Genomic DNA, 72,089 nt, shown 5'->3' on the forward strand with positions numbered 1-72,089 from the left:
TGAAGATGCATGTTTTCCTTTGGAAAGCAAAAACCAACATGCCATTTCCAATAGTATAAAACTAATATACAAAAAATGAAAATAAAATAATTCCTGTAACCTCCCATCCCTGGGGCAAGCCTCTTAGAGCCACTAGAGGTGTCCTTGGCCTTTCTTAGCAAATCAGGTTACCTTATGAGACTGAACACATATATTTGATATAAACCGATATTTGACATTTTCCAAAGCTTTGTTTATAGCATGCAGTCTGGAAAGTAGCTTTGTAGAGTTTTCTTGGAACCTGCAGGTCCATCTTCAGGGGACACTGTGTGACTGGACAGCCCTCAAAGTTCACCTTTCCTAAAGAGGAATCGGGGACAGATCAGTGCAGCTGGAACACGTAAGCACAAGGGTATAGGTGCACCAGTGAAAGGGAGAGCCCAGAGTCCACACTACAGATCAGAAAAAGAGGACTGTTCAAAGCACATGAGGAAATCTGGAGGATTACACATGAAAATGGGGAGCATAAAAAGGAAGGACATGGTAAGATGGAGGATGGATCATATAAGGTACAAGTTTCTTTGTGGTACAGGTGCTAGCCAAGCAAAGAGAATTAAGATTCATGTTTACTAGCTTGAAGTTAGTTTAATTTTAGCTAAACCTCAGCTACAGCAGAAAGGCAATGCCACATATTCAAGTATGTGGTTACATAAAGTACCACAGATGCTGAGTAAGCTGTGAGGCAACAGGCTGAAAGCCAAATGCCTTTTCACCACCTGAGTGGCCAGCATGGCCTACATGTACATTAGAATCATAGTAACTTTAAAATATTTTTTTAACATGAGCTAGACATAAATTCACCTCCTGGGGATGTTCCATCTACCTCTTTTTGAGCTTTTCTCAAAATTGCTTGTGAATCCATTATATATTAGTTCATTGACAACTATTTTTTTCACCTTCATTCCTTGCTGGTTCATTACACCCAGCTAAAATCAGAACTTTGTGTTCGTAATTATAATGTCAGCTGTGGCCAGAACATTCTACTGCCAAAGATACAGCAACCTACAACACTCTCTGCTTAATGATGAATGTCATTTAAGAGCCTGCACCTGCAGACTGAGAAACTGAACTCTTTGCTTGATGCGTCCTGTGAGTTACAAACTTTTACTATTGCAAAATAACTGCAACTGCTGTCAGAGTCATAAAGAAGGGAAGGAAAACTGGGTGAATAGAAAACAGAAAGACAGAATTGCTTTGTATTAGCCTCTGGTTAGATGACAAGATAGTGGGATCAATCAATACTCAAGCAAAACTGCTATTAACTTCCACATGTAACCCTCTTAAGAAAAAGAAAATTGATGACTCTCGTGCTAGAAAGATGACAATATACAGGGATCATTGTGAGTGTTCAAGCAAGAGATTTTGGCTGAAAGTCTCTGACAACTTCATCCAAACACCATTACTGCCAAAAAATTTTAGACATGAGTCTAGAAAATTTTAAAAAGAGTGAATGAAACAAATTATTTGAAGAAAGACAATCACGAAAATACATTCAGGTGTGTAGTAATGGGGAGGATATATGAGTGTTTCAAAACAATCTCAGTATAGAACTCTTCTACTTGACAGAAATAGTGTTATAAAAATACTCTGTTCTGCCTTTCTTGCCATTGTTTTCTATTAGAACAGCAAATCACCTTATACAATAGTGATTCTATTTGCCCAAATCTCCTTTTCCAGAGATACCATTACTGTTTATTTTCTTCAGACTAAATATGCCCTCTTTCTTGCCTACTAATCTTGCTTAAAATATGCTGTTTTCCACATAGCTACTCTTTACCCTATATACCAATGAACATGAAATTTTTCCTTACTCCTGCTCTCATGACACAGACTCTCACTGCTAGTAGGCTGTTCCCATCTCCTACTTCTTCTGCAGCAGATAATATCAAAACCCTCCTCTCTCATTCCTATCCTTCCTCTCCTCTACAAAAGTAAAAATCTCAGTAATTTTATGCACTAATAACTACTGGATTGAGCTTCAAATATTGTCCCTCAGGGCAAAACCAAAGCAGAAGAATTCTGCAAGGGAAGCTCTCACAACCCTCCTTACACAGTAGAATTCATTTTGCCCCAGAATGAACATGGGCTGCTTGGCTAAGCAGTGGGAATCCCCTAAGAAGGAGGGAATGGAGTATGTAGGCACATGATCTGAGCCTCACAGAGTAAAAGCAGCACATGGTAAGAATTAACTAACTGCTGAATCTCAGAAAGTTATTGTGCATTCAGAATTATCATCCTTTGGGGATACTTCTAATCTCCCATAGGCCTCTTTTCTTGGGTAATTGAACACTAAGATATCTTCAAGCCTGAAGTTTTTTAATCTAGCTCTCTAGAAAACATGCTTCATTTCAAGCAACGTAAGAGCTGGTGCAGAAGTTTTCTGCCCTGTGCTATTGTGATCATAAGTGTTTGAACAGAAATCTCAAAGACTTTATTCTCTTTGCTTAACTCCTACACCCTTTCTTTGGAGCACAGGGGGAACCTGTGCTTCACGCCGAAGGATGAAACAGGATTTCTGCCTTGCTTACTGAGAGTCAAAATATCTTACAGACTACCTGTATAAAACAAATTATTTCACAGTGACATAGGAGCCCCACAAAACTCCTTTGGAAGACATAAATCCATGTGACAAAGAAGACAGAATGTGTGTGCTAATGGCAGCAGGGACTGTAACAGCAACAGCTCAGCCTAGCCAAACATATGCACAAATAGAGTAGAGGGCAGCTTTTCAGGTGAAGTGCAGAAAAAGAATCAGAGGAAGCCAGAAGGACTCTCAAAGCCTGCTCCATACCCATGCAGTCCAACCAGAAGGCCCATGTGCTCTGACTGACCTCTCCTTTTTCCTTGCCTAACAGCTAAAGGAGGACAAGTTGCTTTTTAAACACTGTAGAGCTGAAGCAAGGACTGGTGGACTCTGACCTCCTTGGCCTCATATTAGACACAAGAGTGTTGATTGAACAAAGCAGAGATCTAAGTGTTGATGATAAACTATGTGTTAATATATCAGGTTTATTGTGGCTCAGTGCTGAACGTTGATCCTGTGAACTGCAGGCAACTCCAGCAGGCAGGCAGTCTTGCAGAGCAAACCTTTGCCCACAGAATACAATCTACCACAACCTCCCAGCAGAACATACCTGTGACTCACTTCACTCTGGCCCTTGTGGGGCAGGAGAACCTGGCTCCAGTGTGAACATCTCCCTCCATATCATGGGCGCATTGTACACAGCTGACAAGCTGCTGGATTTGCTCACTGTCTGCTTCCAGAGAAGTGTTGCTCATTGCTCATGAGGAAACAAATGGAGGCTGTTATCAAAAGCAATTACCACAACCATTTTGCACCATCACTTCCTGTACTAAGTGACCCTGTCTTCAAATAAAACTTTCTGTAAGAATTTTGTGTCCATGCCTAACATTTCCTTCATCCTTTTACTCTGGGAGGCAGAGCCCTGTGATGACCAGCTGCTAGTGAGGTCTCGGTGCTCACTGTCCCCCTTGGCAACTGCACAGCTGATGTGGGAATAAAACAGTGGCTGCAGCTGCTGCTGCTCTGATCCAAGGTCAGGCCAGGAAAACCGGGTGCTCCTGCAGCCAGTACAGCCCAGGTGGCTGCAGCCTGGTGTGGTCCCAGGAGATGTGCTTTCTTTTCCTGGCTCCATTGCTATCCTTGGGAAAATGACTTTGACTTTCTGTTTTCTCTCCCACCTTTACCATTTTTTGTGTTTAGACCATGATTTTTCACTTCATGTTTATAATTTGGTTTCCTTCAGATTGAAAAGAAAAAGTATCTTTAGTAGGGTAGGAGAGTTTTGAAGAGGCAGGTGAGGAAAAGAAGAAGGGTTGAAAGAGAAAGTACTCTGCTCTAAGTAACAAAGTTTGTTGGGAAAGTGAAGCAGGGCAAATAAATTATCACTCCCCAGGACAGAGGTGGGCAAGATATCTAGTATAGTATGAAGAAGTAAAGGTGGAAAAAACTTGTGTTAGAGGCTGGTGAGATTATGAAGTTGTCTAGGGGTGCCCTGATGTGAGGCATTTGCATTTGGGGGCTAATGTGCAAACCATGGCACTCTCCCTTGTTTGATATCACTGTGGGTCCAGTTGCAAAGTATCTCCCTTTAAAATTTATAATAACATCTGCATCTGCAAAGAAGTCTGACAGTGACCCAAAAGCTTCCTAGCTGCCACTCAGTCCATGAAAACCTGTCTTTTCTTGAGCCCTTCCACGTGAAACTCTTCACTCACTCTCCCAGTGTCATGTACACTGCAGTATGGAGATGCTGCATTAAACATTTTTACATCATCTGCAATTGTGTCTGCTGGCTCAGACACCTCCAGCACTTTTTTTTCTGACATCTTTAGTACTTCAGAAGTGTTGGAAAATAACAAATGGTTTTCATAGCCATCTGTGCTCTCCAAAGGAGTCCAGAAAGCAGCAAAACAATTCAGTGATTTTTTTCAGCCATGTGGGAGATTTTTTCCCCTGCCAGTTTCCTATTGCACAGCACAGCCAGCTGCTGGTGACATGACACACTAATGTCTAAGCAGACCATTGGGTAGTACTTGAAGCACCAGGCTTTGAGCAGTTTTATTCATTCCTCATAGCCCCAGCAACCTCAGGCACATTTTTGCCACCAATCCTTTGCACTATACGCTATAGTGGCCTACTGCAGCTTACCATTTGCATATTCTGGCAAAATCACAGAATATTCTGAGTTGGAAGGCACCCACGAGAATCAAGTCTAATTCTTAATTGAATGGCCCGTACAGTGATCGAACCCAAGACCTTGGTGTCATTAGCACCGACTGTGCTTTTTTCCCCCTGCAATAAAGAAGCAGATAAGAATACCTTGGCTAAAAGCAATATTTCTCTCCCAATACTTACATTTCTTACATTTTTGGCAGATCACTCTCCCTCTGGTATTTGCTTTTATTTTGCATGGCATTAATTTCTATCATTTTTAAAATGTTGTCTTTATGGCAGCTTTCTTTCTTCCTGGCAGTATTAATATTAGATACTGATTAACCTGTTGAAACATATGGTCTCTGGCTTCCTTATCTCTGATGGTTAAAGTTAGTTCTCTACCATTTCATATGTCCAGAACTTGTCTTTGATGAAGTTGCTTGGAGCAACAGCCTATAACTTCAATCTCATTTTTCTAAACACTAAAACTGTTTTACAATTATAGCTGCACCAGCATCAAAGGCTTCTGCTATCACAGCTATGTTACTACTGTTCTTAAAACAGCTGCACTGCCCATATGGAACATGGAGTTGAATCACAGGCCATTGTGTAAGGCAGAAACATCATTCATTTTTTATTTCAAAATGTAGCTAGAATGTAAGTAGGGGAAATGTGATTAAAATTATTAACTAGTTGCAGCTCTGCTTGCTTAGGTAACTATAGCAAAACAAGAACTGACACCAGCTCCAGTGGCCACACGTAATAGCACGGTCCTGTGAGTTCATAGCTTGTGTTTCCCAACACCTTACCTCCAAAAAGGTATATTTTTAATCAGTATATTCCCCAAGAACCTACTTTAAGGCGCATTTTAAAATGTCCTTGGCATGCTCCGAACAGCAGCAGGTTCTGGCTGAGGGACTTTGGGAGAGCCACTTTTTAGGTTGGACCGTGTGTGTTTAGCATCACTAGCTCATCCATCGCCTATTGGGTTCCACATCCCCAGACTTCAAAACAGCTGGAAACAGCCGCCAGCAAGAGGGACGGGTGATGCCCCCTCCCTCAGCCCCGCCACTGTCTCCACGCGTGTCCCAGGCAGGGACAGGAGAGGGAGAAGGCGCAGCCCTGAGAAAGGGTTGGGGTCGAGCCTTCTTTCCGACACCGGGAGGGAGCCGGGCGGAGGAAGCAAACGCCGCGGGGAGCCCCGTCCGGGGCTGCGGGACCCGAGTAAGCCCCGCCAGGGAGGCGCTGGCGGGCGGCACCGGGGGAAGCGGGGACGAAGTGGGGAGCAGTGGGAACGCCGTGTCGGATACGAGCAAACGGGGAGCAGCGGGAACTCCGCCTCGGGTCGCTCTGCCTTCCCTGCCCGCGCGGAGACACCGCCCCGGCCCGGCCTGACGGCAGCGGGCAGGAATGCGTTTCCGGGGCGGGCGGAGCGCGGCCCTCCCTTCCCCCGCGGGCAGGGCTCCCGCACAGCTCGCAGCGAGGCGGCGGAGCTGGGCAGGCAGCGAGTTCGGGCGTCCCGCCGCGCCCAGCCCAGCCCAGCCCAGCCCAGCCCAGCCCGCCGAGGCAGAGGGAGCCGCAGCAGCCAGGGAGCGCGCTCGCTGCCAGGAGCCATGGCCGAGGTAGCGGGAGGACGGGCGGGGGTCGGAGCCGGCCGGGAGCGCGGTCAGAGGTGTCCGTGTCCGCCTCGAGCGGGCTCCGGCGGGGCTGCGGCGCCGCTGCCCAGCGCCCGCCCCGGGAGCCGGCCATGCCCGTGCCCGACGGAGCAGGGGGCTCCGCGCCGCCCGCCGTGCCCGCCCGGCGCTGTGGGCGGGAAGGGGTCGGGCCCGGCCCGCGGCTTCCTGCGGCGGCGGGACGGTGGCTTCGGGCCTCCTGTGCCGGGCGGGCCTTTGTCCGCTCGGGGCCGGCCCTGCCTGGGCAGCGCCGCGACCTCTCCTCTCTGGGAGGGACGGAGCTAGTGCCCGAGCCCTCCCTGACCGGGGAACGGGCGGCGCTCGGCTGGGAAAGTTTGGAGCGGCTTCCCCGGCTGTGCGGGCGAGGGCGGGCGCCCGTCCCTCCCTCCGCGGCCGGCCCGGCGGCGGCGCAGCCCAGCGGGGAAAGTGCCGTCCGTGGGGAGCAGACGCTGGAGTGGGAACGTACGGAGTGAGGCAGTGCAGGAACTTCAATACCCAGGGGTTTGACTTGCACATGTGTGCAGAAAGTGACCACCGAGAGCGGGCTATGTGCAGTTTGAATGGCCGATGATCGCAGTGCAGCGTTTTGACCGCTCGGTGCGGTCAAGTTTGTGTGTTTTCTGCTCGGAAGATGGCTCTGAGCCTCTGTAGCTTGGTATAAGTTTGTGTCGGGATGAAAGTGAGGCCTCTGTATGCCATGTTTCACATGGAGATTTCTGAAATAACTTACAGCATTAGGAGCGCAGTGTTTCGTCTCCTGATACCGCCCTGATATACTGGTGGTTCAAAGGAAACATGAAGTGATGGGAAATTCTTTCTGACTCACTGGTTAGCCCATGTCAGATGTCTTTGTCTTATGGAATAAGTGTCTGCTGCCTGTTAGACTCATCAGGTGGTCTTTGTGACTGTTTATGAAAAAAAGTTGAACGGTTCTTGGTTCCTTCTGCATTTGTCCTTGATATAATACAACAGTCCATTCATGCCAACACATGTGCACATACCTATTGGGTGAAAATGTTGATTTTTATGATGGATTTGCCGTTGGTGCTACAGTCCTGTTCATGCCAAGATACACGAACCTTCAGGAGTAAGGATTGTCTCCCTTCAAGTTAGTAGAACCACTCATGGCTAATGCTGCTTGTGTGCTGAAGTGTTGAAATGGAGCAGGACTTTACATATGGGAAAACAGATTTAGATAATGTGTTTTCCTGGCACATTAGTCATTCCATAGGTGATGGTGGCAGCATGAGGAAAAATGAAGAAGTATTGTGCCACTAGAAAGATGTAAATTAGACTAAATTAAACAAGACTTAAAAGTAATGAAGACATTCATGGTCCACATCCATCCCAGTGATGAAACTGATGATTCATTCTCCTGTCACAAAAAGTATTACTTGCCTCTGGCAAATGATTAAGTAGCATTTTGCAAGCCTGCCTAAGGCTATATTTATAAGGGTTGCAAAAACAGTGAGCCATTGGCAACAGGTTGGCAAGACGAGGCAAGTTTAGGATGTGAACACAACCTTCAACTTTTGTCCCTTTCGAAGATGTTTCAGCTGAAAGGTGCAAAGCTGACGGGCATGCAGAATTAAATCTTACCTTAATCAGAGTTGGAGCTGGTGAGTGCTGTAGTTATTTGCCATCCAGATGATAAATGAAACAGATTTATTTCAAAATGAAATGTCAGCAGCTAAACTCTACTGTTCTTTGTGTGCAGCCAGGGAGCTTATTCTGCTCTGTTCATTTGGTCATCTGATCTGTGCCATGCCATGTTCCCAGTATTGCTCACCCTTGTTAAGAACTGAATTGGAAAGGTGCTCATTTCTCTAGAATACACATGAATTTTTGGTGTAAGTGCAGAATTCTAATGGTTTGTCTTAACTGACTTGAGTGGTTAGTCTTCTACCACTTCCTTTGGGAAGTGATTCCCAAAGCTGAAAACAAACTGTCCGGAAACTTTTCCTGCTGTTCTTTCTTCCTGAGTAATTTCATTCCACTGCTCTTAACCATCCTCTCTATACCTCTCTTAGGGCAGCCTTGCCATATTATGGATTTGAAAAACGCTTGTTTGCAGTAGCAGCAGCTCAGGAAGTAGATAACTTGGGTAGCAGAAAGGCAAACTTGGGGAGAGCTGTGCCCATGGGTGAACACGTGTTATGGTCTCCTTTGCCCTGAATATAACTCCCTCGCTGCTGCTGGTATGAGTGCTCTTTAGCTGTTTGTAAATAGTAGTCATGCCTACCTTTCCACCCAGTCTTGATTTAGTTGAGTGATGTGATGTACACTTAGATTGTGGTTCTCCCAGCCTCTCATCAGCGTGTACAGGCTTCCTGGCTGGCTGTGGCTCTTGGGGACTTGGCCTTCAGAAAGCAGCTACTGCAATTGCGGCAGGATTGCAGCTAAACAGACTGTTAAGTACCTCCTCTTGTTGGGACCCTTTTTGTAAGCCATCACCAAAGGCTGTAGTTCTGGAACAGATTCCATCCCCTCTTTCTTTCCTTCTAGTGGACACACATGGTGAGTTCCTGCTGTTCCTTTCCTGCTCGCATTCCGGGGGCCTGGGATTTCTTGGGGTGGACCTGCCCGTGATCCTGGTGCAGCCTTTGCTCATGCAGGGAGTAGATGCTGAGCTGTGGTACCTTCTGGTCTCTGGTAGTTGCACCCATCGCACAGTGCAGGGCAGTGGGTTTTGAGTGGGGGGAGGCCGGATGGACCTTTGCCAGCCATTGGTATACCTGACCCTCCTCTTCCTCCTCACTCCTTTCCAAATTAATTTTGTACCCCTTTCTTTTAAGAGAGACCATTATAATCAGTGACACATTGGAAAAATGAAGTTAAAGCAGACAGGGATTTTCCTAGTCAGTATTAATAACTAGCTTTAAGATTGCTCATGCCACCTTACGTGGCACTTTTGAAGAGATACTGACTAAACAGATCCAAAAAACCATAATCCACTGCATAGTAGTGGAGCCTATTCTGCATCACTTGCTCTTCTAGAACTTCAAGTGATTTATTTTTTCCAACTTTTTTTTTAGAATGGCCAATCCCCTTGGCATCTTTTTAATTCTTAGGAGTTGCAGTCAGCCCTCTGAGAAGGAATCCTTGTTGGGAGTGCCTTTTTTTCTTTTTTTCCCTTTTCCTTTTAAGCTTCTTGGTATCTATTGGTAGAGCTCATAAAGCAATTACATAAATTAAATAAATTTTTTAAATGTAATTAAGGAATTATGTACTTAAATTTATTTTGGAAGTGTCATTAAAAAGTACTTGCCAATATGTGCACTATTCCCCTATGACTAGATTTTTAAGTCATCTGCTATATTCTGTACACTGTAGAAAATTTCCTGTTTCCCACCAGCAGAAAACTCAGAGTTAAGTCTGTTTTCCTACCTCTCATCGGCCGTCTGTTTTTATATTGCTGATTCTACAAATTGTTGCCACTCACTCTGCTTGCCTTGCTTTGAGGCCATGTACTAGTACCAGCATTCTCACTGGCAGTTCTAACATTGCTGCTTAGGGGACTCAGGCTTTTTCAGGCTGCTCTTCTGCTGTGTGTGTGCGTGAATGTTTTTTAGACAAACATGTGCATCTCAAAGCTTTACACAAAAACTGAGTTTTTGATGTCAGGGAGGGGATGTTTGTTTGCTTTTCAAGAGGGAGTGTCACCGATTCATGAACAAATTAATAGATGAACACGTTCTTCAGCTCTCTCTCTCCTGGACAGATATTGGCAATATCTCAGTCTGATTTAATGCTTTTGTGTCAAAAAGTTGAAATTTGTTGATTAGTTCTCATGCTGAAGAATATTGTCATTTATGGTGGCCAATACCATCTCCTTTTTTCTGTATAGTTCCTCCTTGCTCCGTGTTGCTGTGCTCTGTGGTGTATTCTCTTGGCAGCTTTCTGAGAGTGATGATGTTACTTGTCATGGGGTAACCACAGTTAGACCACAATATTGACCAGTATCTGTCGGTTGTTGTGGTTATGGAGTTTCTGGGGTAGCCTACAAAGCTATTTTTGTATTTACCCACAAATGGGAAGAAAAATTCTATTTCTTTTTTTTTCTTTTCTAATTTGTTCTGCCTATGTGTGGTCCAGTAACCTGAACTTCTACTACTGTAAGTCAGAATAGATTTATGACTGTTCTCTAAACCGTTGGTCTTTCCCACCATTTGGATTATTAGTGTAAGTACCAGTGAAAAGTATATTCGTTTCATTGTAAGAAATTGTTATATGCTTTAGCTGTGTAAGTTTCTGGCCCAATTTGAGATATATGCAGACTTGCTGAATAGCTTCTGTTGGGAGTGCCACACAGAAAATGAAAGTTCTGACTTCTGTGAATGGCACTGGGCACCTCATACATCTCTAAATAGTATGGTTGTCTTTTTCAGTACTAGGGGTGCTCTCTTTAGCAGAATGTTGTTATTAAAGATCCTGAATTTTTGTAATAACCATAATCTCTTACTTTTCTATTCTTAGACAAATCAGAGTGGTCAGTGTGCTTCCTAGGCTATCATATTGTCCCATTAACAGATTGAAGATGTTCAGAGAGATGGTAAAGTCACTAATGTAGTACAAAATTTGCACGTAACCAAGCACATGGTAGAGGCATTAGCCTGAGAGACTATAATACTAATGTTTTCTTTTGGAAAAGATAATAGAGTTCTTACCTGACCTGTAATCCTCTTTGGGATGTCACTGGAGCAGTCTCTTAACAGTATTAGTAATTTTTTTTTTGGCTATATCTTTGTCATTTCTCTGTACAGTCAGATGCAAAATGGGTTATGAAACATGCTTTCTGTCTTAAAAGCAGTTTCATGTGCTTTTTTCTTTTCCAACAGCAGCAGCAAAATACCATTAGTATTCTTGTGGTTTTTATTGGACGGGGATGTTTTGAGTAACAAAGCTGAGGCTGGAATCTTAAGTTTGCTATTGCTAGTAAGAGCTAAGAAGATACTGGTGTTTCCTCACCATCCTTTTCATTCCTTTATTTCTACCACAGAAAAAGACTTTGGGTATCTGATAAATTAATGCAGTTCTCATGTTCTGCCAATAGATCATTTGTTCTCTGTTTATAGTTACCTTCTCTAAAATTCTAATCTGCAAGGCCATGTTTAGGTGCAGATTCATCTTAAAATGCTCATAAACTGTAACATATACAATATCTAATGCCAGTATTTTCTCCTTAAATTATTGGCATAATATTTGTAGTTCGCTTAGACTGATTGTTGTTTTGTACAGGATCACTTACTTAAGCTTAGCTTAGTCCTCATTCTGACTCAGCTTAGTTTTAAGTTCTGTTCTTGGTACATTCTAGTGCATAAACAGGAAGGAGGGCTGTTGTTTATATAAATTCTTGTTGGTTTAAACATAAATTTCTGTGTAGTATTTGCACTACATAGAAGTACTTACATGTAGTTTATTTTCGGGTGTAGCTTTTAACAAATAATTTTTTTACCTTTATAGATGTGCAAGTAAAAGCACTTTTGATGTGGAAGCTGAACGGAAAAAGAGAAAGCTTTCTTCTTTTCTCATCCTTTGCGGTAGAATGAAAAACAGTAATTTTATATTGGGCTGAACTGAAACACTGAACTTAACCCTCATTCAAAGATGACTGATTTGTGGTTATTTACAAGAGAAGAAAAATAATTGTATTAGATTAATTTAGAAGGAGTCAGTATTTCACTTAGGAAATGGTGATAATGTCCATCAAAGGTCGTATCTGGATATTAATGTGTACTTCGTCCCTGTTTGAAAAACAAACCTAAGACTGGGACGTTTAGTTTGGCATAATCTCGACACTGAAGTAATCCTTGAAATAAGGATGAGGAGGCCATTCTGCAAAGGAAAAAGGAGCATAAGCTGTCATTCTAGGGCTTCTTAATTTCTTTGGTGGAATTGGAGTTTAATGTGTCTTAACATGATGCTACCCTTGGGCACTGGCACCAAGAGTTGCGAGTCATGTCTGTCTCTTGTGCAGCCGCTACAAAACCATGTGGCCGGTCCTCACCTGCTCTGAGTCTTTGCAGGCTGGTAGGACCTGATGGGAGGGATCTGCCATAGAGCAGAAGATCACAGGGTGCTCTCCCAACGAGTGGTGGGATAACCAGTGTCAGGAGCATATTGGGGACCATAGGAGGTCGTTTGAAGGACCTGGTATTCCAGTATCTTGGCCAGCATCCTCTGCAAGTTCAGTTGCTTAAGTATTAAATTGGGCAACATCCAAGTCCTGCCTAGACCCTCAGCTGTCTGGTTTTCCAGATCTTGTGTAAAAGGGGGTTTGGGTGAAGATGAGTACAGCTAAAAGGCAAGCCTGTTTCTGAAGTGGGGATAAGTAAGAAAGAACGTGATCTTTTTGATGTTACATAAAAAGCAGTCTCCCAGCTATCAAAAGGTGATACATTTTGGTAGTTGGCTATCATTAAACTTGGATTAAATTTTGCATCAGGATGACTTCTTATATTATTAGCAAATCTTTGATAGTGGAGTGGCTGAAGACTGTGCTTGTCCAGTCAGCAAGTGAAATGCTCCCTCTTCTGATAATGAAAAGGAGGAACGAGTAAATCTTTGCTAGCATCATCCACAAGGTTGGCTGGGGTAAGCAAGGTTGATGTGCTGCCAGTGTGTTCTGGCTGGGTTTTTTCTTATTACACTGATACTTTAGTTTCTTGTGCATTAGGAAATTGATTTTAGTGGGCATGGGAGTTACCTTTTGTCAGGAGGTTCCTTTTGTGATCTCACAAGGTTGTATTTAGTGTGTGTTACTCTGCTCACTTTCTGGTGCTGGCTAAAGATTGTCCCAATGCTGAAAGGCATACCATGGCCCATCTGCACAAAATACAAGGCTTTACAGTTTTTTAATTGACAGTTTGCTGGGTTTATATCAGAATAGATGAAAAATCTGTCTTTCAGTTCTGTGTGAATATAACCCATGTACATTTTGAAAACATCTGTAAGTGTAAGAGTTTAGAAGATAACATTTGTTCTTTGCTTTTACTGCGCAGTTCAAAAGTGGGGAATATTTTTTGTGTTGTTTTTGTCACTTCTATGCAAATACAAACCTGTATGGAAAATTAATGTTCAAGAATTTCAATGTATTTTTTCTTGGGTGTGGACCTAAGCATGAAAAAGGAAACAGCAAATTTCCTTTTTTGGAAGAACATGCTGTACATATAGAGTATAGGTTGTTTAAAATGTGCAATAAAATCAATAAACAGTGATAAACATTTTTTCTATGTATGTGTTATCTCCATCCAGTACAGATGTTGTTTATATAACTTTTCAAGTGCTAGACTAAAATGTTGCGTAGCCATGTTGCAGATACCTCCAGTATCAGTGAAAAACTCAACTTCAGCATTAAGGAGTAACTCTAAGATTGATGCCAGCCTTTTTGCCACTGCCAGCTGACCAATCTGGAGAGTGTTTAGATAGTAATAAAAGAGCTTGCACAGGTACTGCATCTTTTTGGTGCATAATTCCCTGTGCAGTTTCATTTTCTAAATGAATAATGTCCATATATAGTATTATTAACATTTGCTTGTAGCTGGAAGCAATTTTGATACTATGTCTCTGCAGAGATTAAAAAAAAAAAGAGCTCACTCATTAGTGATAACTCAAAACTGCAGTAGACAAGTGGTTTTCAAATTTACCTGAATTTCATATTTCATGAAATGTTCCAGTGGCCTTTGAACCATGAATTCTACTGAAAATGTATTTTGTTTTTGTAGTAGTCTGGCTCTGCAGTTATTTATACCAATGTATGCCTCCTGCCTGTAGCTGTGCAGTGTTGCCATCCTCCTTGCACTAGCTATGGACGTCATAAGGCATTGAAATAACTGTCCTGGTTGAAAAATAGCTTGGCAAAGAATTAATTTTCACCTAGATCAGGTGTTTCAGCAAGGTAGCCAAGTGCATTACACGGGACCTGCTTCAGGCCCAGAGGAGGAACAGGAAAATGTACAGCTCATAGTGAGAGAGTGTGGCACTGTGGTAGTCCAGAGATCAGTGGTCGTAAACTGCTGCCGAACCTCACAGCATCTGCCCATGCCTGTTTCAGTGCTCTTCTGACTTGAGTAATCCATCTTAGCTTGCTAGATCAGGTGAGAAATAACTCAGCAAAGAGTTATTGCTCAGCTTGTTCCATTGCTTCAGTTTAGAGGTGAAAGTATCAGCCACGGTTGGCACTAGAGAGATGAAGGGTGTGAAGTGGGGAATTCTGGGGCCTGGAGAAGTTGAGCAGTCTCCTCTGTTCAGTAGTGACAAACTGGTAGATCTTCTTGGCTACTTGGAGGAACCTTATCTTTTATTATCTTTTGCAGTGCTCTCAGAAGCAGCCTGTGGACTCCAGGCTTAAAAACCTTCTCTGAAAAGAAGCAGAAGTGTATGAATAGGCAGATTGTTCAGGCCAGGACTGCTTTTTATAAAGTACTTTGTGATAGGGCTGTTTCAAGGGTTTTTTTAAGACTTTTAAGGTTGAAGTTATTTTTTTCCTGAGATTGGTGAGCTTTTTCAAGTGCTCAAACTTCAAAATTAAAATCTGGATGAAGTCTACTGTTTGTTTCAGTATGTGCTTCTGCCTAGGCAATTGTCGTTGAATGAATACTCATGATTGGTTATCTATGTCAAAATATATAAAATACATATGGGCAATTAGAGAGAGAATTAAGTATTAAAAATCTCATAGGTAGACACGGATTTAGAAGGCTGTCTGTAATTTTCTGGGATGACCAGGTTTTATTATTTCTGCATGTTCATTTTTCTGGACACTTACCTGATATTAAAAGAATGTTGACGATAAGAGTTGTTTCAGTGCAAGTTGCATTCTAAATTATGTTTGAGTAGTGACTATATTATGAATATATAGTGAATATTTTTTAAAACTTGCAGTTGAATATTTGGGTACTATCTGTAAATGTTATTCTGTGTACTTACTATACAAATGCTGAATTAAAATACAAACAACAACAAAATAAAAACCTTTGGTACTTTGTTCTTTGCTTAACTTTTTTTTTTTCAACTAATTTATTTTAATAACCTGTGAAAATAAAATCAGAATAGTTCCCCAACTGGCTGGTTGTGTTATAGAGTGTTCATAAGCAATTCATCCAAGGTCAAAAGAGCAGAAAGGTTGGCCCGTGACACCCCGAATTTAGGCTGGTTTAGCAGCAAAGAGCCCGGTGTAATTTTGAAGAGCAGTCAGTCTGAGAGCCACCTGCCCCTTCAGAGATGCTGTTTGTTCAGCATCCTCCGTCCACGTGGAGGTTTGGGTTTTGCTCATGCTTGCAGAAAGTGGATTTTGACATGGAGGGAAAAGGGATGGATCAAGGTCCAAGCTGAGCTGACTCGGGATAGCGGCGGGGCAGTGGGAATAGGGGGTCAGAGGTTGCCTTTGTGAAGGTGCTGTAGCACTGCTGTTCCCTTCAGCAGCAGTTTGCTTTCATCTTGGGTTTGGTTGCTGAAACTGTAACCCTGAGTGTTAATAATGGCTCCTGGTGGGTGAACACTGTCCTGCAACAACGGGCAGGTTTCGACTGCGTTTGCTCCTCTCTGCGGTGTGCCAGCCACTGCTTCCTACAGTACCTGCAGCAACAGCCAGCCAGACGTTTGCAGCTCTTTGCCTGTAAAGAAATAGATGAGCAAGACAATGTATTAACCGAAATTCTCTAGATTTTTACTTAGGAACATTCCAACCTCTGTTCTGCTTTTTCTTTAAAAGAAAAGCTTAGGTTGAGGTAAGTTTAGCCAGATGTGATAGTCGTGAAGGCAGTGCAGCCTCAGGAGCATCAGTTACAGTCAGCTGTGTCAGAGCTATATTTATATGCTTAACTAAACTTTTTGTTTCCCCATGTGGATAAACGTGAGGTTTAAGTTGCACAAAATTAAATAGCCTCTTTATGGGAGTAGTAAGTGGTGCAGAGTGTGCGGGAATTTAATACTACCACAAGGAACAGACACCCGTGTTTTCTACTAGAATGGCTTAAATCATTATGTGGCCTTCCTAATTGTAATCTGTCTGTCATGGAAATGCTAAACTTAGCCAAAAAGTCTTGTAGACTGGCAAGACCTATGTAAACATTCAATTCACTCTTTTTCTCACCAAAAAGAAAAAAAAGATGCCACATTTAAGCAGGTGAAGAAATTAATTTATTGTAGCCAAAACAACTGATGGTTCTAACAACTCCTGAAAAGTAATGAAACAACAGAGATTATTTTTTCCTCTGTTTTAATCACAGTTTTATAAAGAAGTGCTTGTAATAATCCTGAAATATTTGTTAGGGAAAAATGCCCACTTGGTAACTGAGATTGGGTATAATGATAATTCTTACAAATTTGTGGAGACAACATTCTTTGAGCCAGTAAGACTGTGATGTACTCGAACGATTAGAAACTTCTGTTGGAAAGAGTATGAAAAGTAGGTATTTTTGATAGCGACAGCATTAAGGAGAAAACAATTACATGTTTTTGTTATTGACACATACTCATTGTATATTTATCTTTAAAGAGGAAGCTTTTTAGGTGTGCAAGTACAGAAGTGCTATAGATGCAGAAAACACTTTGAACCACAGTATCGGTACCCATAGGCTTGGTGTGTTAGTGGTTTAGTCTTGGAGAGGTACTGTACGCCTTTGCAGGGTGTTTGCATGGCACAGTAAGAAGCATATGAACAGGTTTGATTGATTATTTTGTCCGTGCTTCAAATTCATAGAGCTTCATAATGTCTTTGTAGGAATCTCTGCTTTCTGTGGGCAGGATGCACTGACACGGGATTTCATAAGCACAGTAGTTTGAGAAGTGTAGTTACAAACTGGATTTTCACAAAAAGATATAAATGTTTTAGTTTGAACTAAGTATAAGCCCTAGGTAACCAACAGTTAAAGCACACTGCTGTTTTAATTAGATGTAGCTGCAGGCCTTGAGTGCTCTGCTGGAGAATATGCAGAGTTGTATTTCTCTTCTAATTTAATGATGAACATTAAGCACAGTTTGTTAGTCTAGTTTTAGAAAATAGGGTTGTCAGAGTTTAAGCTTTAAATTGCAGTCTGTAGAGAACTGCCTGGTGAAAATGCTTATATAAACCTATGTGGGAAAAAGAAAATTTTTCTTATGAGTAAGAGCACCTACTTTTCTTTTTAACCAGTTTCCTCTATGTGGTGATGTTACACGGGTTGTTTGTTCATGAGCTGTGTCGAAGTACAACCTGCCTTTCTGGCATCAAGATGCTTTGCAAAGCAACTCCTAAACTGTGGAATCTAGGCTTCAAAATTTGATTCAACAGGCCAAGAAAACGTTAAGCAGATAGTCTCTTTGCATTAGGACCAAGCCAGGGACAAGGATGGATAATACAGCAAAGTGGCGTTCTTAAATTAATACTTATTAATGGTATGGTAGTGCTAAGGAGGACTAATCATGAATTGCAAACAGTCTGTGCAGAGCAGTGTGTAAATATATTTTTGAAATAAGGTCCCTCCTTCAAAAGTGGTGCTGACTAACCAATGTTAGTCCTGCCTGCACCAGAGTGCTCTCCAAAAGGCATGAGAACAAAGGGAAGAGATCAAGGTTGCACTTGGGGTTTGCTGACTAGACGGCTGAAGGTTCTTTGTCAACAGTAGTATCTTCATGTCAGCATGGCTGGACACGTGGCTTCTGAAATGGAAATATGTTATGCAAAGACAAATCACAGTGTTGTTCTTGGGGCTGTCCAGTGCAGGGTGAGGAGCTGTACTTTGGTGGTCCCTGTGGGTTCGTTCCAACTCAGAATATTCTGTAAATAAATTGAGTGCATTTAGCAGTCACAATTTGCTATGGAACATGTTTTTGCTTGAGATTAGTATTATTTAAGTTTGCAGGATTGCCAGAGTTTGTCATTAAGTGAAATTATCAATGGATTTTGCTAATAAAAGTACTTACAGAAATACAATTAAACACATGTTGAAATACAATTAAATAAAACATGGTATGTAATCTATCCTACCTTAATAGGTTTACTATATTCCATAGCAGTCTTTATTCCATAGGTTTCTCCTGGCTTTCCAGAAGCTCCCTGACTGCCTCTGGTTCTTTGTTGGAGGACAGGCATTCACTTTAAGTCCCTGGAGAAGTTCATATATCAGATTGGTCAGGTCTGTGAGTAGAGAGGGATTTCAGCTCAGTGTGCACTAGTCAGAGTGATCATCACTGGTACGGGAGGTTTGCAGACAAGGCTTTTCTTTGTCTGAGTGTGAACATACGTCTGTTTCCCTTCAATTTCCTGCGAGTTAGGGCATTTGGTGAGAAAAAAATAAAGTTCATACTCCAAATCATGATCCCAAGACTCTTTAGTTTTATCCATGGACAGTATGCTGTAAATCTGTCTTTATTACAGGGAACAGAATCTGGAACCCCACCAATATATTTCTTCCACCTCCTGCCATGTGAGTGCTTCAGTAGATAAACAAGAGACAAAACTATCAGCTCGTTTTCTGTTTCTGTGCCTTTTGTTCTGTGTAGCAGTTTTGGTTTAATAAAAGCAGTGAAGAGTGCTCTTTCTAGTGTATCCTGGAGGGTGATAGAGCATTCCCAGGAAATAGGTATGCAAATCCTTTGGGGCTGAGGAGGGACTGGAGCCCAGTTCTTTTACTCCCTGTGTGTGCCTCAGTACTGTAAAATATCGGATTCATTACCATGATCTGTTGTGCGAACTATGTATCAACTGGATCTACCACTTTTTATCTTAAGGTGGAAAGATGTCAGATACTGGAAGACTTTGTCATCTGCAGTTGCTCTGAAATCAGTACCTGTTTTTTTCTGATTTAGAGGTAATTTATGCCTTCATCAAGAAAAATCTCCTTCCCCACCCCCATTCCCCGCAGCCGGGCACCTAACTTGGGCAGATTTGTTTCCACTCAGTGATTCAAATCAAGACCAAAAAGTACTTCTCATAAAAGTACCCAGTTGCTTTTCATTGCGCTATTTAGAACTGCCAGTAAGTTGAGAGCTCCTGTGAAATCCAGAAAACAGTATCAGTAAATCCTATATAAAAGCAGTAATACGGTCAAACAATGTGAGTGCTTGTGAAGTTAGCAGTTCTGTCTGGAAGCAGCTGTGTCCTGTATAAACTAACAAACCCCCATACTCTGGGGACACAAGCTGATACCATGAACAGCCTCCCAGATCTGTTCTCATGAGCTGTGGCCTCAGCCCTCTCGTACTTGTACATGAGCATTGTCATGTACAAAGGTGAGAAGAGGCTGTGTGACGCAGGTGCCCATGTTGGGATGTCAGCAAGAGCCACAAGTCTGTTTTAAAATCTAACACTGATTTTTTTCCCACTGATTTCAGTCTTTTTTGGTGGATTTTAAGCTACTTGATTTCTTGAGAACTTCTTTTTAACTGTATGAATAAACTATGTATTGTAGTATAACTGATAGTATTAGCAAACCAGTTGTGTTACTCTGTATGTTTGTCTACTTAAATGAACATGGGAGCAGGACACAGTAGTTTCCATTACAAACTTGAAGCATTGTGATGTTTTCTTGTGAATCAGGAATGCAACACTTCAGGGGAATCTTGAGAATTAACTAGTGGCATATGCAAATTGCAGCAGATAAACTTACATAACCATGCTGAAATGGAGGAGCTAGTCTCCCTAACCTAAGCAGAAAGTCAGTTTTCTGTAGATTTTAACTCTTGTAATTAAAACTTAAGTCCTAGCTGCTTCATAGTTTATTGTTTTGATATATGATGTTCTAAAGCAGAGTGGTTATGGTAGCACTGTGCTTGTTTTATTCCATTGACATAGAGGTTATAACTGACAAAAAGAAATTAAGTCCAACGTGAAATGCTGTAGTTTCTTTTATGCTGTAGCAGCACGGTAGCTGAAGTAGTTATGACTTAAAGCTTTCTCAGGAAACATTTTGAGTAAGCAGTCTTGATGTGCTGCATTTCTTGTGTAGAAGCTATTTCAGTGCTAAAGAATTTTTTATTTTGCTCTTTATTCTGGGTTAACAACCCATTCTTTCCATATTACTGCAAGCTGTTCAAAACTTGCTGCGTTGACGTCTGTGAAGTTGGCAAGGAGAGAAAGAACATTGTTGTCTTGATGAGCCTTGCTGTTGTTAGGCTGGTAGATAGATAGGCTGTTGAAGGAAGGCTTTCTTGTAGCATTCCCACTTGTATTGAGATGCTGCAAAGTCCTGCTCTTGAGGCTGGACTTCAGTTGTCCATCTTGACTATTCCCATCAAGTTCATTTCTCTTCCGTGGAGTTAAACTGCCAGTTCATCCCTGATGATGCAAGGTAAGGTCAGGAGCTGGGCCCCTGTGAAGGGCAGTCATCACAGGGCTGCTACACATACAGGGAACAAATAGTTTTGTAGGCCGAGTTAAGGCTTTGGTTCTCTAAGTAAAGTTTCTGCCAATTCAGCCATCAGTGTTTATCCCAAATCTCCATTTATGTAATGCAGAATGCATCACATAGTTCCTTAATGCTGGTCCTGGAATTTGCTGTGCAAACAGTGTATTCCAACTATAATTCAACATTAGAGTAACACTGATTAGTAAGATAGCCGTGAAGGTCACCAGTGAAAGGTTACCAATTTAAAATTTGTTGGAAAATCTGCACTACAAACTTGGAAGTTTTAATGAAAAGTAACTCCTTGGTGTAAAACACTTCATTTTTTTGTACCATATCTTTCTGAGCAATATACTTCTCTCAACACAGAGCAGTAAGAGACCATTTTACCCCTTTCTTTTTTCAGTGAATTGCTTCTTTGCAGTGAATAGTTGTACAAAGAGATATGTTTAGAGTTGTTGCATGTTCATGCAAATTTGGGATTGTAATTAATGACGTCTGTTGTGGGAGTTCTGCTGTCAAGAGTACTTACAGGTTATTGCTAGAGTTTTGTACTGTCTGTGTAATTGCTGTCTAATGTATCTATAGGGTTGTTTGGTTTCTCCAGTCCCCTATTTTTTTTTCTATTTTTTTCAAAAATGTGAGTGGGATTCATCTTACCAGTCCATAAATTTCACACTGAAAAGCACGGCCCTCAGCTACTACCAGGAAACCTTCTGGAGTGAGGGGAGAGGGAGCATTTTTAGCACAGTAGCCATCGAGTCCTTAAACAGGCGTCTCCAGAGACTATTTAATTCTGCTTATTTTAGAAACATGTCTCTTCCTGCTCTTTTTTTAACCAGAGCCTTCATGCCTGGGGGTGGGGGCTTGGCTGTGTGACCAGCCTAGTCCAGCACACAACCACAGGCTGGTGGTTGAGGAGCAGGATCTTTCGCTTCCCCACCCCCCAAGTTATTTTTCTTCATCCTCATCTCACCACCTCAGCCATGCCAGGACAAGTGTTTTTGAACCCAGGTGGCAGAAGGAAGACATTTTCTTTGTTGGATTAGTGTTTCAGCCAGATCTTTTCCTTGCTCCAGCACTCCTTGATGGCCACAGTAACACTGGTATTGATCACAAAGGAAAGCAGTAAGAATAATCAAACAGAAGGCTGATTCATGAGGGCAAATGATAAATGAGGAGGATGGGGCAGCTCTGTTAAGTGACTTTCCATCCTTGCAGTACATGAAAGGAGCTGTAAACATAATCTCAGCTCTAGGAGGACTCCATTCCGTACAGTGTTTCTGAATCAAGATTTAAACCCACGAAAACAACTGATGCAAAGAGGTGTCAGTCTGCAGGAAGCACGGATGCTAGCCCAAAAGTGTGAGTTCTGTATTCATTTCTGGGTTTGTAAGTGTAATTAGAGTGGTGTGTGGGGATGTGAGTGGGCTGTCTGTCTGGTTATTGCCTCAAAAAGGTGGTGTCTGCACAACAGCTCAGCTCTCACTGCACATGCAGATGTCTCTCCCCCGTGGTCTGGGTTGTGTTTCAGCAGAAAGCTTTGCAGTACAGCACGACTCAGTGTGCAGGAGGGACAGATGCCTTGTGCTGGTTTCCTTTGTTTGCCATTGGCTTGTGGATACTGGTTTACTGGGTCAGATGAGGAGTAGCTTGGCTGAGGGCAATAACACTGCAGCAACCTAAGGTGTTGTTCTTAACCTGGCCTTAATTATCAGTGGCCTGTGTGAGGTAAAGTTCCAAGCTGGAGAGTGATGAAATGAGGGCAGCATAGCCCTCAATATTTAATTTCAAAGGAATAAAGCTACCTGTAACTCTTACCTTTTTTTCTTGATTCCATTTGCCCAGTTAATTTTCAATAGGAGAGGGTGGTATTGTGGTTCTAATAAATAAATTTTAAAAGCTGCAAAAGGCTTTAGTCCTGTGGAGTAGTAAACTTAATTTCTAAATATCTTAATGATTAGCAAAATACAAAGGTTCTAAATAGTCAATTTGCAAATTCAAAATTCCTTGGATAAATAATCCCTCCTTTTTCCTATTGTCACTTACTAAGTGTTTCATTTGAAATTAAAAGCTCCAGAGATTTCCATCAAAGCTGGGTTTATAAAGAAAAAAAATTTTTTCAAGCATTACTGTTTGTCAAGACAGTAAAAAAGAAAAACTTGAAAAGCAATGAGTCCAAGCATTCAAAGTTATGTCCATGTTTGTTTTCCTAAAATATTTAACAAACATAAAGTGTGGTTCATAAATGTGCAGAAATAATTTTAAGATCAGTTTTTCGCCAGGATACTGCAGCCTTTTTTAAAAAGAATCCAATGGTTGATATAGTTGTTAAAGAGATTTCAGTTCTTGGCAAGCTTACTTTTTGTAAGCTTTGAGCTGCCTTTTCTCAGGGAGGAAAAACCCCATTTTTAAAGAATTTTCATGTGTTTTTCAAGGATTTAAAAACTGGAGGACAAGTATAATAGTAAATAGTTAAATGTTGCACAGAAACATTAGTTTGTTTCTTGTAACAATGAGTTTTTTCTGTTCCCATCATCTGTGGTTGAATACTGACACGAAGTTGAGTTCCAAGGGTTTCCAAAGGCTTCCTTTAGCTGTCTAGTGTAGTTAGGAGTTATTTGTTTGGGTTTATTCCCTTAATGGAAAAATCCGCAACAAGGCAATTCGCGGTGACTCGCCGGGGAACGCGTTCGACACCTCTGGGGCTGGGCTGCTGCGGAGGCCGGGAGGAGGTTTGTAGACTGAGGATGTGCATCGTTTTGCTTGCACTGAAGAACAATCAGAACTGAATCCAAATTAGCAAATCTTTACTTGAGTTTTTCCCAAATCAGCAGCTGGATAAGCTGTTAAGCCGCGGAGGCAAAGGAAGCGGGAGAGCTCGCGTGTGTCGGGGGCAGGCACTGGGAGAGGCTTCGGCTTAGCCATATATGGAAGGGGACATTTTCCCTGTTCTCTTTACAGGGAATCTGTGCCCAGAACTACATTCATCATGCGGATGCATTTCCACTGGAACGTTTCTCTTCCAAATGGTCTTAATCATAGTTTTAGCACTGTGTCACATCTTTGCTGACTTATTTATGTAGTCTGTGTGGACTTGCTGTGCATCCCCTGTTAGTCTGCCCTAAAAAGGTGAACTGTTTATAATTTTCTCATTTTGGCTGACAGAGAAGATGGTACTAAACTGATGCCAGCAGTGTTAGGGTTTCTTTTTCTCTGAAAAGCCTACCCCACTCTGGGCTGTACTTAAAGCAAAACTGCTTCTCAAGTAACAAAATGCCCTTTCACTTGAGGAAAGTGAGGTTTGCTGAACACAGAACATACCTGCCATACAACCAGGAAAGAAGGAACCTAAAAGTTGAACAGCCTGGTAAGGCCTTGCCCTGCAGACTCCTGGTGCAGTAGGTGAGGTCTATCCCAAGCCTTGGTCCAGTCCCTTCCTCGGTTCAGTCTTCCACTTACTCATGTTTGTTGGGTCGTGGTTCCCCTCTGATCGACATTCTTGCATGTCACAAGTAGTGTTTAGGTGATCAGTTACAGAGAAGGCTCAAATAAAAGACTGTTCCTGGAACAGACTTTTTGCAAATGAATGATCACCTCTGCAGGAATGGGCAGAGGGAAAGATTGGAGTTACATATGTGCAATAAGTAATGTTCAAAAGTTAAGGAAGATATAATATATTCACAATTCAAATATTTTCTTTTTTTTTTAAATCAGCAATTTCTTATGTGTGTATGCATAGCATCCAGCAAAGCCATTCCATGGCATATTCTCTTAATTCTCCTGAGTCTGAACTCCACTGCTTTCCCTCTTACTACAGCATCCACTGAAGAGTGGGCCAAATGATTTATCAGAAAAGTATGAACCTCCTAATACTGTTGTTGGATACAATTTGTTAGCAAAGGGTTGGCTTCTGTTTGAAACTTTCTCCATCAGCAGACTCTGCTGGGTCTGGCTGGATGTGCAAAGTAACAACTGTGTTACAACCCTAAATCAGTGTGGGAAAACCAAAGCACAAGTGCTAATTTAAGCATTGCTCACAATTGCTAAATTAAGCTTTGCTCACTTTGTTGCTAAGTTATATGAAAAATAGAACATTTTCTAGAAAAATGACATGTTCATTTTAGCGAACTCTGCCAAATTCACTTTTCCTTGGCTATATTACAAGGTATTTTTTACAGAAAAAAGCTATTAGGAATATTGTTTCCAGAACGACTGGAAAGGCTTTAATTAGCAATAACATTTTAGAATGACCAAGGAAACTGGCACCTACTGTTCAAGTTCTCAGAACGCTTGCAATGAATAAAAGAGAAATAGAATTGAAAATAGTGCCAAAATTTAAAAGATGTGACTGCTGACCCTGACTGACTACCTGCTATTAGGATAGAAGAAAATGTAGGAAAAAAATGGCTTATTTGCAATCTATTTTAGAACCTAATCCTCTGCAGTACTAACTGAAGTCTCACAACTAGTTAAGGAAAATGACAAGTCAGTAACTCTAAACTGTAGTTTATAAGTATTCAAGTCTTGTCTCATAAAGCATGTAGAATGTATAGTTTGGAGGTAGGTATTTTTCTGCCAGGCTTCATTAATATTTATAGCACTGAAGAAAGGGTAGAGTGTTTTTTCTTTGATATGGATGGTATTCATTAGTTTTCTGTTTCTAAAGAAGAAAAAAAGGGGCAGAGTTTATATCAAGGATACTTTATGGTGCATATTGTGAGAGGAAATTTCTAGTTTGGTGTATAAAGTGCAAAGTTAAGCTGTAAAATGTGCTTTTGAATTCTGAGGAAAATGTTTTGGAAAGGTCCTTCATGTTTATCTTAAAACAGAGGTTTGAATATAGACACTGTTTCGATCTTGTATTTCTGTGGTGTCTTTATTTAGAAGTCTTTCTCTGATAATGTTCAGAGTGTAAATAATTTCTCATAAGGTGTTAAAAGATTGGTCTGGGTTCTTCCCCTCAGCTGAACAGCATTTCCCAGTTTCTCACAGCTTGCTGGTTTACCTAGCATACGTATGTCAGAGCAATTTAAGAAGCTGCCCTGTTTTATGTCTTCTAAATACAGTGTAGCCCACAAACATGGTTGTATTAGAGCAAAACTATCCAGCTGGTACAACTAAAATAATATTTGCATCTGCTCCGTATTCCTTGTCTCCTTTAAAACACAGTGACATGTCTGCAATTTCATGTGATTTTTTTTAATGCTTGCTAATTACAATAAATCATAGAATTTGGTTTTCTCTTTTTGTGTTTCAGACTAATTTAAAATTGCTCACATGTGCTGGCGTCCTCTGTTGCTTGATATGGAATGGATTTGCTCAGCAAGGCAAGTCACTTGATTACACTGCAGTAGTTTAATGCTGCTTTAAAACTATATCTAATCAGCAGTTATTTATGTAGATGGATATATCCTCGTTAGACAAATGCTAATGCAATAGGTCAGTCATATCTCATGTTAACCTGTTTGTAGTTAGAACTTAGTTTACAAAGCCAGAGTGAAACAAAGTAAAATTCCATTGTTCTTAACACCTTTCTGTAAATGAAGTGACGTGTTTGTGTTCCTTGCTAGGTGGAAGTGACTGCATAAAAGCTAATGCAAAATCATGTGGTGAATGTATACAAGCAGGACCAAACTGTGGTTGGTGTAAAAAAACAGTAAGTGTTGCAAAATTCCTTTTATGGTTTGTTTTTTTCCCCTTGGTTTCAAATTTCAGTAAATAACTGTATAGAAACATCTGTTTTCTTTACTAACAGGACCCTGTAACTACTCAATTCAATACTTACTTGTACTTAAAAAATCAGATACTGTGATTTTCTTGGTGTCCTGATTTGAGTATAAATGCTTTTCACAATGTGTTTACTTCTCCTTTTCTAAATCTTAGGTGTATACAGACCCTCCAGGCTCTCTCATAGTTACTTAAAATGATCCCATAGTTACTTAAAATGGAATCTGTCAGGGTATGCTTAATTATATTCTTCCAGTAACATTAGAGTAAGGGCTAATTTTAGACAGATGTAGGTGGAGTAGGGAAAGAGATTGAAGGGGTTTTTTTATAAAATATACATGTTCAAATTTTATTTTTCTGCTATTGGTGGACTTGGGGGATAGGAGATTGGTTTGTGTGTGGGGGTGGTTTGTTTCAGTATGAAACAAAAAGAGTGCTTTCTTATGTTAGTAAAATTTAAGTTCAGATAATTACAAAATATAAGATGATCTGAAATTTGTGTGACTTAACCAGAACATGCTGAGGTTTCTTCAGGTTAGAAACAGAAGAAAATGCTTTCTATAGTCTTTGGTTTGTTATTGAAAACTGAGAAATTGTCCTGTTTCTGGCTAGGAGATGATAATGTACATTTATTTCCTTGTACTACCTACGTACTATCCCCCAAACCAGCTTATAAACTTTCAACATTTAATTAAACTGACTAACTTTAAAATTTGGTCTTGAGCTGTCAGATTCCTTGTAGGTCTTTGTCATCAAGAACTAACAAGCATTAAGGTGCATTAATTTATATGCATGTTTTGAGGTAGTGGGGGGCAGAATCAGAATTGCCAAGTTTCTCAATTAGAAGCCTGCCTTATTTATATTTGAGGTTAGAGCTTATTTTAGGTTTGAGGTAATGGTAATTTATTGTTCAGAACAAAGTTACCAATTGGTTTTGCTTATGGATCTTACTTTTGGATTGAATTTCTCCAAAGTAAGAGTTGTCTTTGCCCTGCTCTGTCAGCATATGGCCATTATTTCATTGTGAAGTACTGAGGTTCACTTACATAATCTTTAATTAAAAAAGAAAACTAGTTAAAAGGGAGAGTAATTGCCAAATTGGCTGTATGGTGGGTTCACGTTATTGATGACTATGTGAAGATGAAACCTTTTTCCACCTGCTGTCACTTTTAGAGTAGCCAATTTAAACTGATGTCCTGCTTCTGATGAAGGTGGCATTGGGCTTTGTTTTCTTTCATCTTACTTACATCTTACACACAGTAAGTATAAGTAGAATCAAACTCCCAGACTAAGCAGTAGTCACTGATGTATCATTTAATGTATTTCATTAATGTTTGATTACCAAACTTTGGAAAAAAAAAGTGGAGTCATTGTAGGAAGAGTTATTGTGGGTAGAGTATAATAAATTGCACGTAGCTCTAAACTTGATACTCTTTTGCCTGTGTTTTCTAGGACTTTTTGCAAGAAGGAGAGCCAACATCTGCGCGGTGTGATGACTTGGCAGCACTAAAGAGTAAAGGCTGTCCTCTGGATGATATAGAGAATCCCAGAGGCAGCAAACAGGTGCTCGAAAACAGAGAAGTAACGAATCGTAAGAAAGGTGCTGCAGAGAAGTTGAAACCAGAAGCCATTACACAGATCCAGCCACAAAAATTAGTACTGCAACTAAGAGTCGGTAAGGGCAGTTTCGTCCTAGTCTTGGGATGATTTTTCTGCCACCACCACATCTGCATTTTTTGATTTGAGTGTGTAACCATTTTGTTACAGAAATGACTATTTCTCAGATAACCTGAATTGATAGCAGAGCTATTCGGATCAGCCCCAGATGTTTAGATATGCCAAGTACTGCTTGATTTTTATGAAAGATATTATTACTTGTTCCCAGTAGTACTTAGAAAATTGATACATGGATTGATACGTGTATCATAAAGGTACAATTGTTTTGCTTTTAGTCTTCTTTAATTATTTTTCTTCAGTGTGGTTTCTGAGTATGGAAATAGAGCAAAGTAGAGCAGCAAGCAAAAACTCGGAGAAATTATGAGACCATTTCCTTTTGCTTGAAGTACTGCTGTTGCCTAATGTCTGTGTGTCTGAATGGAATGGTTTTGATGCAGCAAGATTTTTGGATTGCTTTGTAAAATACTTTCCAAAGACTAAAGACATGGACACGGGACTACAGTAATGAAAGCAAAGTATCTATCCCCTAAAGAGAAACTGTCATTCAGATGAGGGGGGTGGGAAGGAGTAGGTCGGGTGGCTCACAGTTCTTGAACACAATGGAGATTGTCCTTAAGGAGAGGTTTTTAGGTACTGTTGAAGAGCTGCCTTGTATTTCCCTGCAATAAGAGCCTGTACGTGGGGTCAGCTGCTTAGTGGTGGTTGCACTAAGTGGAAGGTGATGTGAAGCATCTCAGTGTGATGTAGAGAGGAAAGTAATGAAAGTTATTTTGCAGTTTTGGTATTACCCCTGTTTATTTCTAATGTGAACTTTTTCACTTCAAAACAAATTATTGTTTCTCTCTTGACACAATTTTTAGATTATTACTCTGTTTATAAGCACTTCTCTTGGTATAAGTTGTCTGATGAGGAACTGTGTGCTGGCAGAGGGGAATACTTGCTTTCTGTGCAGGCTCTTTTAAATGAAAATCTGAATGGGTTGTGGTGGTTGTATTTTTGTGAGTTGTTTTTTTTTCTTTTTTTGTGGAAACCATGCATAGCTGTGTGTTCCATGTGCTATTCACTTTGCCCATCTAATGGTTTTCCCAGTTTACTAATTTTGCTCATGTTAAGCAAATGTTTCCTAATTATTAAGCGAACTTAAGCAGCAGCAATATCATTATCTAAGTTCAGTGACTGAGGAGAGCCAGGAAAAAAGCCTTGTAATTCTAGTCCTTACTTCATATATAATAGGCAAAAGCACTTTTCCATTTTTGGGGAAGGGGGTGTGTGGTATGTGTGTGTAGTTCTTCTGTGCAGTCTTTCAACATCAGAATGAGACTGCATACTTGTTATAGTTTCAGAATCTTCCATGGAATTTGTTTGTTTGTTTGTTTGTCTCTTGCCAACACAGTGGTTTGGTGTTTAGAAGCCAGAGCGAGATGGCTTGTTGAAGCCCAGCTCTCTCACTACCTCCTCCCAGAACCAGCTAATTGTCTAAAGCCTAAATAAAGGGATGACTGATAGCTTTGCATTCCAACAGGATGGCTGGGGAGAGGATTGGGAGAGTTGTCTTTGTTTTGGGGAGGAAGGACTTCACTTTTTCTTTGCTGTGGGAGGTGGTCAGAGAGAGGTTTCCCCGTGCTCATTTTTTGGCCAGTGTGCCACACCTTGGTCCTCCTCCTGCCTGGGTGTGCAGCCGCCACTTGCTGGGCTTGTGGCAGCACTGGGATGGGGTTCTGGCTCGCCCCCCAGGTCCGTGTGTCCTGTGCTGTCCTCCTGAGAGGACAGCCACCATTGCCTGGTTTTGCTACGGACTCATCAAGGGGCCAGAGCCATCTGCAGAGGAGTTTCTAAGCATTCCCACAATGCTTTCGGACAAAAGGTGGTGAGAGGGTCCTTGCACTGCCCACAGCAGAGGTTTCACCCCATCCCTGTGGCCACCATTCCCACATGAGCTCTGGAACCAGCTCCTCTTCCTGTGTCTTTCCCTCGCTGGAGCCCGGCAGGCTAGATATTAGAATAATATATGGACTGAAAAATGCAACAGGTGTGGAATGAGATAAGAGGATTTTTAGCCATTTTGCTGCAGCATGTAAGCCTGGTGGCCGTATGTGAGTCACTGCAGCCCCTGCCTGCAGTGGTGCAGCATCCCCTCCTGCTGTCTGTGAATACAACTGCACCAGAGGGGCAAAGATGGGACTTGATTTGTTTGAAAGTTTTGATTATGGTGTTGCTGTCTGTTCTGTTCTGGTTTTGGTTATACATATATTTATTTGTAGTATTCTGATTAATGTCTCTTTATTTCAAAGGTTGTACTGGCTTGAGGAGAGGGAGGCCACTTTCCTAGTCCAGAGGGATTCCTCACTTTCCTTGATAGACATCTTGGTTTCTTTATAAACTGAGATAGTGCTTCTGTTGGTAAAATGCAGGGTCTGGGCTTACAATCACAGCAAAGAGTAACTTGCCATTCTCTCACTCACATTTCTGTGCTCTCAGCCTGGGGCAAAATAACTTTCAATATTCCTGACATTTTCTTCATCATAATTTGATGTTAAGCATTTTAATTAATATGAGAAAAAAATCACTTGCCTCTAGTTTAAAACTTCCTAAGTATTTCCAAGCCTTTCCTTAGAAAGGATGTTTCTTGTCAGTGTGGTTGTGGCATTTTTAATGGCTTCTGTTTGTTGTTTCATCTCTGAAACAGGCGAACCCCAGACATTTTCATTAAAATTTAAGAGAGCTGAAGACTACCCCATTGACCTTTATTATCTTATGGACCTCTCCTATTCTATGAAGGATGATTTAGAGAATGTGAAAAATCTTGGAACAGCTCTGATGTTTGAAATGGAAAAAATAACTTCGGACTTTCGAATTGGTAAGAAAGATTTGCCTATTAAAAAAAATAATTAAAACCCCCAGGTTTCCTTTCTGATGTTTTTCACATGATTGTATATGAAGAGTAAATTTTTTTTTCAGCTTAAGAGTATTCAGGGAGGTGTGCTGGTACATAGAACCTGTTGAACAACATAAAGAGCACTTGGTGTTGGTGTAGAGTGTGGAACTTGAACAAGTATGAGAGCTATTTCTGATGTCAGTTCAGCTATAATGCATTTGAATTCTTTTGTGACATAAAATAAATGAGACTTCCATTCTTCAACTTACAGGGATTTTATTCTTGTTTCTTAGGATTTGGCTCTTTTGTGGAGAAAACTGTGATGCCTTATATCAGTACAACACCAGCCAAACTCAGAAATCCTTGTACAGGTGACCAGAACTGTACAAGCCCATTTAGCTACAAAAATGTGCTCAGCCTTACCAGTGAAGGAAAAAAATTCAACGATCTTGTAAGCTTACAGCACATTTCTGGGAATTTAGATTCTCCTGAAGGTGGATTTGATGCAATAATGCAGGTTGCAGTTTGTGGGGTAAGTGTGTATTTTTTTTTACTGCGCTATTAGATGAAATGGTTTGAATACAACCTTAGTGTTTAATAGTGGCTGAGGTTTGAACATGTTGTCTCAGGTGAGCAGGAGAGGATACATGAGACAAGCTGCATGGATACCTGTGTTTGGCTTTTGGAGAGAGCTGTAGTGAGTAAATGGAACTGGGAAATGTGAAAGTGCCAAAGAGAGGTCATGTTCACAGCAGATAGATATGTTTCAAAGACAATTTTTTTTAAGTTTGCTGTAGAAGAGTCAATTTCTGCTTAAAAGTGTATGACATCCTGAGTAAGCAGCTATTCTCAGATTATTTCAAAGGTCTATAAGCTTCTTGTAGTTGTGGTTGCAGAAATTTAGTGTATTATAATTTCTATTACTTTCTCATACAGAAGTAGATGGAAAACTTTTTTATTTATTTTTGAAGATCTGAAGATTCTCTGATGTTTCTGTTGTCTTGACAGACTATTCTATGCACCTGTACAAAATGGGACTCCCAAAAAACCAATATCCAAGTTTATTGCTTTGTGACCATATTATTTTTGCTGTTGATCAGTGGGCTGAGGACTTTCTGAAACAAACTGGAGTCTTATTTTAAAAGTGCAGTGTTAATTTTAAGCCTTCTAGGTTTTTTTGTGGTAACTGGTGTTTATATGACACTTGTACATGGTCTTCTCCCCTTTAATTACCTGGGGCTAATGGATGGATTTAAACAAATGGGAAAGGGCAGGCTGCAGAATTAGGCCCTGCAGCTGCGGGCCAGGATGCTCATGGGACAGTCCTCTGGCAAGCACCGTGTGGGTACAAAGCTGCATTAGGTTGGCAAAGGCTGCTGATCCTTCAGAGCCCGGTGCTGGGCAGCTCAGGGGGCAGCTCAGGCTGCACAAAGGACCCCGTGCTCAGGCTCTGTGCTCGTAGCACTGAGGTGGACCTGCCTTTAACGAGCTGGACTGAGTGCCTGGTTCCTAAAGCCCTGTCAGCTCTTTAGATGCTCTGCTGGGAACTGAACAGATCAAAGTATATCACAGAGTATGTCTTGCCTTTGATGAAAAACCTGCAGCAGATGCTTTGCAGCAGACATTTAATTAAATGCAAGTGCTTCCAAGGTTTGCATGAATTAATGTTTTCCAGGGTGATACTTTTGCCGTGGGGGTTCTCCTAAGTCTGTCTACCTTTTCATGCATTTATTTCTCAAGTGCTATAAAGTAAATAAGTACAAAATACCAAAAATCCACTCGTGTTTTTCCCAAGGAACAAATTGGCTGGAGGAATGTTACAAGGCTACTAGTATTTTCCACGGATGCTGGATTTCACTTTGCAGGAGATGGTAAACTTGGTGGAATTGTTTTACCAAATGATGGGAAATGTCATCTGGAAAATAATGTGTACACAATGAGCCACTATTACGTAAGTCTTTACACCATCCTTTAAGGAAATCAATATTTTGTGATGCTTAAACTGAAAAATCCTCATTCATTCATCTGGTACAGTTTCAGAACACTACATCTTATGAACTTATTTTCCTCTGTATTACATGCAGTGACTTTAACTTAACTAAGGCAAACGTGCAAGAGTTAATCCAGTCTTAACTGGCAATTTTCAAGAAATGACAACTTTCACACTGTGATTTGTGCTGTTGGACTTTAACCTTTTTGATAACTAAGAATCCTACATGTCCACTGGAAAACTCTGGTGGCTATGTCCCATTTTTTTACCATTTTGCAGTCTTTGTGTTCAGAATAATTTACTACTGTAAAATATTGGTTTGAACAGCTTCTTAAGACTGCTTGAAATTTTATGGTGCAAAGTTTATGATAAAAGTATGGTCATCATTGTCTGTGTAGTTTATTGATAGGTAGGATCAGACAAAAGGTGGAAAGAGAAATATTTACCCGATGGGGTAAACACAATAACCTTTACAAAGTTGGTTCATGTATTCCTAACTTTAAATGAATTTTTAAATAAAAACCTAAAATTAATTCCATTTTCTTTCATCTGTTCTTTATGAAACAGTGCTAAAGGTAGTTTTCAGGGAGATAAGTCATATGGAAAACTACCAAAGGTAATTTTCTGAGAACATTGAAATTAAGGATTTAACTTTGAGACTTTATATGTCAGGGAATAGAATAATGTCACTGTGAAGAAACACCTGTCTTCATGGAGCATTTATGGAATCAGTGCCTGTTTGTTTTCAGAGGTTGTTTTGCTTCGGAGCTGTGACATAAGCTGGCTAGTTAGGAGTCTTACCTATGCTTCTAAAGATGATTTGCATTTATGATGTCAGAGTATTTATGATGATTTTCTGGCAATATGTCCCAAATTTGAATTGTATTTTATGCTTGATTTTTATAGGATTATCCCTCTATTGCTCATCTGGTCCAGAAACTTAGTGAGAACAATATTCAGACAATCTTTGCTGTTACTGAAGAGTTTCAGGCAGTCTATAAGGTAAAGAAATTGCTCTGAAGTCATCAAAATTGCCTTATTTGAAATTAATTGTGGAAGTAAGTGATCATGGAAGTAATATTTTGCTACTCACCTTTTTATTATTAAGCCTTTTTTACTTGTTCAAATAAAAACTGTGTGTGTGTAATATCCAGGGAAAAAGTGCCCCTTCTCCTTCCCACTGTTCATTCATACTTGACAGGTAGGAGGGAATGGAGAGAACATTTTCAGTGCTAATTTTTGTGAACATTTTTATAGCAAAATAGCTGAGTGGGGTGTGGACACTGAATCAAGAGACACACTTACGAAAGAACATATTTTGTCCCTTTTGATTTGTTTATATTCCTGATGTTTAAAATTAACTAAACGGCTGAATGTGATTGTGCAATAGGAAATGACTGTGAAAAGATGCATATTTTTCCTTGTTTTAACCTTACAAGGTGTTTTTTTTGTTTTAGAGATTTTGTTTAAACTGTATTCAAATTGTAAGTTTTTTCTTTTTCTGTTGGAAAAAGATACTTGCCTGTCTTTAATGTATTTCAAGTGTGGTTGAAGAGATGTGGTAAATTTGTAAAAGAAAAGGTCTTAGTATTGTGTTACCAAATCCAGCATGAAAGTTGAAAACATTAGGGAAGTCTGGGTATTTGTTTATGCTAGTAGTGTTGTGTATAACCTGAAAAATCATGATGATCAGTGGCAACACTGTAGCTTTGTTTTTTGAAGTACATGATCTTGACTAGTTAATTCACTAATGCCTTGTGTCATCGTTTATACTATAGTTTATACTTTGTTTGCTAGTAAGACTCTAATTTTCATTCTGCTTTTGTAAATGTTGAAAGGAACTGAAAAATCTGATACCAAAATCAGCAGTGGGAACATTGTCTTCAAACTCCAGCAATGTGATTCAGTTGATCATTGATGCATACAATGTAAGTTCAAATTTTATTCAGGATATGTGAATTTTTCTTGCTTTTAAATTTTTACAAGTTTTTCAAGCAGAGATTCCAGAGTGGATTAGTTAGTGTACTACAGTATATATATGCCCCATTGCTGTAAAGCCACATTAGACATTCAGACACTATGGTAATAAGAGCTTAGATGACTAAAGATACACTCATTTAAAATGACATTACAAAGAAAAGTTATATCCATATTTTCCCTTTCAAAACATAAAATCCACAACCAAAAGTCACACAATTCCTTCAGCATCTCCAGTTCTTGCCTTCCTTCCAAGTGGAAGCAAAAAAAAGCTGTTTTGGAATCCCTTGATCCCAAAGGAAGTGTCTACATCAGCCTTAGGGACTCTTGGGCTTGGTCCCAAAATATTGTCTTCATTTGCTGTGTTGTGTAAATGAGTCCCAATTTGCCTTTGGAGTGCACAGGGCAAACAAGTGCCTCCAGTGTCTGTGGAAACTTGCCCTGACCCTGTTCATGGTTCAGCCATGAGAAGAGGTCACCACAGTGCAACTTTGGGCAGCCCTGTGCTGGTGTTTCTTGGCACGTTGGAACTTGCATAATAATTCCAGTGTGCCCATAGGAATGGTGCTGAGACTGTGCATAGTTGTATGTCTTTTCTTCAGCAAAATACTTGTGCAACTCAGTTTGAAGTTTGCTAATAACTGTTGGTTTAGTCCCTTTCTTCAGAGGTTATCCTGGAAAACACTAAGCTGCCAAAAGGAGTGACAATCAGTTATAAATCTTTCTGCAAGAATGGAGTGAATGACACACAAGAAGATGGAAGGAAATGTTCTAACATTTCAATTGGAGATGAGGTAACTTACAGTATATGTGCTGCTACTCAAATACAAAATTCATTTGAAGTGTTTCAACACATTATTTCTTTTTAATAGTACTGAAAGAATTATTTCTAGTAATGTGGCACTCCATTAATTTTTTTTTTGCAGGTTAGATTTGAGATTAGTGTAACAGCTAATGAGTGTCCAAAGAAAGAACAAAATGAAACAATTAAAATTAAGCCACTGGGATTCACTGAAGAAGTGGAAATTAATCTCCAGTTTGTCTGTGAATGTCAGTGTCAAAGTGAAGGGGAACCCAACAGTCCAGCCTGCCACGAGGGAAATGGAACATTTGAATGTGGTGCATGCAGGTAAATAGACATCTTGTTCATTTTTGCAAAAGTGAAATATGAGCAAGATCTTTGTTTCCTTAATTGGGGTTTTCTTGGTTTTACTAAATTTTTTAGTGAAAGGACAAGAATTACAGGCCTATTTCGTGTAGGATATTTTGAAATACTGCCATGTTTCTGCAAGTAATTCCTGTGCTGAGTTTCATAGTACTGCTTATTAGATCACCAGTATTGTACAAGTGACAATTAAAATTTGACCTTGAGTCAGTACTTTAAAGTATATAGGTCTTAACTGCTTTTTTTGTTTCTTATTTAATTTTGAAATCTGTGTAATAGAACAATATTATGGATTTATGGGACAAAAACGTGATGTTTTTGCAAGTATTCATACAGATCTAACTGTATGGTTCTAATATAGGGAGCCCTGTCAATTTTGAGAAATTCAAAGGCTTTTTAGTTTTTTAGTAGGAGCTCCTACCCAAATTAACACCAATTGTTTCATAGCAGGAAAGAGCAACAACTCATAATAAACACCTTTTGTTTTGTCTCTTCTCCCTGCCTTATTTCTAACCTTTTGGAGTCTTGTTGTAATGTTTCTTTTAATTGTATATATCTATATAACTTTCAGAATATAGATAACTTTTATGCACTTCTGCCTCTGAAAGGTCCATTATTGCTCATCACAGGGATTAGATTACAAATGTATTCCTTATTACACATTTTAAAATTAAGTAAAATTCTATTGAATTTTCTGGTCTTAACACTCAAATGAAAGGAGTGTAACATCTTAAGAGTTTCAGTGGAGACTGGTTGAAGATCAACATAGTAAGTCAAAAAGGTTTGATCCTTTATTCCCTCCCCCAAGAAATCTACAGCAAAAATGAAAACTCTTTCTTTGGAAAGCCTTGAGGTGAGAATGGTGAGAGACAAATGGTATTAGGAGCTTCTCTAGTAAAACAAGATCTAGGACTTTGGAAGACAGTTTTGGTTCCTGCTCAGTGAACTGTAATTGAAACAAAACACAAAATCCTCATTCCTCACTGTTTAATATGTGACTTAATAAAAATAAAGCAGAAGATACTGACTTTGCTCTTAGAAGACTGTTGGTGTAAGATGGACTCACAGCTGCCTGGTGAAGTGTTGGTAGTTAATGGGGTGTTTGAAATACCAAGGTACGGCCCCCTAACTGCTTGGGGAAGCAGTAAGTTGAGGAATAAGCTGTTTTGTATCCAGTATTTATGGTCCATTGCCTCATTCTGTAGTTAGTCTTTGATGTTCCTTTTCAATAAGGAGAACAGATTTTCCCATTTTTGTGTAGAAAGATTTCTTGTGCTTGGTGTCACTGTCTCTGGTGTCCCCATGGTTTCATGTGGGTGAGAACAGACCTGTGGGTAAGCACAGCCTTCTGTTTTTGTAACAGTAACAGTTTCTCACTGAACTCTTGTCTCTCATGGGCACCCCATAACAGTCTGTCAATCACTGATGGGAACAAGGGCAACTTCCATTTGTTCATCGACATTTTAACCTTGATAATGAGAAGTGCTCGTCCCTAATGATCTCAGTTCAGCAGCTCTGAAGATCATCTACTCTCCTGCTTAATTGCTGTTCATAGGAAATCTTTTCACTGAAATATGACAGCAGCTACAGTGAACAGTTGCTGTCACCTAAAATATAATTACTGTTCTGTCATACGAGAGAAGCATTAGTAGTGATTACGTGACAACTTAGTTAGAAGTGGTAACATGTATTTTCTCACCTGGAGTATCAGGTAAGATAATCAGCATGAGACCAACTTAATCCAGTTTGCTCCAGTCCCCTCAAGAACTGGTACATAAATGTCAGCTGGAAATCTCATTCAAAATTTAACTTGGAACATCCCTGGAGAGAGGAGTCATGTTTACTCCTGTTCTTTGTGCAATTCTTGCAGCCTTTTTATTGTATGACTTGTAATTGAGGTTAAAATTTCAGTCATGTTTTTACCTTGCAGATGTAATGAAGGACGTATTGGAAGACTATGTGAATGTAGTACAGATGAAGTAAACAGTGAGGATATGGATGCTTACTGCAGGAGAGAGAACAGTACAGAAATATGCAGTAACAATGGGGAATGTATTTGTGGACAATGTGTATGCAAGAAAAGAGAAAACACCAATGAAGTGTATTCTGGCAAATACTGTGAATGTGACAACTTCAACTGCGATCGATCGAATGGTTTAATTTGTGGAGGTGAGAAACTACTTCAATTTTCTGCAGGCAAAGCTGGTCAGCAATTTACAAGTCTGTCATCTCCATCCAGTAGAGTAGTGATACTTAGCTTAAAGATCATAGCCACTTGATAACAGATGAGAATATCCACAGGCTTAGTGATTGCAAACACTCATCTGTTAGTAAAACAGCCCTCTGAACATACAGTGTGTTAATATGCATTTCACCTTCCTTGAATCACAGCTCCAAGGATGTGAAGTGAACTTGACTTTTACTTTTATTACAGAATTACCCTCAGGTATAGCAAAAACTGATGAGACAGCTGTTCTGAGATTGTAATTGTTATGCTGGCTCAGTATAACCACTGCGTCACTAGAAAGAGAGAATGACCTCAACTTACTTGTAGTAGTGAGTGCTTGACTTTGGTGCTTGATGGGACACCAGTGAGATACTCAAGATTATTCTGAAAAGTGTGTGAAGAGTAGACTGTGCACGGTCCAGAAAAACATTTTAAGCACTTGAAACAAGACTTTGATGCCAGATAATTCCTGGAATCAAAAGCAAATCATTCAGCAGCCAATATCTAAGTTATTTTGTTGCATATATCTTTGCCCTATAAATTCCCTAGATTGCTTTGCACATGGAAGTATCTAGTAGGATATAACTACTACCTCAGTTTTGTCTGTGATACAAAAATAAAACAGAAACGACTAAGTTTTAACTGAGTGATGAGTTACCTCATTCAGCTCAGAATACACTACTGCTCACCAGCTCCAGAAAGAATGGGAGCAGTGGTGATGGTGTTCCATAATATATGGTGACAAGTAAGTATTGCTAAAACACTTTGTTCTCAATGGAGAAGGAGGGGTGTGGCCAGAGAGTTTTTCATGTCATCCAGATCACCTTTCTGGAGACACAGGCATCTTGTTTCGTGTGTAGGGAGTGTAAGGAGCATAAAGTTGGGCTTGGTGCGTGAGGTCAGAAGTAGAGCAGCTGAAAGGTGGTGTCCTGTAAGCCAAAGGTGGTTCATTTTTTTATGTTCTGAAGTCTCAGTGCATTCCTCATCTTTTTAGTTCTTGCCTTATACATTTGTTTAGTGATAGAAACCAAAACAGAAGTGATCAATTTATCTGTATACATACAAAGTCGTGAACCGAAGCAGTGCTGCAATGCTTTCCACCCAGGGGATATGGTCGTCACATTATGCTGTTGCTGATCAGAGTTCCCTAGTCTTGTTATTTTGTTCATGAAAGGAATCCAAATTTAGGAGAAGAGGAAAAGGCGAGAAATGCCTGCAAGTAGTTTTTCAAGGAGCTAAAATTTATTTTGTACCTCTTAATATGTTAGAGTGTTGATTATCTCTCTACTGAGGGTTTCTTTTCCTTTTATCTACCCTGAGATAGTGAACATTTATTTCTTACTGTCAGAAATTTTATGTTTTATGTTAGACTTGATTTCACTGAAATATCTTTTCAATGCTCAGGAAATGGCATCTGCAAATGCAGGGTGTGTGAGTGTTTCCCCAACTTCACTGGCAGTGCCTGCGATTGTTCCTTGGATACTACACCATGTATGGCGTCTAATGGGCAGATTTGCAATGGAAGAGGAACCTGCGAATGTGGCACCTGTAATTGTACAGATCCCAAATTCCAAGGCCCCACGTGTGAAATGTGTCAGACTTGCCTCGGTGTCTGTGCAGAGCACAAGTATGTACCTAGAAAACCAACTCCCACCTGTGCATTTGAGAATTTTTAAAACAAAGCCTTTGATAGTCAGAACTTAAGCTAAGCTTTTTGCTTGAAACTTTTATTCTGAAATACTATTGAAAAAGTCTAACTTGACAGTCAAAAACTGAACCCTGGGCCTGTGTGGGCCAGTGAAATTTGCATCCATTCCTTTGAAAATTCAGGTTTTTAGAAGCCAAGCATTTTCTACCTGAAAACTTTGAAATAAAGTTTGGGACTAGTGACTGAGCTAATTCCTGTGCAGCTTGCTTTGTGCTGAGAATCCTGTTCTGTCTACTTTTTTCAAGGAGTTACTCAGACTGATATCCCACTGTAAAGCTTGTCACTCAGTTTGTTCTTTTTAACCTGTCTGTATCTCAGATACTGTTTCACTGTAAATACCCTGTTCCCACACTGAGAGTATTCATTTTCCAGGTAAAGGTGTTGAAAAAGTTCAGGGCTTTTTCTGTCTTTCAAGTGAGTCCTTCAGGGAAAGAGGAATTTATTAAAGGAGCTTTTGTTAATCTCAAGGTACATAAAGGTTCTGACTGCTAAAAATTCATGTCTTGCTTTATTTTTCCTGACCTTTGTGGCAAAAGTGTTGGGTTTTCTTTGGTTTTTTATCCCCATGTTTTCTCCTTTACATGTCTTTAGATTAAGTGCTAGAAGTCTTTTGTGAATGTGTTAAAAAGCATTTCTTCTGGTTTGTGCCTCCACAGGGACTGCGTTCAGTGCAGAGCATTTGAAAAGGGGGAGAAGAAGGACACCTGTTCCCAGGAATGTATGCATTTCAACATGACGCTGGTAGAAAGCCGGGACAAGCTGCCGCAGCCTGGACAGCCCGATCCATTGTCTCACTGCAAAGAGAAGGATGTTGATGACTGCTGGTTCTACTTCACATACTCTGTCAACTCAAATGGTGAAGCCAGTGTCCATGTGGTGGAGACCCCAGGTATGAACAGGGTGGTGCCTGCTCTGCCTTTGTTGTTCATTGGAGCAGTTGTGCCTTACGAAACACCTTTAGTTGATTTGGAGTGAATTAGGTGTTTTCAGAAAAAGGAACCTGTTTCCTGAGTGGCAGTTGTGGATGTTTGAGGGGCTTTAGAAAAATGTAGGTCTCCATAGATCTAGATTTTTCAGAAACAGGTTCTGTTTTTTAAAATCAAAAAGTCAATAAGATATTTATTTTTTGTTAAAACATTTCCTGTTTCCACTTTTTGTATTTTGAAGGCTTACTTTGCCTGTCCTGTAGCAAGTCCTAGTTAGATAAATTTTCATCATTTTTCTTTTTTACAAGGTTTATGCTACAGATTATAAACAAACGGGTCTGTGGGGTTTTGTTCATTTTTCTCTTTTCTGATTCTTAATAATTTGAGACTATTGTACATAAAATTGTGTACTATGCTGCAAACTGATTGAATTATTTCAATCTGGCAGCCTTTGCTTTTACTTAACACAGGTACCTTCAATAATAGATCCCAAAAGCCTTTTGCTTAGTTAATCCTTAATAGTTCAAACTTCTGATACAAAAAAGCAAGAACAATTCTATAGCTCAATCAGTAATTTACCATTTATTTACCAAACACATTGTTAGTCTGCATTCCTGGATGTTGCATTGAACAGTGCAAAACTTTTGGTTTTGTACATTATCAGTGTGTGGTCACCTGGTCTTTATAAGCCTGATATAAAATGCACACCTTAAAGGTTTAGTGCTGTATTCTACTTGAGGAATTTTCAGAAGTGATCATTTGGGTGATCATCATTTAACACAGACCACCAGTGGCTAGTGGCTCTTAGAAATAAATACTGCTGAGGTTCAGAGTGTTTGAAATTCTCTGCAAATGTAATCGACAGCATAGAGATGAACCTTGAGCTGTGTCTCCTAGGACAAGTCACACATCCTGTGCTTTTGGGGCCTGACCTTTTCTTCATGTATAAACTTCTGTTGCTTGATCTAAGAGGTGAATGAAGCCCATCAGGCACAAGGAGGCACCTTAATTTTGTGCCATACAAATGCTGAAGGCACAAGCTCTGGTTGGTAGAGCTGTATTCAGTGGAGCAGACACTTCTAATACTCTAGATGAATAGCTTAAGAGGTTAGCAGTATACAGACTTTATCATCAGAACAGAAGCTGTTCTGTTGCTAAGATCAAACTCAAATTAGAAGGATAAAAATAAGCTGGAATATAATAGGATGTACATATTCCAAAAATTCTGTTATTTGAAAGGAAAGTATTATTGGCATACCTGATATTCAAAATACTGGCTTCAGTACAAAATCAAATGTTTAAAGCATCTGGATATGCATTACCATTGTAAAATCTTGTTTCCCTTGCTTTGTTCCTTAGAGTGCCCCAGCGGTCCTGACATTATTCCCATTGTAGCTGGTGTAGTTGCTGGAATTGTTCTTATTGGACTTGCATTATTGTTGATTTGGAAACTACTAATGATCATTCATGACAGAAGAGAATTTGCAAAATTTGAAAAGGAGAAGATGAATGCCAAGTGGGATACGGTAAGTCAAGAGCCTTCTTTGTGTATAAAAGCTGCAGTAGTGGAGGAGAGGATTTTTGTTCATGTGCCTTAAGTATTTCAGATTGTAACCAACCCTCTTAGAGGACTTCTTGAGTTAGAAAAGCAAGTAGTAACTTGGGTTTAAATAACATTTCAGAGAGAAAATGTGATGGTGACGGCATAGCTCAGCTTTACAGTTCTACCACACATTACAAGGTGTAATTAGAAGGATGAGTCACTTCTGCATAAAATAAAGAAAATTTTGCACTTACTGAAGAAATCTTGTAAATATTCATACAGGGTTAGTTGGGAGACTTCAATAAAGTCATAAAATCGTGACTGGTTTGTTGAAATCTTCCCAGCTATTTGTCAACAGAGAAGTGTGCAAGAACAAGCCTATGATCTATAGGCTTTCACAGGCTATGGGGTCGCTGCCTCTGGGAAATGTTAGACATCTTCTAATCAAGAACCCCTTCACTACAGTTCTCTAGAAGTCAAACCCACACGTGCTTGATAGAGAATAGTTAAAAATATGTCCAAGGAAGCCTTTTGATTTTATTTAAGAAAATTAATTCTATTCTGGGTAAAACAAAATTGCTAACACTTCTCTGTGTGTATATATATATCTATATATCTATAGCTATCTCATGATTATTTCAGTGATAGTTGAGAATGTTATTTTTTTTTCTCCTGTTGAATTATTTGATATTGACCATTTGTTTTACTTCAGCAAGAAAATCCAATATACAAGAGCCCTATTAATAATTTCAAGAATCCAAACTATGGACGTAAAGCTGGTCTCTAAGTCTCAGTTTGTATCTCCTTTCATTCTTTCCGTTTTTTCCCCTGTGCATGTCACTTCAAACTCACAGTGTGTCACAGTCAGTTAATCATAGTTTGAGTCTTGCTCAGTTTATCTATTGCTGCTTTGTGGGATTTTCAAGAGTGCAGCTTGAAAATTTTTAACTGGTTTTGACAGCAAGATTACTTACTAATACTACCAGTACTGACTTAAACTGTTCTAGAAGTGATTGTTTTTACTTTTTGCTAAATGTGTGGATATATAATAGAACAGCTCTTAGGACTGAAGAATTTCTTTGGATTGTCAAGAGACACAGGGGGAGGCTTTTTTGAGGCTATTTCTCAAATCAGCAGTTAGTTTGCTTAAATTTGATACATTCACTAAGATAGATTAGCTACTCCTAAAATATCCCAGCCTATAAATATCACCGGTTTTATTAAAATACTTCTAGGAACATTCAGAGTAGCCTTACATGGTTTTTTAGAAGGGTTTTTTGGTAAACTACATCATCTTACTAATAATGAAATGCATATACTCTAATTTTACAATTAAATATGCATTTTTTTTTCATCCTTATTTCTATTGAAACTGGCAATATCACAGTCCTTGTAGGCCAGCCAGCTTGATATTATCTGTAGAAAAAAACATTAACAGAAGGAAAATATGCTTGTGTCTCCTCTGGATGCATTTTCCACATGGTTTTTCAAGTCCTTCCTGAACGCTCCCTGAGCTGAGTTTGTATTCACACCCAGCAGTATCCAGGAGAGAAGTCAGTAAAGCAGAAGTGATGAGTAGACACCTTCTGCAGACTTTGAGGTTTCACTGTCTTGAGACCTCTAGGTGTTCTCCTCCTTCCCTGGGATCCCCTGCTGCTGGGGAAGGAATGAGAAAGGGAGGATGAGATAGGGGAGGGACATCAGAAGAGCACTGAGAGATAAGTAGTACAGAGATCAGATTAGAGGGAGGGGAATGAAGAAGTTGGGAATGCAGCACATCCCTTAAAAATCCATAGGTTTTTTTCAGAAGCCAGTGGAAGGGAATGATCTCTAATTTTATAGTCTGCTGTCTCCCTTTTTCAGTGTTGCACTCAAAAGATTCTTAAAGGAAAAATGAAGGGAGAAAGCAGGAATTAAGAGTATTTCTTACTTGCTCCCACTGTGACAATTCCAAATACTTTGTGTAGCATTCTGAGCCCTTCCTCACACTTTCATTTTCTCTCTGCAATCATTTCACTTTCCAGTATGTTCAAAATGGATTGTAAAAATGTTCATTTTGCTTGCTACATCAACCACATTCACCTCCTTTTCATTTTAATTCTCAGAGTCAATTATTCTGCGAAAGAAATCGAGTTCTTTGTCCTTTCTAACACTTCACATAGTCCATCTGGTTAAGTCTCTGTTACTTGCTCTTCTTCTATTCACTTGATTGTGTACTTTCTGTTACATGCAGGAGAAGCATCTAACAAACCATAGGGTGTGTAATTTCTATGCTCTCATTCTCTACCCTGTGACTCTTCAGGATGTAATGTCCTTAGTGCTGCCAGTTCTCCTTAAAACATATTTCCTGCAGAAAGCTTTCCTCTTGTGTAAATGGAGGGGTGGGCCTTTTTGGTTCACTCAGATGAAAAGTATGAAAGTGTGGGGGGTTTTAACCATGACTTCATAATTTTTGGTATCATTGACATATCAGAACCCAGGGGAGAGAGGGAGGTGGGTTCAGATTTAATAACAGGTGGAAAGGAAGAGATCAATATTGTTAGAATAGGTGGCCTACAGGATGGAAAAGAAAGTCATCCTCTTCCCTATAGCTAATATTTTCTGGTGGTTTTAGATTATTACCATAGCCTTTAATTTAGGTGAAGAGTTGCCTTCTATTGCCAAGGCAAGAAAGTTATCTGAAATCCCATTACAAGACAATTGCACCACAGTAGGTTCCCTGCAGGTGTGTGTGTATATAATTAACTTTGTGCAGGTTGTGTGACCTTTCCCTGCTCCCACAGCCGTCACACACACATGGGCTGGGTGGGGCTCTGCATTGAGTGAACTGCAGCTTGTCATGGAGCAGGTGCCCAAGTACTTCCCTGGTGTTGGCCTGTGAGTTTGCAAAGGATGTCGGCACAGCGTCCTTGCATCAATGCTCCAGCAGTCAAACCAAGTCCCGTTTTCCCATCTTCTACCCCCATCAGCCATAAAAGCTTTGGTGCAATCATGCTTGGGACAAGTCTAAGAAAGGATGAATTCGTTCTGGACTGAAAAGCCACAAAACCAGTGTCTGTAGTGAAGGCCATTACCACTCCTGCACAGGGATAGCTTGTGCATTGCTGAGCATCTTCAAATGGGTCCACATTCAGTCATCTTGCATTTCACAGGTGATAGATTCATTTATATGAGACACTAGGTCTGTAATAATTTGGTTAGCCTTGTTAGTAGATACCAATTATAATGAAAAGACCCACAAACAATTCAAGGTGCTCAAAATCAGAGGAGCGTGTTCTCCTAACTTAGATTTCATGTCTGTAACTTACCTTGCTGTTCAGTGATCACACTCTGAGTGTGGGAACAGAGATGTCATGTTTTCAGTTACTTTCATATCAACTACTATATTCAATTAATCCTGGCACCAAAGACAGATTGAAATGATATTAAACCATTTATTGTTGCCTTAATTTTTAATTTTTTTACAACTCACTGCCGCTAGAGATGTAGCTCTAATCACAGCTGGGGGCCTATTTAGTAATCCAACCCTAAACGAGGATGCAGATGGAATAACCGCGGCGTTGGCTACAGGTCTTTTCCCGCCGCTCCATCCCTCCATCGGCCCCGCGGATCCCGGGAAAGGCGCAGAGCGGCACGTGGCGCCCTCTGGCGGCCGCCCGGCCCCCTCCTGCGTCATCGCTGCATCCCCTGGAGCAGCCGCCGGGACCGGCCCTGCATCCTGCCAAACAGCGCTGCGGGTTAGTGGGAGCTGGGAATTGTCAGAACCCGCTCTTGAACAATGCATCGGGATGAGTTTAAATGGTCTGTAATAGAGTCCAGCGTCTTACAAGGACTTAGGTCTTAAACGCACAGGGAAGGTAACTTAAGTGACTGTTGAAACACTAAGTCCCTGGAGAAGAAGGAATAAGAAGGTGAATCAAACATTGTGCATAACAGGTTCATCTTTATACAACACTGGACTGAACCCTCATCCTCTGAACAGGCCAGTCTTGTTGAAAGTGAATAGTGGTGCAAGAACATAGCTCTTTATTCTCAGCTGAAAGTACCTTTTAAAAGTACCTCCATCTTTATTTTAATGTATTTCACCCACTCTTGTATATAGTTTGTTGATTTTAATTTTGGTTCCAGTGTGCAAGGTTCAGTTATAGGCGCATGTGGTAAATGTGTTTTCCCTAACTTTGCATGTAAAGTGTATTCTCTGCAGTGGCATAAAGAAAAGGAGTTTACTTAAAACCAGTAGTATCTTTCTAAGACAGCAAGTTTGGAATACCATGTTTTAGTAGCCAGTTAAAAAACTGGAATGCTGCTAATCTTTGAAAGTTTATACCCTGTGCTAGCCGTGAGGGTCCCTAAGTGAGGTGAGCGTCATGCTGTCTCTACAGAAGACCCTGCCAAGCCAGGCCCTAGTCAGGCTGATAGAATATGGCTTAAACAGCCAGGGCTGTTACTGTCTAACAGAAGAGAACAGGGAAGGAGTTGCAGATCCGTCAGGTGCCAGTGCTGTGGTTATAGGCAGTAGATCCTGAAGAGCCATTTAGCTGATCAAAGGTCAGGTTGAATAGTTGGAAATATTGACTAAATCTCCATTATTTTTAATGGGAACAGGAACACTCACTGTACATAGGGAGACACTTAGTCAACCACCTTATTCAGTGACCTAAATCCTACTGTGTTCCTCTGAGAAGTGCAAGTACAAGGGAAAGCAGGATAGTGTTTCAATATTCATGTAAATGGGGCTTATGCTAAATAAAAAGCATGTAAATTTCAAATTCTGTCTTCTCTTCAAAAAGTATTATAGTAAAAAATTTAGGACCTTATTATGCAAATTGTGTTTTAAACCTGATTCCAGGCTTAAATTACTTGTATGAATAGCACCTAGCAAATTTCTGAGTTTTAGTCCCAACCTTTAGACCCATTCCTGCACTGTCTAATAGAAGTTAGCTCTCTTTTACAAACTAGAAGATCAAAGGATGTACCTTACCTCTCTGTATGTGCTGGGGGTAGTCTGTTTTGTAAAATGTTGAAGGTTAAAAGCACAGTATAATAAGTATTACATAATGCCTTGCCATGGAAGAGCTGTACAATAACTTTTAGTCTGCATATGACGCGGCCTATTAAGCTCCAAGACTTTCTCTGCATCATAAACTTGACAGATTTATATTTATATTTTTAAGAATTCTCCATTAAAACTTGTCAAGGAAATAAACAATGTACATTGCCAAGAAGTTTGAGGCATAATGACATCCTTCAGTTACAGATTAAATTCTTCATCCCTGGATGTTTTTCCAGTTTCATTGACATTGTACTATTGCAAAGCTTTTTTATATTGGGATAGGTCATAATTTTTTGTTGATTAAAATTATTCTGGCTGAGAACTTGTCACATTGCACTATTTCCATCATTTAAAATAAGAAACACCCCAACATAACTCCCCATCCTTATCAGACCAATAGCTGATACACTTTTAATCAATACAGCATTTGCCTGGGAACTGATAGGAAGGACAAGGGTCCTTTGCTGTTACACTGTATTTATATAGTACAGCCAGCACAGGACACCCAGTTCCTCCTTTTACCTCAGGCCCAATGACTTTGACTCAGATCTTGAGAAGAGTGAACAGAGAACCTTGACTTCCATTGCCCAGCAATCCAGGTTTCGGCTGGACAAGTCCCTGGGGTCTAAGCAGGATTGGGTACTCCCCCTTGGTGTTTGCCTGTTAGAGAAGCTGAGTTTGAGGAAAAATACTCTCTTCCTGTGAAAGGAACCACACCAGCAGCTAGTGTTGTTGGGGTAGACCAGTTAACTTGACCAGGTCTTGCAAATAGAAGGCAGCAAACTTTCCAGGAAGTGATACCAAAATTTCACACCAAGTTAGTTACTTGCTTGCCTTTTCACTTTCGGCACATCCTGTGGTATTCCTAGTCAATTTTCTGGGTTTATGACCCTGAAAAGTAGACGCCTGGTGTTTGTGTGTCCTTTAATTGTCTGTAGGAAGAATTGGTTTAACCTGAAATATTTTAAATGGTGTGTAACTTAATAGAGCTGAATTAATATGGTTAGGTAGGCCATGTCAGACTGGGGAGGAGCTTTAAAGGGAGAGAGATTCCCTTCCTGCTGATGAAGGCCATGTACAGCCCTGGCCACAACAGCACTCTGGCTGACAGCTGCACTGTGCTGAATTTTCTCAGGAATTATTTGTGTATGCACAGAAGAGCTTCATGCTGGCAAACAACATTCATTTAGGCTGACGTTCAGGGTGTGATAAGAGCTCAGTACTGCAGCTCCAGCCCTCTCTCCTGCAAAGATTTATCTGTTAATTTTGTGTTCAAGCTGTTTGAGGTGTACAAGGATGTCATAAATGGAGTAAGATTTACTGAGATAGAAGGAAACCTGGGAACAAGGAAGCTTAAAATAAGCTTAATTTAGAGGTTTTTAAATCTCAGCAAGAGAGATGTCAACAGTTGTTCTGTAGGCTTGTCTCATATCAATAGAAGTAATGTTTTTATTACAGCATCTGCACCAGTACAGAAGTTTCTGTGCATTTTGCCCATATGGGGACCTGCAGGAATAAAATGAGCATAACAAGTACTGAATGTTCAATATAAATATTGACTGTGTATTAGTAAAATACTAGAAGTCTTTCCACTTTGTTTCTAGAATGAAATCACAATGCAAGATAAGCTATTTAAATGTTTATTATAGCAGAGTGCGGTCTGTGATCAGTCATGGTGTGTCAAACAATGTTGTTTACAATTCTGTTCTTCCTTAAAACAATGCCAGGGGTTGCATACCCCTGGGTGATGGCTCAGCCCTGAGATGACCACAGAGGCTCAGCTGCCTCCCAGGAAGTGTGTGGTGCAAACGGAACAGGATCATGCTAACCCTTTGCTTTATTGATTAGCTGTGCATGCCCTGGCTCAAGTTGTTAGAGCAAAAACTAGTCTGATTTAAGCTGTTTGTGTGTACAAAGAAAACCTTGATGGGGAATTTCTTAGGCTAATTTTTACGCTTCTCACAAACACATTGCTTTTTTCATGTCTTTAAATGTTAATATGAATATTTTTTCTTTTTCTAGGGTGAAAATCCTATTTACAAGAGTGCAGTGACAACTGTGGTCAATCCTAAATATGAGGGAAAATGAACACTGCTTGTATGACTTCACAACACTGTATGCAGCATAGCAATTTTTGTAGTCACAGTAAGATAGATTAGGACAAACTGCAGTGATTTTACTAATTCATTACATATAGGTTTGTTTTCCTGTATGAAAATGTACCATATGTAATTTTTTACTTTTAATTTTATTTTTTTTTGCAAATAAAAGTAATTGGTGCCAGAGGTTGGACAAAAAAAAACTTGAGACTGTGTAGCCTAGACAGCCAGGTCACATGGTGCCTTTCTGACCTTTCCCATTCCCGTGCTGTGAATCCAGGTCTTCTGCAGGGCGTGATACTACATGGAATGACTGGGAGGGAAGGGGTCAAAGCAATCAGCGTGAGGGCTCTGCCTAGCCATTTAGTATTAAACTTTTTAGCTTTACAGGGAAATCAGGGCTTGAGTTTGCAGATGTAATTAAACTCATGTAGCATGGAGCTGGTGGTTAATTGGTGTTCAACTTGCTAGACGTGTAATTAAGTACATGGTAAGTTGAGTAAGCTGGAAGTGGGTAGTGTGAAAGACTGAAAAGTGTGTGCATACTTATCTTTGATTTTTAAGTTGCTTATTGCCAGGTTATGGTTAAAATGAAAGTGTTTGAGAAGAATGTTAAGAAGGAAAAAATAGCTTTAAAACACGTGCCATTACTGGAAAAGTTGCTGACTGGTAACTTGCTTAGTTTTATTTTGTAAATTCAAGCCCTGGGTGGCAGTATCATGAAGTACCTTACCGAGACATCCTCAAATCACCTAAGGGCCTTACGTGATGCTGTGTCTTCATTCTGTAATGTTTTCTTTGAAAGCCTGGTGCTTTGTCACCCTTCTAACCTTTTTAACCTATTTGGTTGCGATTCTTTTTGTAATATTTTTGTATCGACACAGGCGTTTTTCCTTTTTTTTAGCAGTCTTAGCTGTAAATTTGCCTTTACCCTGTAGCTAAGATTGCATAGTTTGTCATGTGACGAGTCACACATCATTCTTGACATGTGCCATGTATATTTGCCTCTGACCATTCAAACTGCATCATAGTCATATTCTTGTTTTAAGTGCCTTTTTATTTTAACAGATGTTCACTTTTTACAGTGCTATTACTGAAGTTATTTATTAAATAAAAGTACCTTAAAATACTTGGGCCTCATCTCTTTATCTTGTAGAAGTTGATACTATTCAAAAAACCTGAGAATTGTGTCTGCACAAGAGGTAATAGACATTGTAATAATACCAGTTATGTCCTGGGAAGAGTTAAATTGAAGTGATCCCAGGTAACAAACATGGGCTGTTGTGTAACTGCCCAGGGGCCAGGTCAGCTCCATGTTCATGCAGGGGCTGTTGGTGTAAAGCCCCCGGGTGTGCATTTGTGTGTGTGCTAAAGAAGTTCTGTAGTTTAATCCCTGTTCCAGCAAATGGGCTGCTTGGGAAGAATCTGTGCAATGTGCTGCTCTGGGTTAGTTCTTGCATCATGAATGCTCTTTTTTGTATTGCCTTTCTTCCTGAGTGAAGCAAACCAGCCTAGGAATGCCATCTAACCTGGCCACAAAATTAGATACCAATGGGAGTTGTATCTCTATGTACAGCTCATGTTGTCTGTTCTTCTTCATACTGACTTCACAGAATTGCAACTTGCCTGCCTCCACAAGGGCTAAGATTTTATTTTGGACATTTGTATACTTACCTCCCTCTCCCTTCCTAGTGCTTTGGTTTCTTCACCAATAATACTGAGGATTTTCAATAGCTACTTAAGAAAAAGTGCAGAATTTTTTTCTAAATATATTCTGTATTATTCATCCATGAAAACTGAGACAAAGCAGCTTGAACAGAAAAGGTAATTTCTAACCTTTATGGCTGTTGGTTTGTCAACATTCTGGAAAAATTAATCCCAAATTTCTGGTTTGGACTGTATTAAAGTCCCCTTCAGATCTGTCTTTTTACCTCTCCATCTTCCCTAGACTGCAGAGAACACTGGAATCCTGAACTATCCAGAATTCATGTCACATGGGAAGCTGACCTTTAGGAACACTGATCCCTATGCAGCATTACTGGTCCTCCTAAATTAACCAAATATTTAATTATGTGTGCATTAACCTGGTTGTGTCCTGTCATTATGTTACATGTTCTGCAGTTTCCCTAACTAGTCTGGTTTCAGAATGCTTTTCTTTTGTGGATTGGTAGAGGCTTTTTCACAGAGATGCTGAAGGCTTTGAATTTAAGTGGCCCATTAAGGAGAGCTTTTTTAAACCCTTGTTTGACCTGGGTTTCCAGTAGCCAGTTCCAGCCAGATGGGAAGCTGCTTAATATCTCCAGCTGAACAGTTGATTAAATGAAAGACAACAGCTGCCATCCTACAGGATCAAAATCAAGATACTGTAAGTGTTGCAGATTGTAGGATTTGCTTTAAAGCAAGATTGGATGTTCCAGCTAAGAGAGAAGGTGTAGTTCAAATGTGATAAAATTTAAGTGCTGGAAAGCAGAAGTAGTTTTGACTCTTTCTTGGCTTGTAAAAACTGACCTCAGCTGCTTACCCTGGTGGTGAAGCAGTGAACTCTTACAATCAGTATCAACAGTGCATCGACTCCAGAGACTCTGATCCCACACAAGCCAGGTGTAAGATCCCAGCAGTTCCAAAAGGATTACAGTTAATATAACCGTATTAACTCACTATCCTTGCTCCATTTCCCCAACTCCTGTCTAATAGCTGAAGAGCTAAGCTAGAATTGCTTTATGGCAGTTGTTAATAAACAGTTTCTTATTCTGGATTGAAACTACAACAACAAAAATGCAAATTGGCTAAAGAAAATAGTTATTTGTAATAATGTAATTTATTAAGTAACATCCATGAACTAACTGCCCACACTATGTTGAGCCTCCTGCTTTAAACTACCTCTAGGCTGCTTGGAAACTAGTCTTGGCATAGTCTTGAGCACCTAAATATGAGGAAGTCTTAAATGATAAATACCTGATGCTCTTGGGCTGCTGATGCCTTTTTTTCCTTTATGATCGCACTGGTCTGCAATATGACAGTGTTTTACATAACAAATAAAAATTCATTCTCAGAGGAGCACAGAATAGGAAATAAAGGGGAAGCTTTTGTCTAAAATATTGGTCAAGTAGAAATCATGAAAGAGTATGTTCCAGCTACAAAATTGTACTATTTAGAGGGTGTTTTCCAAGCACTTCTGTTTTTCTTCCTGAAAAATCAGAATTCCTGCCAAAGCATTTATCTAGCAGAAAGAAAATATTTATAAGCAACTGTGAATACAAGTACCAGAACACAGATTGCTGCAAAGTAATTCCAGTGAATGTTCATTAATAATAATAAATACATTAACCCCATCCCAATAAAATGCATAAATTGCAGCTAGGAAAAAAAAACACTATAGGGCATAATTTTAAATAACTGGAGGTTATTTGGGTTAAACATCAGATTTAGACAAATTTTTAAGGTAATTTTTTAAAAAGACTATATTAGAAGTAAGCTGATGAGTTTCATGCAGATGGTTGTAGGAAATAGCTTCCAAAATACAGGAAAGTCAAATAGTGTCAGTGGAAAATGATCGGAAATACGGGGTTTGTTTATTCTTCATAAAACTGTCTCACCTTGTTTTAACTGCATTACACAAAACGTAAAACAAGTATTTTTGTACATAAGAGACATAAAAGTACCATAGATTCTCTGCTTTGTGAAATTTCAAACTCTTGGTTCTGGGCCTCATTTTACATACACGGTTTGGATTGCTGAAGTAAACATCAATAGACACTTAACATATGATCTCACTTTTAAATTATTTAAAGAGCAGGACTTCTGTTATCAATGTCTTGCACTGCAAACTACTGAATATTCCTCTACATATGTGACAGTTTTTCTTTCTATTTAAAAGTTCCAAGTTGCATCTTCTCAAGGTATTAATTACCACTTAAAGGTGTGAAGAGTGAGCCTGCAAACGAAAAGCGGAGATTATCCCTCATGTACCCAACGGTCTGGGGGTCAGCCTCTAATTCATCTGTTGACCACAACTTGCTTTTCCCTTTGTTCTCTGCTTCCTGAGGACATGAGGCACCAGTGGAGAGGCTGGAGCTGGGTGCATTGGCCAGTGCTGGTAACAGGATGAATGTGGAGAAGCAAAACTTCGGAGCACAGAATGAATCCAAGGGACCAGGAGAATGCCTGAGGGGTGGAAACAGCACACGGGAGGGAGGAGCCAGAGCATGTGAGAAAGAAAGGGCAATCCAGCTGCTTTCCTTAGATCCTCCCCACTCCTTCAGCTACATGTTGGCTTTCATATCGTTTCACAAAGTTATTTACTTTGCAGTTATCAATGAATATGTGATTAAATGGCTTGCAGTCACATTCTCGACTTTTTGCAAGCTCTACAGATTTTCTTCTATTTCAGCAATCAAAATTTCTCCTTTCCTGATAAGTTCATCATGCGTTCTCCTATAGAAAATGGTTTTGCTGTGTATCTCAGAAAAAAATTAATAGAACAGCTCTATAAAATGAAAACTGAGATACAGCACATGGAAAAGAAATGTTTGCATTTCCTCAACAACACTATTAATCAAACCCTTGCATTTCATTACGTAATTACATGTTGTAAAAAAAAAATGAAAATTAACTGGTTTTTTCTTATCTATGATTTTATTTACCCTTATGTTAGCACTGGGCAGAGACAAGTAAAAAAAAAATTAATAAAAATATGTCTGTACCTGAAGTGTCATAGTTTTTATTTTAGAAATATTTCCTAACCAAAGCACAGCCCTAAGAATGGTCAGTCACAGTCATGGTTTTTAATAAGTAAGGAGCACAGACTCAGGATCAAGGCCTACTTCAGAGTCCCCACATCAAAAAACAGTAACTGAGATCAAATGCCTTCATTCTTCTAAAATAAGGGGTAGTCTGAGAAGTAATAGGGAATAAGGGGTGCAGTTCCTGGGGTTTTTTTAATGAGAGTGCTGATATAGCATAATACCAGAATAATAATAAAAAAATCAAAATAATATGAGAAACTCTAAAAAGACAACAGTTGATAGGATATTATCATTGTAAGACTGATAAAAGTCAGACCATCTATTACAATAATGCCTAATTGCAAAATGGGAAAATATAAAAGGAATTAACTCAAGGGACTAGCTAGAACTGTGTTTGGAAGGAGCCAACAAATTATTCTTGGGCACCAGAGAACCTGCTCAAAGAAGACTTTAGAAAGATCACCCAAACAGAAGCAAGATGGATTAAACAGCCAGTAGAAGCAGCTGATCAAAGTAAGAAGATGTCCTTGAAAAAGCTGAATTGCATTTAAATGAAGAATATAAAAAAGAACAGAAATTTAAACATTAAAAGTATGCTAAAGAGGATTTAGTGCCTCATGGAAGGCACAAAAACTAATAAATACACTGGAAGAACAAACCTGAGAGTGAGATTAGGAAGAACGGTTGGAGTAAAGAAATAAAAGAATATGTAAACTCATTCTTTGCTCATATATATATATTATTGAAGAGTTTAATAAGATGGCCAACCTAACATTCCCCATCAGAGGGCAAATACCAGAGAAACTATCCAAATTAAGTGTCAACAAAATATTCTAGATAGGAATCAGCAGAAGGAATAGCAGCAAACTGCCAAAAGCCAATGTTAATCATTTAAGAAGGCTTAAGGAACTCAAGGGTGAGTGCCAGATCTCATTGCCATGTGAATGGAAAATAGATAAAATACATAGTTTTGATTTATTAGCGGCTTTCTGGGAGTTGAAAAAAATACAAAAAAGTTACCTAAATGCTTCTGTCACTATCTGGGAGAAATTATAAGTGGACACATGAGTAAGGGTAACGTATTGTGGAAGAACCAGCAGAGGCAGAGGGAAATCATATCTCACAAATCTGAACTTCTTTGAGGGAATAAGCAAGATGCAAAGAGATCATTTCATGCAAATGGATTTCCAAAGTCTTTCAACAATGTTTTTCATTATGAACCATTGCAATAACTTCCAAGGGATGTGAAGAAAGTCTTCAAAATAATAGATAGCTGTCAAAGACTATGAAAAAAAATTACAGCATAGGAATTAATTACCAGTTCACTAATTTGAGAGATGCCATTGATGGAGTCTTTGACCTGCTGGCGACTCTCCAGGACACCTTTGCCATGAGGGCATGTTGCTCCCTTTGTTGTCACATGCTGTTCACCAGGACCAACAAGGTCCTCTGCAGAGCTGCTTTCCATGTGGCTGGACCCCGATGTGTGCTGGGACACGGAGTTATTCCTCCCCAGGTGCCATGAATGTCACAAAGTTTCTTCCATTCCCAGTTTCCATCCCCAGTCTGCCCAGGTCGCCCTGCAGCACCATCCAGGCAGTGAACGAGCTGCTCCTCCCCTTTCTGTATCACCTGTCAACTTGCTGAGGGAGTGCTCTGACCCATCCTCCAGGTCATTGCAGAGGATGTTAAACTGTGAAAGGCCCAGTGTCAAACCCTGGGATGCACCACTAGTGAGTGGCCTCCATCGAGACTTTGTGCCACCAGTCACAGCCCTCTCAGCCCAGGCATTCAGCCAGTTTTCAGTCCATGTCACTGTCCACTCATCTAATACACACTTCACCACCCTGCCTACACTGATGTTATGGGAAACAGTGTTCAAACCTTACTAAAGGAGATAACACCCACTGCTGTCCCCTTAAAAAACCATATTCATACATTTAAACCAAAGGAAATTATAAAAATCAATTATCATCTGTACATATTCAGTGACAGTCTCTGAACTATCTGTTGCCTGCTCAGGAAGTAGGATGCAGACCATCAGTTTAATGCTCAGTAACAATCAACAAAACACAGAGAATAACTAGTGATTACTAGAAAAAGAGTAAAAGCAAAACAGAAAACTATGTCAAGGTATTATCTACAGCCAGCAAACAGGAAATACTAAAATTTTTTTTTCAATTATTTCATCTCACTGGCACCTCCATCCATACAGGATCCAGAGCACTGAGCCTGCCCTGGGTGAGGGCAAGTGTAACACTGCTTAGTGGTGGGAGCACACCACTTGAGTAACAGAGTTTTGAACTCCATTCCTTGTTGAAACAGGGTCACTGTGCAGTCAGAAACCTGGAAATCTTTTGTACAGTTGAAAGGCATGAAGGCATGTTATTCTGTAACAAGGTAATTTAACACATAAAACGTCTGCTGAACTGCTTGCTCTCTTTGACTTCAGCACCTCAGGTTTTTTATGAAACATCCTTTCTTAAGTGCCAAGGCAGGTAAGGTCTGACCTTTGCACTGAATTCAGTCTCCTCTATTACACTGGTCATAATGTTTTCCTCAATTAATTCCTTTGGAGATTGAAAATGAAAATAACAAGCCATTTTAGTTTTACATTGGTCAGGAGCACACCACAAAGCTGACAAGTATTCAGCTGGAATGCATTTGACAGAACAGTGAATTCTACATTGATCTAATTTTGTAATAAAAATATCTTTCTGCAAAACTCTAGTGAGTTGCAGATCTCAGCTATGCCAACATCATAACTGCTATTAACAAACAGGGTAACTTCAACACTCCTCAAAAACAAATTAAGTCAGTTTGCAAGTTATCTTCCATATACAAGAGTGACATCAGTTATGTTTCCTTCCCTTAGTTTTCTATTGATATTGCCCTGCTAAGTGGTTCTGTCCAATGCAAACTGATACTGTCCTATATATTCTTTTAAAACACTAACACGACCATTGGTTTTAAAACACTAAAAATGTGCCTCCTTTGCAGCCTTCTGGAATTTTTCCACTGCTTTCATGAATGATTATAAATTCACTGTCCGAAAAGCTTCTTGATCAGTACCTTTTTATTCAGTACCTTTATGGGGCAATCCAGCTCTCAAATATGCAATCAGCTAATGCACATGCAGCCTGGAACACTGAACACTACCTATGCCCTTGCAGGACAACATTTACAGTGTAACAGGTTTAGTATTTCTTTCCCGTTTTCTGAAAACATCCCATCAGTTCCCTTGGAGTTTGGTAAAACCAGAAAATCTGAGAAATTGGTACAAAAAACTTTTCTGAACTGAAATTTTCCTGCTCTTAGAAAATCTTTCAAAGTTTAAATAATTTCCAAAGAGATTATCAGAATGCATAATCTATGTCAAAATGGCATCTATCAAAAAAGAATTTACAAACCCCTGACTTGGTTTTCCTATTTTGATAGGACAAAAGACTCTCAAGGCTAAGTATCTTCTAGAGTGCATAGATGAGTTTAGAATGTTTGCTCACATATCATCTGACATATTCCAAATCAGACACAAATGTTAATAATATGTATTTTCTGAAAAAAAAAAAAAAAGGCACTTTAAACATCATCTTAGGACTGTTTACCAAAGCCAGAATTTTTACTGACTGTACACACAGGTTCTCACGCTCTGGCCCCTGAACACTTATCTAATCTGCTACAGAACTCTCCACTTGCTGCAGGTCTTTCAATTTTGCTTCCAGACTTGCAGCTAAAATTCTTTTCAGCTCATATCCTTTCTTCCCTATAGGAAATGACAGCTATATTATTCAATTTAAAGTTTTACAAGCTCTTGTAATGCAAGATTTTAAGACTGAATGTTTATTGTTGAAAAGTTGCCTTTGCATTCTTATAGAAAATACAGTGTACTAAATATTAGACACAGTAATTGCTCGAAGATGCTTTAAAAATATTTCAATTAAATAATAAAGCAATTCTATAAACTGTTATTTACCATGACAAAGATATAATGCAGGTATGTAACACACTCTCTCTGTACAGCTTAAAGAATAAAAGCAAGTAATCCTACCCACTGAAATTTATACCTCTGATAACATTTTCCATTTATAGTGACAATCTAGTACTGGAGGCATAGATCAGAACTGTACTTTTATGCATCTTCAGCTCATATGAACCTATGTTATCAGTATTTGAAAATGTACTTTCTTTAAAAATGCTTAAGTAGCCCTCAGTCAGTCTGAAATATCATTCCCCATGTCAGAACGTTATGTGAAAATAAATATTCCTTTCAACTTCTTTATTTTCTTCACGTCTCAAGGAAAAGAATTCCAAACATTAAAATTTGCTAAAAATAATTTCCATGTTTATACGAAGCCAGTCCTGTACTCTTGGGCCTGGGAGATATGAATGTCTCCATGATTCTGCTTCATGGACACACATGAATAAATAATAAGGCCTCAGACTGCAGCTGTGTGTTACCATTTGTGCTGCCTGCTTGGCTGCCTGCCAGCACCAGTGTTTCCTGCAGGTCTTTCAGATTTCATTCCAAAACTGCAAGAAGCCTTCACTGGTTTTTAGCTCCTTTAGTTGGAAAACTACATTTATATTTTCCTGTAAAAATTGAATCCTAGCAGATGGATCTTGAGCTTAAAATTTACTTTTTATTAGAAATAATATCAATGATTAGTCTATACTATGAATAATATTTAGGAGAAATTTCTAAGCCTTGAAAAGAAAGCTCACATTTCAACAATACCAAAAGTAAAAAGTGCATAGGGAATGGAAAACAATAACATTTCTATTATCTTGCTAACCCTTCACTCCTGAATGTCTTGTATTTTCTATTTAAACCCTTCAAAACACAGATTACTTTCTTGTTTGTATCACAGCGTAGCTGTGACTCCCATTCCAGGCTCTAGATCATATTTTCTTATTTTCCCATCTTACACATTGCAATAGCAAGAAGGAATTACAGTCAGACATAAGCCTGAGGATGAGCTCCTGACCCTAATTAAACCAATCACAAAATTCTCATTAACTGCAGCAGAGTCCCCCATAAGTCATTAAATACAGTGAATTCCCTGGGCCCAGCACTCAGGCTGCTCTCCCTGCCAGGGGCTGAGGTGCCTGTGGCCACAGCCCCTCTGGGATGATGCAGCTCAGTCACCCTGAGGAGAGTGCTGAGAGAAGAGCTGTGCCACAATCAGTGGTGAGAGGAGGGTCTCTTCCCCTTGGATGGCAACCCTCAGGCCCCTGCCTGGTCTGTGCTGTGGAAGTGCCTTTGCCTGGCCATGGCCTCACTGACCTTGACCTGCTGAGTTTTGTTCCTGGCTGGACTTTGGCCTTGCCTTGTCATTATCCTTTTGGCTGACAATCCCTGGGCTCTTGGCTGAACCTGATTGCTGCCACCAGCCATGGTTCTGCCCCTGACATGCTGACTTGACTTTAGATTATGACTCATTATTTCAGACTTGCCTTGTGATCTGGGCTGTTTGATGATGCTGATCACCATAACCTGACCAGCTCTGTTTGCCTTGCCCAGCTCCTGTGGAATTGTGCCCTCGCCAGTGCAGTTACTCCCCCTGACTGTCTTGCTGCCATTGGCATTCCCAGATGGCCTTTCCGTGTGGAAAAGCCTAGTTCTGCTGCTCCTTGACACAAATACTCTCCCTGTCCTTCACCTCCCCTCTTTCCTCTCTCTTTTGCCTTCTTCCTATTTTTGATGTGATGGATCATTCTTGCCTTCCTGGCATTTTACACCCACTAGACTTGAAGACTGTTTTTTTTCACTCCAGTTCTTTTGAAGACTATTCTTTTAGTTCATTTTTTGATGAGTCTTCTTGCTCTTTCCTCACTCTCTCATTATTCCCCAGGGCAGCATCTATAGCCTTTTGCTCATCTTACATTATGTTCTCTCTCCAAGCAATTTCATCAGCTGACACATCTTCAGTTACCGTCTCCATGCTGATGACTAACAAATCAAGCTCAGCATCATTAATTGTTCTACTAGCAATGTTCTCCATCTGTCCTTCTCTCAGATTATGTCATCTCAAGGTTTTATCAGTTTTAACTAAACTTGTGAAAAAGAGCTTATGTCTTTCTTTCCAAAAGCTTGCTGTATCTTTGCTTTCCAAACTACATCTTGGACACTCATAATTTCAGGATACTTTCAAAGTTTTCCCTCATATTGCTCTCAATAAAGAAAACTCACATGGCGTTTTTGGATCCTGCTCTACTCAGCATCCTCTTTCTGTCTTTGTCCAAACAGACAGGGCCTCCTTTCAGTCTTATAAAATGTTATAAAACCCCTTCCAATTAGTTCATGTAAAACCCTTGCCTCAAGACTGTCCCATCTGAATTGTTCCACCAGGACCCAGTTCTTTTTGACATCAAATTTACATTTTTCAGTATTAATTTTAAGTGACAATGTGACATAAAATATATATCTTAAAAAGAATAAAAATTAAACCCTGTATTAGGTAAACTGTATCTAATTACCAAGTAGAAGAAATATCTGAGCTAGTTTTAAATTAGATGTAGTGAAATACCCCCAGCAACAGTGGTACTGAGGATGTATTAGTTCATGCTGCATTTGAGGATATTCCTCCTGTTCATCTGTATAGCTCTACAGATCCCTCATAACATATTCTCTCATTAAGCTTGATGCTTATTTATGTTTTGTACATTCTGCTAGTATTCCCAATCTTGTTTAATTTGTTTGACAGTCTGTCATCTACATATCAAAAATTGTAAAGTCTTTTAGCCTATTTAAGTTCCTCTTAAAATAATTCTACTTTTCATGGCTTCTCCAGTAACTTTCACTAGTGTTGGTTTCTTAATCTTGAGACCAGGAGTTGCCAGAGCAGCAACACTTCTGGAGTAAGTGCATATGAGGTGTTAGAGTAAATGAAACAGGGACCTAAATAACAGAATGCAGATCTCTACATCTCTGCTGACTCACCGGTGCCTCTGTCTGTTTAGCTGCCTTCAAAAGCTTCTTTGTCTTTCAGATCTTCTGTACCTGCTGACAGCTTAGCAAGCTCACTGTGCCAGAGCTCTGCTGTTTTCTCTGCAAAGATAAAAGCTGCTCCGAAAGACCTTCAATAGAGAAAACATCTCAACAGTGTCTAATGTTTTTCCCCCAGAAACTGGCACACGGTGTTTTCTGAAAACAGTGAAGCAAACTTTCTATAACTCCTAAGAATTGGCCTTCATGGCATTTCTTGCTGCAGGTGTGAGCAGTCCATGCAGGTTCATTCAGAGGGGGAGAAAACACATGTACCTGTCCCGATCCAGGCATTTGGGCCCATCTTGGAAGGCACAGGCAGCTTCATCCCTGTGAGAATATTTTAAATTTTGTTCTACCATATCTTTACCTCATTCTTTATTATATTCTTACCTCATCCTTTATTAGCCATTTCATTCAGATAGATGTGGAACTGGCACAGATTTAAAATTTTATGGAGTTGGTCAAGTTTTAGTAACAGCAGGGGCAAAAAACCAAGAAGAAAAACCACTTCAACAAACTGTCAACATCTTCAGGACACATTTAATGTTCTCTTACCACATCCCTACACAATTACCTTTCCTCTTACCAATTTTCAGTTCACCTTCTGTGGTGAAACTGCTGCTGCTTATTGCATTTTACTCACTAGATAAATGAATGGAAATCTTTTTCCATTTGATCGAAATTCTGTTTCATTGGGAATGGTGACAAAAGCAAAAGGTTACTTTAGAAAAATACACAGGCCTTATCTAGAAGATAAAGTAACATTTTATTTTAAAGCCATGTTCTATATTTACTACTATGATCTTTTTGGACTATAGGATCTTGTATATAAATATATATTACAGCCTTGATTATAATTTATATTAAAGCTACTGCATACACTCCTGTTAATATAATGAAGCTTTAAAATACTGAAGCATCACTAGTCTATAATGAGACCAAAAAAGGATTTATACATATCATGTTACTGTTGGTTCATATTTACCTAAAACCAAGCCTTAAAATTTTATTACTTCATTACAAACTTATTTGCAAGATAACACATATGTTCCCAACTATGCAAAGGTATCTGAAGACATAAGAATCATTCTCTCTTTTTGCAGAAGTAAAAACTGAAGGTTCAGGGGACAGGGATGCAAAAGGTTAAGAAATAAATTAATTGCCAATGTGGAAATATCAGCACAACACCCAAACAATGTCCTATTCTTACAGTCTGAAAAGACTGAAAATAAAGATGTACAAATTCCAGCTCCTTTAACTAACTGTAAAAAATTATTTAATTAATTTTTAGGATTTTAAAAATGTGTTTACGTTGCCAAACTTTTTAGCAATAAGCATGTAAGGCTGACAGTGATTTCAGGAATTGCATCAGAACCCTTAAAGGGCCAAGTGTGTCTGATTTCTCCTGATAACCCCGAGAGTACAAAGTATTTGTCAACTAAGAAGACACAATCTACTCATTCAAGGAAGACTGCCACAGCAAATGTTAAAAAAAGAGTTTCTGGTTCTGCTCTGACCAGTCTCTAAGGCACACCACAAGCTCCTTTAGACTAAAAACCACCAGGAAAATACTTCTTTCTTGCAGTAGCTGAACTGAACTAAGTAATTTGATCAGTTTTTCCTGTATTGAATTTCTATCCATTTACTGTAAAGGGTGTTACTTATCATGGCTGATTCCTGATGCTGTATTAGCCAGAAGGGGAAAGGAAAAAAAAAAAAAAAGAAGTCTTAGAAATGTAAGACTCTTCTTTGGAAAATGACAAGCACAAGAACCTTATCATGTATCATAACATATAACCATAAAATATAAAATATCATATCCCATCATATCCTATCATATCATATCCCATCCCATCCTCTTTTGAAAGCACTATTTTTTCCAAGAATATGAAGGAAACCTGCCTGAAGGCTGCATGGATTTAGAGTTTACATGACTGAAATACAAGGCTTTCTTATTCAGATTGAGAGAAAAGAAATAAAACAGCCGCTGAACACCGACATAACTCAGCACAATCATTAGAGATGCTGTAAATTACACTGATATAATGTACTTTCATGGCAGAACCTAAAGTATTGCCTATGAGAATCTGGCAGAATCATTACCTCTCTGTATCACAGATTCCATCTGCAGAAAGTGGATAATAATGTTTCTCTATCTTTATAAATATTGTTAATAACCTGAGATTAAAATTATTGTATGAATCAGCCCTGTAAAAGCCAAAGAACTGGAGTGCAGATGCAGCAGTTTTGTCTTAGTTGGGATAAATAAAACTCCTTAGGTTTGTTTTATCCAACTTGCCTTACTCCTGAATATGATCTTTTTTATAACTTGCTTGCTGAACCCACATGATTGATACACTTCTTTATCTCTGCTAATTCTTATTTCATAATTTAACATCCTTTTTTTTTAGATGGTGCTGCAACTTCTTCAGTTTCTTCCATTCATGCAGAACTTTTGTTCATTGCTTGTTTTCCTTGGTTCCCTACTGCCAATTTCTGTACTCATTCATCAGACTTGGATGGTAACACCGTATGGTCTGTTCTGTTCCCTTCACTTTGAAGTCATTTTTGGTCCTTTTGGAGATAAATCTTTTTTTTCACAACAGTGTCAGAAACATGAATATGATCCTCTTCTGCATTTTTGTAACTAATGTGTCTCTTGAAAAACTCGTGTCTTGAATGCAAATAGATTTTGCTAAGTTTGTAAGTTGCTTGTTAGCATCTGAAGCTCCCTATTAAAGTATATTTTGTAAACATATTTGAGTTAAAATTCTGTTACTGTTCAGGTTCACTTCAATGCATATAAACATTTCCTTGAGCCCTTTCCACCAGAAGCATGTTCTCAGTTTACATTTTAAAATTGTTTCAGCTTGAAGTAAAATATAGACTTAAATATTAAATTTAGCACAGCTAAAACAAATTACCTTTAAACATAAAAGTGATATATAACAAGTGGTTAACTGTCATTTAAAGCTTTTCAGATAACAAAGAGCTGAAAATAGTTGAATTAAACTTTTATGAGAAAATACTGAAAATTTTTCCCCAATTTTTAGATTTTAAAGTTCCTCAACCTTTAAATTAAAACTTGTTTAATACATTTAAAATAGAACACTTTCCATAAAAAGTGTTATACAAGTTACAAAATGGAAGTTTAAAATTTATGCTAAGAAAGGCAAAATAATATTCTAGTAGATACAAAATTTTGCCATACTTTTAAAATTTGTATATTAAATTTACAGCACTTACTACAGAGGGCAGAGAGTGATCAAATTTCCATTTCCTGCACTTTTTTTTTTTAAGATGTGGTGTTTTAGCATTCCATCAATGCTTTGAGTATATGAGGCATTTTTCAGTGTTCCAATTAAAAATATGGGCAAGTTGTAATCTTGTGTAAGGTTACAGAGAATCAGTAACATTCATCTCATCCAGTTTCTGTGTCTACATTTGAATTAGTCTTTAATTAAACTTGTTTGACTTTTTAGTAAGTGGAAAGAAATGGATGTTTCTAGAATGCAATTAATCTTACCCCAAAATACGTACTTACAACACTTCAGTGAAATTATTCATTAGAAATGCCTGATTATCCCTGTTAACTATGAAAAGAGTTTAGTAGACCAGCTCAAATACAAATGTCTGCGTGACAGACCTCCAATGTTATGTGAAATTAATCTGATGTTACACTTCCCTTTTCTTTGGAAAAGAAATAGAAGAGTCCACTATTGCGATTTTACCATCCTCTAGGAATTTATCCTTGTCATTTTCTGAATTTAAAAAATGTTATGCCTTGTAAGAAAGGTATCAAGAAAGAAAAGTTTTAAAAAAATCCATATATAAATACTTCTCCTAAATCAATTTATAATGCTTTTCCTCAAGGATTTTTTTCCTTTCACTCGATGCCCCTTTAGTAAGTAAAAATGGTGCTGTAGAGGTACCAATTACAGCAAAGCCTTGACAAACAAACTCATTTTGAAACATCCAGATTAAGTTTCACCAAGCAACAGACAGCTTTGCCTGAAGTAGAAAGGAATTTTAATTTGGCTTGAAATAGTTTTGTAGGTAAATGGATCAGTAGAGATTAATATCTGCACATACACTGACACTAACCTATAACTGTTGCAGAGTTTAAAAGTGATCCTGCATTAAAGGCTGTGCTGTCTCAGCTCTGCCAAGTGACTTTAGGTCATTCACACCATTTCTCTCTGCCTCGGTTTCCCCTTCTGTCAAATGAATGTGTCTCCTACTTCACAGAGACATGGCAACATCCAATTAATATTTGTAAGGTACTCAAATTCCATAAGCCATAAATAAAACACACTGTGTTCTAATTGAACATTGTGATGTTCACAAACTGATCATGGTAATTAAAAATACATTCACAGAAGAAAGAGCAAGTAACAGTGAAAGGTGTCTTTAGAAGCTCACTATGCAAAACCAGCTATGCTCTTTTACAAAAATAACACACACATACTGCTATCCACATAATTCACTACTATAAACATAAATAATACAAATGAAATGCATATTTAAAGTATAGAGAACATCAACAGATAGAATGAGACAAGATCCACTACCTGTGTAAAAATATTTTTCTCTAGGAAGGGAAGTGACACTCGAAAGAACTTAACAGTTTGTGGATCACCCTTAAGCTGTGCTGCTTCTGTCTACAATGAAATGTTGGATATCTAAGTTTAAAAATTGTACGCAGTCTAACCATCACAGGATTAAGATAATACCCACTTTTTCCTCATCCTGTGTGTCATACCTATAGTATAATGGGAAGCCCAGCACATTTTTTGTTTATTTCTACCTTAGGATTCTCTTATTTGAGCAAAATATTACTATATATATTGTTAAAAAATGCTATGTGAAAGAAAAGTGTGATGGTTGTCTACATACAAATAAGCAACATATCCACACATTGGTTTTCTCCAAATCATGGTCCACATGATAATTAGCAATGCAGATGATTCCAAGTATCATCTTCATATTACATGCACTCAAAAAGGCCTCTCTTGTTAATTTTAGGAGTGGACAAGATAAAAAGCAACTGGTTTTGATCTTTCACAAAGTAGGTTCCAGACCCAAGACGCAACACCAATTACATTCCCGAGGTAATTAACACCATGGCTCCCAACTGCTATGGTGTACCTCTGCCAAGGAACAGGTCAGAAGTTGGAGAGGTTCCTGCAGCAGCACCTCCATCAGGCAAGTCTCTGGGGCATTTCAGAGGCTTCTCAAGCAGTGTCTGATCCGGACATGAAAACCCAAGAAATGCAGACGTGCATAATGCTCTTTTTTTGGGGCATTGATGGGGCAGGTTTGGGCATGGAGGATGTGATGGTGACAGCAGCAGTCACAAGCCTTTCAGCAATATCTTTCCCAAGTCTCCTGGGGGGAGAACCCCACATCAATTTTTGCAACTTGCTGGCAGGGATCACATTGTCCCGGAGTCTGTACAGCCCTCCATGAGGAGTGTGAGGGGTTCTAATTATTGTATTATTTGCACAATAGCCAGTGATTAGTGATGGGACAAGAGGACACAGCCTCATGCTGTGTCAGAGGAGGTTCAGGGTGGACAACAGGAGGAATTTCTTCATACAAAGGGTTCCCAAGCATTGGAATGGGCTGCCCAGGGAGGTGGTGGAGTCACCATCCTTGGAGGTGTGTAAGGAAAGACTGGATGGGGCCCTTCATGCCATGATCTGGTTGACACAGTAGTGTCTGGTCAGAGGCTGAACTCACTGATCTCAGTGGCCTTTTCCAACCCCACTGATCCTGTGATTATTGTTGGGAAAGCTCCTCCAGATTTGAAGAAACTGCCAGGTAGGTTGGTGGCTGGTGAGACAAAATTAAGATATGAATACTGTAAGATGTCAAAAAGTTACTCAGTAATTTGAAATTCTTATTGTTAAGATAATCAGTGATCAAAGCATGACTGTGTGCCACTTCTAATGTAAATACTGTAAGTTTCCACATGGGCAACAGGCAGGGTGTTAACCCTGCACACAAACAGGCACCACAAGTGATCCTCAGTCAGGGGAAAGGGGAACATCCTTCTGACCCTGTGAGAAAAAATGGATAGTTTTTTCAGTACATAGGACTTTATAAACATATAAAACCCTAGAGAGAATTCTGTTCCAAAATGTGGAGGAAAGGGAGGCTGCTAAGTGCACAAGGGAATTTCTCTGATAGAAAATTCTCAGATTAAAATGAACCTCCTTAGATCAAATTTAAATTCAAGGTGAAGCTTAACATACAACACTATAGTGCAATAAACTCATTAACTAAAAATTTAAATAGCACTCCTTGACATGCACATGTCATTTCCATTTCAGGTGCTCAGCTCCAGTGAGAGAGAAATCATCCCTGAAAAAACAGAAACCCCATCCCTGTCATAACGTCCACAATAAAACAGAGTAACATTTACACAATGAATTGGGTAAAGCAAGAGCAAATAATCAAAGCTAATGATTTTAAAATGCAAAAATATGCAAGCTTTGCAACTGCATTTTTTCTTCATTATATTGTATCTTTGCTAAGATATAAATCATGCAGACAGGCAAATAGATGACGTGATGACTCACTATAAAAAGGTAGTTGCTGAGCAGCTTGTAAAAACACACGAACGAGGTATTCATACTTCATAATTAATACAAGGCCCACAATCCTGGACAGAAGACTAGCCTAGATTATAATGTAATGTATTGAACTTGCACACAAGCTCTATTTAAATATTTATTGTTGCAGGGTCAATTACTTGCAGGTTAGGAAGTGGCATAATTAAGCTTGCATCTACAACTTTAATTGCTGCTTCTTTGTGCTTTACATGTCACAAGCTCTCATGGAAAAGTTCATATGTCATCATGTACCTGCAACATCTTTACTTTACATAATGGGAATCCATAAACCAATAGCTATTGATAGCTTCATTCAAGTTGTTGCTATACATTACACAACTTGCAAACAATGATTTGAAAATGGATTATTATTTCCTTATTGCTTTTTCCTCTTTCTTCCCAATGCAGGTCACCACTGTGAGTACTTTACGAACACTAATTCACGCACTTTCAGAGACACCTTGTTCGATGGATGAGGTTATGGTGTAATTTTATACAGGAGTGCAAAGAGAGCAACTCAATAGTGTCAACCTATTTTGAAAGTCCAAGGTGAGCTTTGATTTCCCCAGTCTTAGCCCTGAGTGTGTTCTGCTCAGGGTTCCCACTGACTTCACTTGTGATATTTCCAAATTGTACCTTCCACCACTTTTACAATTTTTATTAGAGTACCTGGGCCAGGATCATACAGGAAGAAAGACATTCAGTCCTGTTGGAGAGGCACATTTCTGTCTCATTTATTGGATGTTCAGTTTACACATTCTGAAAACAAATTATCTGGGAATAGCAGAGAAGACTTCATTCCCTGAGGACAAAGTTTCATGCACTGAAAGAAACAGGGATCTTGTAGAAAAAGTACTAAATGACCACCTATTTCAGAATCATACTCCATTCATCCTTGCAAAAGTTCTCCAAATGAAGGCTGCACACACAGTACTTCTTTTAAATAGAAACTTGCAACTTTAGCAGGTTTCTAAAATTGGTCTTCATGTGTTGTTTTTATTTTACTTTAATATGAATATAAATTCTCAAACATTTGAAGAAAAAAAAGCCTGAAAGAGACACACATATACTTTCTCTGCTCTGCCTTTCCAGAAATTTCACCATATGTAAATACATTTCTACGCACACAGCATCTGAACAATATTGGACCAATCAGATTGTCAGCACAGGCAACTGCCCAGCAACTTGTTGCTATCTTATCTGCAAAGAAATCAGAAGAGAGGTCACATAACTTCATTGATTTCAGTGCTATTTGATGATGGCAGATGTAGACATTGACTGCAAAAATAAGGGTTAATTCCAAATTCCCAAGGGAGTTTCCCCATCCTTAGCCATCCAACTTTTCTGTTTTCCTCTTAATCACATTCTCTTTGTGTTCTTTAATATGCAGCTGCCCAGCAGACGTGCGGTCCAGTCATTCTGCATCTGCAAGCTCTCCACATGTTAGTGTTTGACCAAGGAAAGCCTCAGACATCACCCTCAGTCTCAGTTTCAGCACCACAGTAACTTTCCTTACCATGACAGAAATGTTGGGCGTCCTGCTGAGCTCTGGAGTCCTCAGACCTTACAAGCCACCCCTTTGCTGGCCAACAGGGAGGCAGGGACTGAGCAACAGCTGTAGGGATCTGGTGACCTCCCTACCTATAAGGGCAGCAGAATAAGAGTCTAATTAATATAGAGGAGTATGTAATGGGGAATGCTATATATAGAAACCACCTTCCTAAAAACTACACACCATACACGATTTCCATCTAGGAGTAAAGACAACAAAATTGCAGGGTTTATAGTTAAGAAAAATCCATTAGTATTTACTGAACAGATAGAAATTGTTTTTCCAGGGCTTATTTGGCCAAAATTTGATGGCAGTCATAAAAATTGAAAATTTACATCAGTAATATCAGAGAGGTTCTGCTGCCAAATTTCAAGTTCCTGCTTCGAAATGCAGCAACAGTAGACCTGATAGTTCTAAAGTCTCACTACCAAGGAAACTAAATGTAAAAAATATGATCCTTTCACAAGGGCTCCCAATATGATCCTGGGAACTCTAAGCTCCTAAGACTGACCTCTCTATTGGGAAAACTGTTGATAGAAACTATTACAGATGTAACGCTGAAGGACAGATGGATATATATGGTATACCTGCAGAGGAGTCACAATCACTTCTGTAAGTACACATTGAGCAAATAAAGTGTAATTACATGGATTCTAAGTTACTATTAATTCCATTTCCCTCTCCTGAAAAAAAAAAAAAACGTTATTTGGGTTAGTTCTTCAAAGAGAAACAACTCTTTGTAATAAATAAAAAATGTTAAAACCCACAGGATTATGGAAATAAAAATAAGCAGAGGATAATAAGCAAAGAAAACTAAAGCTCAGATGAAAATATCATTGTCCTGCTGTATTCATGGATGATATGCCCATATCTTGACTACATCTACCTCTGGCAGTCCTACCTCAGAAGGAGTAAAAAAGTAAAAAATATGCAGAGAAAGGTGACGAAGACAGCAGGAGGCATTGAACTGCTTCACTTAGAGTCAAGAGCTTACTTACAATTTCCCTCAAAATAAAACAGAATTCTTCTTATCGAACAGGTACAACAAAGGCATAGAATTAGGAGTGATTGCAATGTGAGTTGGAAATTACTGTTCATGTTCCTAAAATGAAAGAAACAGAGAAGATTAGAAAATCAGTTGGCCATTTACAAATTACATCCAGTTGGAAATAATTTTTACTCTAGAATTTAAAAATATAAGTGCCTTTTGAATATGCTTCACAAATGTGTCTGTCCCCTGGTGAGTAATGAGCACCGTGAAGCAGCTGCAGAAACACCTCCACAGCTCCCTCCCTCTCCACCCATCAGCAGCTCAGCGTGTTCATAGCCCTGCAGGGCTCACTCCACACTTGGCCTGTCCCCTGTGCTCCTCCCCAGGTATCTGCTGTCCCTCACAGCAGCTGCCTGACATTTCCCTCTCTGGCTGTTCTCACTTTCTTACGTTACTGAGCACAGTGAGCCTGTGCCAGATCAACCCAAACGCACCCATGGATCCGTGTGTGGCCTGGATTCCTGTGCTCTTCTCCAGGACCTCTCATTGTGTATTTGCTGTTTTCCCCCCAAAGAAAATATTTCACTGATGCCATGAAAACTCTCCTTTTCCAGCCACTCAGAACTACTGATTTATGGAGATGCCTTATTGTCCAACATTAAATTCTAATTTATTACTCTGTGTTATTTAAAATTATATTTAGTTGAAAAGGTAATATTAGCTTTATCAGAAAATACATTTTGTTTCTCAAAGTAATGCAACTTGGCTTCTCACTGACTTTTCCAATTCCATAAATGAAGTGAAGTGCATATGAGAAAGCATCCATTTTATTCAAACCCTCTGGTAGCTCACAATATGATCCTACTGTTAGAAAAATATATAAACCCCAAAACTAATGGCACTTTGTTATGAAAACATTGTAAGAAATAACAACTTAAATTATCTAAAAAGTAGGGGAATGACAGAAGCCAATTCTCCACTGCAGAACTTCTTTGTGCATTTATGTTTTGTAAGAATGTCTTCAGTGGGGGTATTAATATGATGTCTCTCTGTTTTAATGGAATTAGTAGGAGTTGAATGCATTTACATACATGTATATCATTCTAGGAGTTCACAAATCTCTGATTGTGGGTAGGTATTTGAATTATGCATACAAAAATGGACTGACAAAAACACATTTTCTTCCTCTGTCAGATATGATTGAAACTGGCCAGCAGGTTCAAAAAATATTAGAAATGGACTGAAATACATGACAGTAAAAACTTAATTTCCCTGTGAAACCTACTACAAAGCTCTGTCAGAACTTCAAGGGAAAAGCTGTAGAGAATGAAAGTTCTGGACCCTACTGTAATGCAGATGAGCTGAAGTAAATGGAATTAAATGACAGTAATAATTGAGTAAAGAGAAGGGTCGCAGAAGTATTTAAAGTATTCACTCCAAGGGACATCTCAAAGTCACATTACTCTGAATGGAAAGGAGGTTTTGGTGAAATAAGAAGTTTTTCTGAATTTC

General features: G+C 39.3%; 1 protein-coding gene across 2 annotated transcripts; it reads left to right on the plus strand.

Moving 5' to 3' along the window:
* Positions 1-6,155: 6,155 nt before the first annotated feature.
* ITGB1 (integrin subunit beta 1) lies at positions 6,156-50,813 on the plus strand. Of its 2 annotated transcripts, none has more exons than XM_071559937.1 (16): positions 6,156-6,342; positions 25,975-26,044; positions 26,288-26,373; positions 27,897-28,119; positions 30,808-30,978; positions 31,290-31,528; positions 32,792-32,947; positions 33,893-33,988; positions 34,825-34,914; positions 35,617-35,757; positions 35,890-36,092; positions 38,059-38,297; positions 39,760-39,982; positions 40,720-40,952; positions 42,349-42,515; positions 49,608-50,813. In XM_071559937.1, exons 1-16 carry the CDS (start codon positions 6,331-6,333, stop codon positions 49,671-49,673), a joined length of 2,415 nt encoding a protein of 804 aa, XP_071416038.1. In that variant the 5' UTR covers positions 6,156-6,330; the 3' UTR covers positions 49,674-50,813. The 2 variants fall into 2 exon arrangements, with proteins under 2 accessions (XP_071416038.1, XP_071416040.1); XM_071559939.1 differs by having other exon boundaries at positions 6,156-6,339.
* Positions 50,814-72,089: the final 21,276 nt, after the last annotated feature.

Source organism: Pithys albifrons, chromosome 7 (genome assembly GCF_047495875.1).
Source record: "Pithys albifrons albifrons isolate INPA30051 chromosome 7, PitAlb_v1, whole genome shotgun sequence".
Taxonomy (NCBI): domain Eukaryota; kingdom Metazoa; phylum Chordata; class Aves; order Passeriformes; family Thamnophilidae; genus Pithys; species Pithys albifrons.

What these genes read in the sequence shown, in the direction of transcription:
- ITGB1 (XM_071559937.1), top strand. An exon ending in ACACAATGAGCCACTATTAC is followed by an intron (nt 32,948 to 33,892) that starts GTAAGTCTTTAC and finishes TGATTTTTATAG; the next exon opens with GATTATCCCTCTATTGCTCA. An exon ending in GAATGGTTTAATTTGTGGAG is followed by an intron (nt 38,298 to 39,759) that starts GTGAGAAACTAC and finishes TTCAATGCTCAG; the next exon opens with GAAATGGCATCTGCAAATGC.